This window comes from Salmo salar, chromosome ssa13 (assembly GCF_905237065.1).
Source record: "Salmo salar chromosome ssa13, Ssal_v3.1, whole genome shotgun sequence".
NCBI lineage: Eukaryota > Metazoa > Chordata > Actinopteri > Salmoniformes > Salmonidae > Salmo > Salmo salar.
The window spans coordinates 12,775,604-12,836,551 of NC_059454.1; the positions used below are offsets into that span (position 1 = coordinate 12,775,604).

Sequence of the window (60,948 nt, forward strand, 5' to 3'; positions counted from 1 at the left end):
AGCACTGTAATGCAACACCTACTGTACTCCACAGCACTGCAATACCACACACCTACTGTACTCCACAGCACTGTAATGCAACACCTACTGTACTCCACAGCACTGTAATGCCTCACACCTACTGTACTCCACAGCACTGCAATGCCACACACCTACTGTACTCCACAGCACTGTAATGCAACACCTACTGTACTCCACAGCACTGTAATGCCACACCTACTGTACTCCACAGCACTGTAATGCAACACCTACTGTACTCCACAGAACTGTAATGCAACACCTACTGTACTCCACAGCACTGTAATGCAACACCTACTGTACTCCACAGCACTGTAATGCCACACACCTACTGTACTCCACAGCACTGTAATGCCTCACACCTACTGTACTCCACAGCACTGTAATGCCACACCTACTGTACTCCACAGCACTGTAATGCCACACCTACTGTACTCCACAGCACTGTAATGCCACACACCTACTGTACTCCACAGCACTGTAATGCCTCACACCTACTGTACTCCACAGCACTGTAATGCAACACCTACTGTACTCCACAGCACTGTAATGCCACACACCTACTGTACTCCACAGCACTGTAATGCAACAGCTACTGTACTCCACAGCACTGTAATGCAACACCTACTGTACTCCACAGCACTGCAATGCCACACACCTACTGTACTCCACAGCACTGTAATGCAACACCTACTGTACTCCACAGCACTGTAATGCAACACCTACTGTACGCCACAGCACTGTAATGCAACACCTACTGTACTCCACAGCACTGTAATGCCTCACACCTACTCTACTCCACAGCACTGTAAAGCCTCACACCTACTGTACTCCACAGCACTGCAATGCCACACACCTACTGTACTCCACAGCACTGTAATGCAACACCTACTGCACTCCACAGCACTGTAATGCCTCACACCTACTGTACTCCACAGCACTGTAATGCAAACACCTACTGTACTCCACAGCACTGTAATGCAACACCTACTGTACTCCACAGCACTGCAATACCACACACCTACTGTACTCCACAGCACTGTAATGCAACACCTACTGTACTCCACAGCACTGTAATGCCTCACACCTACTGTACTCCACAGCACTGCAATGCCACACACCTACTGTACTCCACAGCACTGTAATGCAACACCTACTGTACTCCACAGCACTGTAATGCCACACCTACTGTACTCCACAGCACTGTAATGCAACACCTACTGTACTCCACAGAACTGTAATGCAACACCTACTGTACTCCACAGCACTGTAATGCAACACCTACTATACTCTACAGCACTGTAATGCCACATACCTACTGTACTCCACAGCACTGTAATGCCACATACCTACTGTACTCCACAGCACTGTAATGCCTCACACCTACTGTACTCCACAGCACTGTAATGAAACACCTACTGTACTCCACAGCACTGTAATGCAACACCTACTATACTCTACAGCACTGTAATGCCACATACCTACTGTACTCCACAGCACTGTAATGCCACACACCTACTGTACTCCACAGCACTGTAATGCCTCACACCTACTGTACTCCACAGCACTGCAATGCCACACACCTACTGTACTCCACAGCACTGTAATGCCTCACACCTACTGTACTCCACAGCACTGTAATGCAACACCTACTGTACTCCACAGCACTGTAATGCCACACACCTACTGTACTCCACAGCACTGTAATGCAACACCTACTGTACTCCACAGCACTGTAATGCAACACCTACTGTACTCCACAGCACTGCAATGCCACACACCTACTGTACTCCACAGCACTGTAATGCAACACCTACTGTACTCCACAGCACTGTAATGCAACACCTACTGTACTCCACAGCACTGTAATGCAACACCTACTGTACTCCACAGCACTGTAATGCCTCACACCTACTCTACTCCACAGCACTGTAAAGCCTCACACCTACTGTACTCCACAGCACTGCAATGCCACACACCTACTGTACTCCACAGCACTGTAATGCAACACCTACTGCACTCCACAGCACTGTAATGCCTCACACCTACTGTACTCCACAGCACTGTAATGAAACACCTACTGTACTCCACAGCACTGTAATGCAACACCTACTGTACTCCACAGCACTGCAATACCACACACCTACTGTACTCCACAGCACTGTAATGCAACACCTACTGTACTCCACAGCACTGTAATGCCTCACACCTACTGTACTCCACAGCACTGCAATGCCACACACCTACTGTACTCCACAGCACTGTAATGCAACACCTACTGTACTCCACAGCACTGTAATGCAACACCCACTGTACTCCACAGCACTGTAATGCCACACCTACTGTACTCCACAGCACTGTAATGCAACACCTACTGTACTCCACAGAACTGTAATGCAACACCTACTGTACTCCACAGCACTGTAATGCAACACCTACTATACTCTACAGCACTGTAATGCCACATACCTACTGTACTCCACAGCACTGTAATGCCACATACCTACTGTACTCCACAGCACTGTAATGCCTCACACCTACTGTACTCCACAGCACTGTAATGAAACACCTACTGTACTCCACAGCACTGTAATGCCACACACCTACTGTACTCCACAGCACTGTAATGCCTCACACCTACTGTACTCCACAGCACTGTAATGCCACACACCTACTGTACTCCACAGCACTGTAATGCAACACCTACTGTACTCCACAGCACTGTAATGCCACACCTACTGTACTCCACAGCACTGCAATGCCACACACCTACTGTACTCCACAGCACTGTAATGCAACACCTACTGTACTCCACAGCACTGTAATGCAACACCTACTGTACTCCACAGCACTGTAATGCAACACCTACTGTACTCCACAGCACTGTAATGCCTCACACCTACTCTACTCCACAGCACTGTAAAGCCTCACACCTACTGTACTCCACAGCACTGCAATGCCACACACCTACTGTACTCCACAGCACTGTAATGCAACACCTACTGCACTCCACAGCACTGTAATGCCTCACACCTACTGTACTCCACAGCACTGTAATGCAACACCTACTGTACTCCACAGCACTGTAATGGAACACCTACTGTACTCCACAGCACTGCAATACCACACACCTACTGTACTCCACAGCACTGTAATGCAACACCTACTGTACTCCACAGCATTGTAATGCCTCACACCTACTGTACTCCACAGCACTGCAATGCCACACACCTACTGTACTCCACAGCACTGTAATGCAACACCTACTGTACTCCACAGCACTGTAATGCCACACACCTACTGTACTCCACAGCACTGTAATGCAACACCTACTGTACTCCACATAACTGTAATGCAACACCTACTGTACTCCACAGCACTGTAATGCAACACCTACTATACTCTGCAGCACTGTAATGCCACATACCTACTGTACTCCACAGCACTGTAATGCCACATACCTACTGTACTCCACAGCACTGTAATGCCTCTCACCTACTGTACTCCACAGCACTGTAATGCAAACACCTACTGTACTCCACAGCACTGTAATGCCACACACCTACTGTACTCCACAGCACTGTAATGCCTCACACCTACTGTACTCCACATCACTGCAATGCCACACACCTACTGTACTCCACAGCACTGTAATGCAACACCTACTGTACTCCACAGCACTGTAATGCAACACCTACTGTACTCCACAGCACTGTAATGCCTCACACCTACTGTACTCCACAGCACTGTAATGCAACACCTACTGTACTCCACAGCACTGTAATGCAACACCTACTGCACTCTACAGCACTGTAATGCAACCCCTACTGTACTCCACAGCACTGTAATGCCTCACACCTACTGTACTCCACAGCACTGTAATGCAACACCTACTGTACTCCACAGCACTGTAATGCAACACCTACTGTACTCCACAGCACTGTAATGCCTCACACCTACTGTACTCCACAGCACTGCAATGCCACACACCTACTGTACTCCACAGCACTGTAATGCAACACCTACTGTACTCCACAGCACTGTAATGCCTCACACCTACTGTACTCCACAGCACTGCAATGCCACACACCTACTGTACTCCACAGCACTGTAATGCAACACCTACTGTACTCCACAGCACTGTAATGCCACACACCTACTGTACTCCACAGCACTGTAATGCCACACACCTACTGTACTCCACAGCACTGTAATGCCACACACCTACTGTACTCCACAGCACTGTAATGCAACACCTACTGCACTCTACAGCACTGTAATGCAACACCTACTGTACTCCACAGCACTGTAATGCCTCACACCTACTGTACTCCACAGCACTGTAATGCCACACACCTACTGTACTCCACAGCACTGTAATGCCACACACCTACTGTACTCCACAGCACTGTAATGCCACACACCTACTGTACTCGACAGCCACACACTACTGTACTCCACAGCACTGTAATGCAACACCTACTGTACTCCACAGCACTGTAATGCAACACCTACTGCACTCTACAGCACTGTAATGCCTCACACCTACTGTACTCCACAGCACTGTAATGCCTCACACCTACTGTACTCCACAGCACTGTAATGCCTCACACCTACTGTACTCCACAGCACTGTAATGCCACACACCTACTGTACTCCACAGCACTGTAATGCCACACACCTACTGTACTCCACAGCACTGTAATGCCACACACCTACTGTACTCCACAGCACTGTAATTCAACACACCTACTGTACTCCACAGCACTGTAATGCCTCACACCTACTTTACTCCACAGCACTGTAATGCCTCACACCTACTGTACTCCACAGCACTGTAATGCAACACCTACTGTACTCCACAGCACTGTAATGCAACACCTACTGTACTCCACAGCACTGTAATGCACACACCTACTGTACTCCACAGCACTGCAATGCAAAACACCTACTGTACTCCACAGCACTGCAATGCAACACCTTTCTGTACTCCACAGCACTGCAATGCAACTCACCTACTGTATTCCACAGCACTGTAATGCAACACCTACTGTACCCCACAGCACTGTAATTCCACATACCTACTGTGCCCCACAGCACTGTAATGCCACACACCTACTCCACAGCACTGTAATGCCACACACCTACTGTACTCCACAGCACTGTACTGCCTCACACCTACTGTACTCCACAGCACTGTAATGCACACACCTACTGTACTCCACAGCACTGTAATGCAAACACCTACTGTACTCCACAGCAAAGGAATGCCTCACACCTACTGTACTCCACAGCACTGTAATGCCTCACACCTACTGTACTCCACAGCACTGTAATGCAACACCTACTGTACTCCACAGCACTGTAATGCAACACCTACTGTACTCCACAGCACTGCAATGCCACATACCTACTGTACTCGACAGCACTGTAATGCAACACCTACTGTACTCCACAGCACTGTAATGCAACACCTACTGTACTCCACAGCACTGCAATGCCACACACCTACTGTACTCGACAGCACTGTAATGCAACACCTACTGTACTCCACAGCACTGTAATGCCTCACACCTACTGTACTCCACAGCACTGCAATGCCACACACCTACTGTACTCCACAGCACTGTAATGCAACACCTACTGTACTCCACAGCACTGTAATGCCACACACCTACTGTACTCCACAGCACTGTAATGCAACACCTACTGTACTCCACAGCACTGTAATGCAACACCTACTGTACTCCACAGCACTGTAATGCAACACCTACTATACTCTGCAGCACTGTAATGCCACATACCTACTGTACTCCACAGCACTGTAATGCCACACACCTACTGTACTCCACAGCACTGTAATGCCTCACACCTACTGTACTCCACAGCACTGTAATGCCACACACCTACTGTACTCCACAGCACTGTAATGCAACACCTACTGTACTCCACAGCACTGTAATGCAACACCTACTGTACTCCACAGCACTGCAATGCCACACACCTACTGTACTCCACAGCACTGTAATGCAACACCTACTGTACTCCACAGCACTGTAATGCAACACCTACTGTACTCCACAGCACTGTAATGCAACACCTACTGTACTCCACAGCACTGTAATGCCTCACACCTACTCTACTCCACAGCACTGTAAAGCCTCACACCTACTGTACTCCACAGCACTGCAATGCCACACACCTACTGTACTCCACAGCACTGTAATGCAACACCTACTGCACTCCACAGCACTGTAATGCCTCACACCTACTGTACTCCACAGCACTGTAATGAAACACCTACTGTACTCCACAGCACTGTAATGGAACACCTACTGTACTCCACAGCACTGCAATACCACACACCTACTGTACTCCACAGCACTGTAATGCAACACCTACTGTACTCCACAGCACTGTAATGCCTCACACCTACTGTACTCCACAGCACTGCAATGCCACACACCTACTGTACTCCACAGCACTGTAATGCAACACCTACTGTACTCCACAGCACTGTAATGCCACACACCTACTGTACTCCACAGCACTGTAATGCAACACCTACTGTACTCCACAGAACTGTAATGCAACACCTACTGTACTCCACAGCACTGTAATGCAACACCTACTATACTCTACAGCACTGTAATGCCACATACCTACTGTACTCCACAGCACTGTAATGCCACACACCTACTGTACTCCACAGCACTGTAATGCCTCACACCTACTGTACTCCACAGCACTGTAATGAAACACCTACTGTACTCCACAGCACTGTAATGCCACACACCTACTGTACTCCACAGCACTGTAATGCCTCACACCTACTGTACTCCACAGCACTGCAATGCCACACACCTACTGTACTCCACAGCACTGTAATGCAACACCTACTGTACTCCACAGCACTGTAATGCAACACCTACTGTACTCCACAGCACTGTAATGCCTCACACCTACTGTACTCCACAGCACTGTAATGCAACACCTACTATACTCCACAGCACTGTAATGCCACACCTACTGTACTCCACAGCACTGTAATGCCACACACCTACTGTACTCCACAGCACTGTAATGCCTCACACCTACTGTACTCCACAGCACTGTAATGCAACACCTACTGTACTCCACAGCACTGTAATGCAACACCTACTGTACTCCACAGCACTGTAATGCCTCACACCTACTGTACTCCACAGCACTGCAATGCCACACACCTACTGTACTCCACAGCACTGTAATGCAACACCTACTGTACTCCACAGCACTGTAATGCCTCACACCTACTGTACTCCACAGCACTGCAATGCCACACACCTACTGTACTCCACAGCACTGTAATGCAACACCTACTGTACTCCACAGCACTGTAATGCCACACACCTACTGTACTCCACAGCACTGTAATGCCACACACCTACTGTACTCCACAGCACTGTAATGCCACACACCTACTGTACTCCACAGCACTGTAATGCCAACACCTACTGCACTCTACAGCACTGTAATGCAACACCTACTGTACTCCACAGCACTGTAATGCCTCACACCTACTGTACTCCACAGCACTGTAATGCCACACACCTACTGTACTCCACAGCACTGTAATGCCACACACCTACTGTACTCCACAGCACTGTAATGCCACACACCTACTGTACTCGACAGCACTGTAATGCCACACAACTACTGTACTCCACAGCACTGTAATGCAACACCTACTGTACTCCACAGCACTGTAATGCAACACCTACTGCACTCTACAGCACTGTAATGCCTCACACCTACTGTACTCCACAGCACTGTAATGCCTCACACCTACTGTACTCCACAGCACTGTAATGCCTCACACCTACTGTACTCCACAGCACTGTAATGCCACACACCTACTGTACTCCACAGCACTGTAATGCCACACACCTACTGTACTCCACAGCACTGTAATGCCACACACCTACTGTACTCCACAGCACTGTAATGCAACACACCTACTGTACTCCACAGCACTGTAATGCCTCACACCTACTTTACTCCACAGCACTGTAATGCCTCACACCTACTGTACTCCACAGCACTGTAATGCAACACCTACTGTACTCCACAGCACTGTAATGCAACACCTACTGTACTCCACAGCACTGTAATGCAACACCTACTGTACTCCACAGCACTGCAATGCAAAACACCTACTGTACTCCACAGCACTGCAATGCAACACCTTTCTGTACTCCACAGCACTGCAATGCAACTCACCTACTGTATTCCACAGCACTGTAATGCAACACCTACTGTACCCCACAGCACTGTAATTCCACATACCTACTGTGCCCCACAGCACTGTAATGCCACACACCTACTCCACAGCACTGTAATGCCACACACCTACTGTACTCCACAGCACTGTACTGCCACACACCTACTGTACTCCACAGCACTGTAATGCCACACACCTACTGTACTCCACAGCACTGTAATGCAACACCTACTGTACTCCACAGCACTGCAATGCCACACACCTACTGTACTCCACAGCACTGTAATGCAACACCTACTGTACTCCACAGCACTGTAATGCATCACACCTACTGTACTCCACAGCACTGCAATGCCACACACCTACTGTACTCCACAGCACTGTAATGCCACACCTACTGTACTCCACAGCACTGTAATGCCACACACCTACTGTACTCCACAGCACTGTAATGCAACACCTACTGTACTCCACAGCACTGTAATGCCACACACCTACTGTACTCCACAGCACTGTAATGCAACACCTACTATACTCTACAGCACTGTAATGCCACATACCTACTGTACTCCACAGCACTGTAATGCCACATACCTACTGTACTCCACAGCACTGTAATGCCTCACACCTACTGTACTCCACAGCACTGTAATGAAACACCTACTGTACTCCACAGCACTGTAATGCCACACACCTACTGTACTCCACAGCACTGTAATGCCTCACACCTACTGTACTCCACAGCACTGCAATGCCACACACCTACTGTACTCCACAGCACTGTAATGCAACACCTACTGTACTCCACAGCACTGTAATGCAACACCTACTGTACTCCACAGCACTGTAATGCAACACCTACTGTACTCCACAGCACTGTAATGCCTCACACCTACTGTACTCCACAGCACTGTAATGCAACACCTACTGTACTCCACAGAACTGTAATGCCTCACACCTACTGTACTCCACAGCACTGCAATGCCACACACCTACTATACTCCACAGCACTGTAATGCAACACCTACTGTACTCCACAGCACTGTAATGCCTCACACCTACTGTACTCCACAGCACTGCAATGCCACACACCTACTGTACTCCACAGCACTGTAATGCAACACCTACTGTACTCCACAGCACTGTAATGCCACACACCTACTGTACTCGACAGCACTGTAATGCAACACACCTACTGTACTCCACAGCACTGTAATGCAACACCTACTGCACTCTACAGCACTGTAATGCAACACCTACTGTACTCCACAGCACTGTAATGCCTCACACCTACTGTACTCCACAGCACTGTAATGCCACACACCTACTGTACTCCACAGCACTGTAATGCCACACACCTACTGTACTCCACAGCACTGTAATGCCACACACCTACTGTACTCGACAGCTACTGTACTCCACAGCACTGTAATGCAACACCTACTGTACTCCACAGCACTGTAATGCAACACCTACTGCACTCTACAGCACTGTAATGCCTCACACCTACTGTACTCCACAGCACTGTAATGCCTCACACCTACTGTACTCCACAGCACTGTAATGCCTCACACCTACTGTACTCCACAGCACTGTAATGCCACACACCTACTGTACTCCACAGCACTGTAATGCCACACACCTACTGTACTCCACAGCACTGTAATGCCACACACCTACTGTACTCCACAGCACTGTAATGCAACACCTACTGTACTCCACAGAACTGTAATGCAACACCTACTGTACTCCACAGCACTGTAATGCAACACCTACTATACTCTGCAGCACTGTAATGCCACATACCTACTGTACTCCACAGCACTGTAATGCCACATACCTACTGTACTCCACAGCACTGTAATGCCTCACACCTACTGTACTCCACAGCACTGTAATGAAACACCTACTGTACTCCACAGCACTGTAATGCCACACACCTACTGTACTCCACAGCACTGTAATGCCTCACACCTACTGTACTCCACATCACTGCAATGCCACACACCTACTGTACTCCACAGCACTGTAATGCAACACCTACTGTACTCCACAGCACTGTAATGCAACACCTACTGTACTCCACAGCACTGTAATGCCTCACACCTACTGTACTCCACAGCACTGTAATGCAACACCTACTGTACTCCACAGCACTGTAATGCAACACCTACTGCACTCTACAGCACTGTAATGCAACCCCTACTGTACTCCACAGCACTGTAATGCCTCACACCTACTGTACTCCACAGCACTGTAATGCAACACCTACTGTACTCCACAGCACTGTAATGCAACACCTACTGTACTCCACAGCACTGTAATGCCTCACACCTACTGTACTCCACAGCACTGCAATGCCACACACCTACTGTACTCCACAGCACTGTAATGCACACACCTACTGTACTCCACAGCACTGTAATGCCTCACACCTACTGTACTCCACAGCACTGCAATCCCACACACCTACTGTACTCCACAGCACTGTAATGCAACACCTACTGTACTCCACAGCACTGTAATGCCACACACCTACTGTACTCCACAGCACTGTAATGCCACACACCTACTGTACTCCACAGCACTGTAATGCCACACACCTACTGTACTCCACAGCACTGTAATGCCACACCTACTGCACTCTACAGCACTGTAATGCAACACCTACTGTACTCCACAGCACTGTAATGCCTCACACCTACTGTACTCCACAGCACTGTAATGCCACACACCTACTGTACTCCACAGCACTGTAATGCCACACACCTACTGTACTCCACAGCACTGTAATGCCACACACCTACTGTACTCACACACTTATGCCACCAACTACTGTACTCCACAGCACTGTAATGCAACACCTACTGTACTCCACAGCACTGTAATGCAACACCTACTGCACTCTACAGCACTGTAATGCCACATACCTACTGTACTCCACAGCACTGTAATGCCTCACACCTACTGTACTCCACAGCACTGTAATGCCTCACACCTACTGTACTCCACAGCACTGTAATGCCACACACCTACTGTACTCCACAGCACTGTAATGCCACACACCTACTGTACTCCACAGCACTGTAATGCCACACACCTACTGTACTCCACAGCACTGTAATGCAACACACCTACTGTACTCCACAGCACTGTAATGCCTCACACCTACTGTACTCCACAGCACTGTAATGCCTCACACCTACTGTACTCCACAGCACTGTAATGCAACACCTACTGTACTCCACAGCACTGTAATGCAACACCTACTGTACTCCACAGCACTGTAATGCAACACCTACTGTACTCCACAGCACTGCAATGCAAAACACCTACTGTACTCCACAGCACTGCAATGCAACACCTTTCTGTACTCCACAGCACTGCAATGCAACTCACCTACTGTATTCCACAGCACTGTAATGCAACACCTACTGTACCCCACAGCACTGTAATGCCACACACCTACTGTGCCCCACAGCACTGTAATGCCACACACCTACTCCACAGCACTGTAATGCCACACACCTACTGTACTCCACAGCACTGTACTGCCTCACACCTACTGTACTCCACAGCACTGTAATGCAACACCCACTGTACTCCACAGCACTGTAATGCAACACCTACTGTACTCCACAGCACTGCAATGCCACACACCTACTGTACTCGACAGCACTGTAATGCAACACCTACTGTACTCCACAGCACTGTAATGCAACACCTACTGTACTCCACAGCACTGCAATGCCACACACCTACTGTACTCGACAGCACTGTAATGCAACACCTACTGTACTCCACAGCACTGTAATGCCTCACACCTACTGTACTCCACAGCACTGCAATGCCACACACCTACTGTACTCCACAGCACTGTAATGCAACACCTACTGTACTCCACAGCACTGTAATGCCACACACCTACTGTACTCCACAGCACTGTAATGCAACACCTACTGTACTCCACAGAACTGTAATGCAACACCTACTGTACTCCACAGCACTGTAATGCAACACCTACTATACTCTGCAGCACTGTAATGCCACATACCTACTGTACTCCACAGCACTGTAATGCCACACACCTACTGTACTCCACAGCACTGTAATGCCTCACACCTACTGTACTCCACAGCACTGTAATGCAACACCTACTGTACTCCACAGCACTGTAATGCCACACACCTACTGTACTCCACAGCACTGTAATGCCTCACACCTACTGTACTCCACAGCACTGCAATGCCACACACCTACTGTACTCCACAGCACTGTAATGCAACACCTACTGTACTCCACAGCACTGTAATGCAACACCTACTGTACTCCACAGCACTGTAATGCAACACCTACTGTACTCCACAGCACTGTAATGCCTCACACCTACTGTACTCCACAGCACTGTAATGCAACACCTACTGTACTCCACAGCACTGTAATGCCTCACACCTACTGTACTCCACAGCACTGCAATGCCACACACCTACTGTACTCCACAGCACTGTAATGCAACACCTACTGTACTCCACAGCACTGTAATGCCTCACACCTACTGTACTCCACAGCACTGCAATGCCACACACCTACTGTACTCCACAGCACTGTAATGCAACACCTACTGTACTCCACAGCACTGTAATGCCACACACCTACTGTACTCGACAGCACTGTAATGCCACACACCTACTGTACTCCACAGCACTGTAATGCAACACCTACTGCACTCTACAGCACTGTAATGCAACACCTACTGTACTCCACAGCACTGTAATGCCTCACACCTACTGTACTCCACAGCACTGTAATGCCACACACCTACTGTACTCCACAGCACTGTAATGCCACACACCTACTGTACTCCACAGCACTGTAATGCCACACACCTACTGTACTCGACAGCACTGTAATGCCACACAACTACTGTACTCCACAGCACTGTAATGCAACACCTACTGTACTCCACAGCACTGTAATGCAACACCTACTGCACTCTACAGCACTGTAATGCCTCACACCTACTGTACTCCACAGCACTGTAATGCCTCACACCTACTGTACTCCACAGCACTGTAATGCCTCACACCTACTGTACTCCACAGCACTGTAATGCCACACACCTACTGTACTCCACAGCACTGTAATGCCACACACCTACTGTACTCCACAGCACTGTAATGCCACACACCTACTGTACTCCACAGCACTGTAATTCAACACACCTACTGTACTCCACAGCACTGTAATGCCTCACACCTACTTTACTCCACAGCACTGTAATGCCTCACACCTACTTTACTCCACAGCACTGTAATGCCTCACACCTACTGTACTCCACAGCACTGTAATGCAACACCTACTGTACTCCACAGCACTGTAATGCAACACCTACTGTACTCCACAGCACTGCAATGCAAAACACCTACTGTACTCCACAGCACTGCAATGCAACACCTTTCTGTACTCCACAGCACTGCAATGCAACTCACCTACTGTATTCCACAGCACTGTAATGCAACACCTACTGTACCCCACAGCACTGTAATTCCACATACCTACTGTGCCCCACAGCACTGTAATGCCACACACCTACTCCACAGCACTGTAATGCCACACACCTACTGTACTCCACAGCACTGTAATGCCTCACACCTACTGTACTCCACAGCACTGTAATGCAACACCCACTGTACTCCACAGCACTGTAATGAAACACCTACTGTACTCCACAGCAAAGGAATGCCTCACACCTACTGTACTCCACAGCACTGTAATGCCTCACACCTACTGTACTCCACAGCACTGTAATGCCACACCTACTGTACTCCACAGCACTGTAATGCAACACCTACTGTACTCCACAGCACTGCAATGCCACATACCTACTGTACTCCACAGCACTGCAATGCCACATACCTACTGTACTCGACAGCACTGTAATGCAACACCTACTGTACTCCACAGCACTGCAATGCCACACACCTACTGTACTCGACAGCACTGTAATGCAACACCTACTGTACTCCACAGCACTGTAATGCCACATACCTACTGTACTCCACAGCACTGTAAGGCAACACCTACTGTACTCCACAGCACTGTAAGGCAACACCTACTGTACTCCACTGCACTGTAAAGCAACACCTACTGTACTCCACAGCACTGTAAAGCAACACCTTCTCCTGTAAGGACCAACACTGGAGTAGAGAAGCAGGTACGGGGAGTCAACATTTAATAAGGAACAGACATGGAACAAGACAGGAACAGCGTCAGCACACCGTTAACACAACAACTTACGACAATTAATCCTGAAGCAGGGAACAGAGTTTGGGAACAGACAGATATAGGGGAGGTAATGACACAGGTGATTGAGTCCAGGTGAGTCCAATTATTGCTGATGTGTGTGACGGGGGAAGGCAGGAGTGCGTAATGATGGTGGCAGGAGTGCGTAATACTGGGGAGCCTGGCAACAGGGTGGGGGAACGGGGGAGGGAGCGGGAGCAGGTGTAACAACTCCACAGCACTGTAATCCCATACAGGAGCATGCAGCTTCATCCCATAAGCTCTACAGAGAGGTTCAGGTCATTTTGACCCACAGCCATGAGGCTTTTAAATGAGTGTAAATGACTGATTTATGATGCCTTCATAATAGGAACGTTGTTGTTGATTGTTTCCCAGGGGTAGAGATGTCTTACCTATCTTAAACTGGGCCTGTATCCACAAAGCATCTCAGAGTCGTAAGTGCTGAGGAGACATTTGGCTCCGACTCTTATGGGTAAAAATAAAAGCTTTACGTGAAGCCTCTTTATAATGAGTCCCAGGTTGACAGATATTTAGGAGACCTCATGAGCTGTCCTAACCAGTTGAGTTACCAGCAGATGTCTCGATAGTAGAAAAAGGCAGTGAGTCAGTTGTTCCTGCGTCACATGCAATTGCTTTGGCGCTGTTAAAATAATGTTTTCATATTTTTACATGTTCAACCTAGATGTTCATGCAACAGTATCTCTTGCGCTTTTGACAATGATTTCACATGAGGCCTATTATACATGATATGCCTAAATACTATTAACCATAGGATAATAAATAAACATGTTTTTCTTTCGATCATCATGTTATCTGGAACGCAACATCACGTTGTTAAAAAATATGCCTAAATTTGGCATGCCCATAAATTGGGAAAATGAAGACACCTAGGGATTATGTTAACTTTGAGTGTGTTCGATGAAAATGATAGACTTTTCAATAGTTATGTGCAACGTTGTATGCAACATTTTCGGCAAGTGGGTTGATGCCTACTGTGCCAAAACGATTTAGAGTTGTTACACGGGAGTGATGAGTGTGTTTATACAACGGTAATATTGTCAAAATTCTGCATTTAACAACCATAAGAATTCATCTTAATTCACTATCTTTCCTTTGCGGTACTTCAAACTGTTGTGATTACCAGCTGAGATAAACTTTTATGAGTTGATTTTACTCCTGGCTCAGATTTTGTCTGGGCAGTGTCTTAACATCATTCTAAAAACTCTGAGCTTTGAGTAAAAAAATAGATAAAAAATGATTCCTACTAAGGCCTTTTCTGAGATGCTTTGTGGATATGGGCCCAAATCTCTATCTTTTATGGCTATTAAGTCTTATTGTGTGTTTTTATTATGTGTTTGTGTTCATACAGGTCTTTGTCATTTATTAATGATGCTGAGTGATAAAACAATTTCCCAATTTGGGATAAATAAATACTGCTCCACTCTACTCATCTCGCAATGTGATACAAAAAAAATGTAATTCTCTACTGTTCTATTGCTCGTGCAATGATGTCCAAGTGGAAAAAAATGTATTCTTTCTAATATCAAATCAAATCAAACTTTATTTGTCACATGCGCCAAATACAAGTGTAGACCTTACCGTGAAATTCTTACTTACAAGCCCTTAACCAACAGCGCAGTTCAAGAAGAGTTAAGAAAATATTTACCAAATAAACTAAAGTCCAAAATAAAAAATTATAAAAAGTAACACAATAACATAACAATAACGAGGCTATATACAGGGGGAAACCGGTATCGAGTCAGTGTGCGGGGGTACAGGTTAGTTGAGGTAATTTGTACACGTAGGTAGGGGTGAAGTGACTATGCATAGATAATAAACAGCGAGTATGTCACGTCCTGACCAGTAAAGGGGTCATTTGTCATTGTAGTATGGTCAGGGCGTGGCAGGGGGGTGTGTGTTTTGTGTGTTTTGGGGTTTTTTGGTTCTAGGGGATTTTGGTTCTAGTATTCTATTTCTATGTTTCTTTTTCTATGTGTGGCCAAGATGGCTTCCAATCAGAGGCAGGTGTCTTTCGTTGTCTCTGATTGGAAGCCATACTTATGCAGCTTGTTTTTCCTGTGTTTTTGTGGGTGGTTGCTTTCTGCATAGTCTGTGTACCTTGCAGAACTGTTTTTGTGGGTGGTTGCTTTCTGCATAGTCTGTGTACCTTGCAGAACTGTTTTTGTGGGTGGTTGCTTTCTGCATAGTCTGTGTACCTTGCAGAACTGTTTGTGTGGGTGGTTGCTTTCTGCATAGTCTGTGTACCTTGCAGAACTGTTTTTGTGGGTGGTTGCTTTCTGCATAGTCTGTGTACCTTGCAGAACTGTTTTTGTGGGTGGTTGCTTTCTGCATAGTCTGTGTACCTTGCAGAACTGTTTTTGTGGGTGGTTGCTTTCTGCATAGTCTGTGTACCTTGCAGAACTGTTTTTGTGGGTGGTTGCTTTCTGCATAGTCTGTGTACCTTGCAGAACTGTTTTTGTGGGTGGTTGCTTTCTGCATAGTCTGTGTACCTTGCAGAACTGTTTTTGTGGGTGGTTGCTTTCTGCATAGTCTGTGTACCTTGCAGAACTGTTGTTTGTCGGTTTATTGTTTTCGTTTAAGTGTTCACTTTATTAAGCAATAAAAGAAGATGAGCACTATACCCGCTGCGCCTTGGTCACCGTTCACCGACGCCTGTGACAGAGTAGCAGCAGTGAACAAAACAAATGGAGGGGGGGGGGTCAATTAATAGTCTGGTGGCCATTTGATTAATTGTTCAGCAGTCTTATGGCTTGGGGATAGAACAGACGTGGAAGTTTCACCGCTATGGATTCCAGCTTTAAAAAAGCAATATAAAGTATAAATCCAGAGACAGAAAGAAAAAGTCCATCAGTTCTGGGTACCGAATGGGAAGCCCGGCCCACCTCCCCCTCGACTAAATCTAATTTCCCTATGAACGTTGTGGAGGGCTGAGTGTCTAAATGCTCCTCCAGAAATAGCCTCACAGAGAAGAGGTGAATTAATATTTCAGTTGTGCTGCTGACTCCAAGCCAGCCCAGACTGTGCTAGATGTGTTTAGTTTTTTCTCTTTTCTCCCCAGTTATAAACATTTTGTTAACATGGCTTAGCATGTTCTCCCCAGCCTTTTGTTAACATGTTCTCCCCTTTGTTAACATGTCTTAGCATGTTCTCGCCAGGTGTAAACCTTTCGTTAACATGTCTTAGCATGTTCTCGCCAGGTGTAAACCTTTCGTTAACATGTCTTAGCATGTTCTCCCCAGGTGTAAACCTTTTGTTAACATGTCTTAGCATGTTCTCGCCAGGTGTAAACCTTTTGTTAACATGTCTTAGCATGTTCTCCCCAGCCACTATACCATCCCATTCCCATCCATACTCTCTTCCTGCTCAGTTTTTTCCCCATCCTTTGTGGTCAAAGGTCAAACACGTATTCCCAGTCCAGACAACGGTGTAGAACATGGAAATGTTGAGACACAACAAGTAGAAGAAACAATATTTATTATACTCTATAGACAGACATTTACAGAAATATTCAATATTGACAGTAGTTATGCTCCTTTAGGTTTACAAATCACATTCATGTAGAGGACATGCCTTGCTTTAAGAAAATGTATTGCTGTTACATTTGTAACAGGTCGTAACTGTTATTATACAACTGTTATAATACATTGTTAACTATTGTATGTTGTGTGCTTATTGCTATTGCTAAGAAGGCATATGTCAAACTAGCAACAATAATTACTAGCGAGCAAATAATAACAAAATAACCATCAACAAATCCCTCTGCTATAGACATGGCTATAGCACAATGTAATTCAACTTCCAGCAATGTCCAGTTCAGTTCCAGATAGTGTGTGTGTATGTGTGTCATGCCTTACTCTCATACCTTCCCTCACAATCCTAGTGAGAGTAAAGCCAATAGGCTGGTAACAAGAAGTAGGGGGGTAGTGATCCTTCCTGCATTGGCTGGAGGTTGGTTCCTAGTCCTCTCCTTCTCCCTCTCCGCTGCTCTCTCCTCCCCCTCCCACTCCTCCTTTTCCTCCTCATCCCCAGCCTCCGTGCCTGTCTCCTCCTCTTCCTCCTCGTCCCCAGGCTCCGTGCCTGTCTCATCCCCCTCCTCCTCATACCCAGGCTCTGTGGCGGTGCCTGTGTGTGGGGTAGAGCTCTCTGTTGTATCCTTCTCAACATCAGGCTCCTCTGAAGGATCGGGGGCATCATGCTCCTCAACATCAGGCTCCTCTGAAGGCTCGGGGGCATCAGGCACTGGGGGAAACAGTGATGAAAATTCAAAAGGCACTCGCACATCTGAGCAATCTTTTTGCAGGTGCATGGTAACAGTTGAACAAGATGAAGGAAAAAGGAAACCGCACACTGCTCTTGATAGTATCATTGGTATTTAATAAGCTTTGATGAGAAAACAGTGATGAGAAATCTAAAGCTACGTCTTAGAAACTGATTACAGGGTCACTAGTCCAGAGCAGTCAATCTATCTCCACAAAGAGGGGATATCATGGTAGTGCTGTGAATTAAATGGAGGGGGGGGAAAGTAGTGTGATTGATAGGTGCTGAATTCTTACCACAGAGGTTCTGATCACATCGTGGCACATTGTCTGGGCACTTGGAGCACCATTCACCTTCCTCATAGGGTTTCCCATCCTTAAACTTACCTCTGAAATGTAAATGAAACACAAGTCAATGGTCACTCAATCAGGGCTGTAAATCAGGGACCAAACCTAACGCGAACCCTAACACTAACCCTAACCACAACACCTAACTCTAACCCTAACGCAATCAGTGAAATGCAATGTAAGGATTCATTATATTAATTAATTGATGTATTCTTAGACATCGTCTAAGTGTGGAAATAGGATATAAGTGTGTAAAGTTGTAAATATTCTTTGGTACCATACTTACTTTGGGTAATAATTGCAGACCAGGAAGGTAACTTTCTCGAAGGACAGCCCCTCTATGGTGTCACAGCGATGAGCAGCACAGCCCACAGAGTGAGAGTCCGCCCACACCATCTGAAACACCCCCATCAGTCTGATCAATTTACAATGTCTTCATCATCACCATCATCATCATCATCCCCCACCATCACAGAGGTTGTACACACAGGAGTAAACGCACCAAGGAACATTCAACCCGTTACAGTTATAGTACTGTCTCAGGTTATCAGAAGTCTAATTCTACCAATTCAGTGACATTGTCTAGCATCTCTCTTTCTGGGTCTCTCACCTGAGTGTAGTGTCCACACATCCTGTCATCCTGGCAGCTGTTGTTGTTGTAGTCGTAGTCTAGGTGCTCCAAGAACCAATTCTCCATGGTCATGTTGAGGTCCAAGGGCTCATTTGACACAAACAGGTTCTCTCCCGTGTTCAGCAACTCTAGATCCGGGTTCTGTTCCAACACACACTTCACAGCGTAGCCCTCAGCTAGGATCTTCAGCTTCTCATCCCATTTCTGCAGGGATAAAGAGACAAACTGTCACGTTCTGACCAGTATGAGGGTGATTTTGTTAGTGTAGGCTGGTCAGGACGTGGCAGAGGGTATTTGGTTTATGTGGTTCGGGGTGTGTGTATTATGTAGAGGGTAGTGGATTTATGTATTCCGGGGTTTTTGGTCACTGCTCTGTTAGTCTATGTTCTTTCTAGTTAGTCTGTTTTCTATGTTTAGTTAATTGGGGTGTGGACTCTCAATTGAAGGCAGGTGTTGTCTAGTTGCCTTTGATTGAGAGTCCTATATATTAGGGTGTGTTTGTGTTTGTAATTGGTGGGAGGTTGTCACTTGAATTGCTGTTGTTTGCCTTCAAGTCTGTATTCGTCGTCCATCGTTTTGTTTTGTTTGTATAAGTGTTTTCATTAAAAAGTTAATTATGAGCACTCAACCCGCTGCGCCTTGGTCCATTCCGCACCAGGCTTCCAGTGCGTCAGCCCAGTCCAGTACGTCCTGTTCCCGCTCCACGCACTAGCCCTAAGGTGTGTGTTTCCAGGCTGGCATATCCAGTACCAGCACCAGGCTTCCAGTGCGTCAGCCCAGTCCAGTACGTCCTGTTCCCGCTTCACGCACTAGCCCTAAGGTGTGTGTTTCCAGGCTGGCATATCCAGTACCAGCACCACGCACCAGGCTTCCAGTGCGTCAGCCCAGTCCCGTACGTCCTGTTCCCACTCCACGCACTAGCTCTAAGGTGTGTGTTTCCAGTATGGTACCTCCATTACCAGCACCACGCACCAGGCTTCAGTGCGTCAGCCCAGTCCAGCACATCCTGTCCATGTTCCTCGTACTAGCCATGTGGTGCGTGTCCTTAGTCTTGCACGTCCTAAGCCAGCCCCACACACCAGGCCTTCCGGCAACAGTGCCTCGTCCAGAGCTTCCGGTGACAGTGTCCCGGAGAGAGACGGCCCACTGTTCGGAACCAGGTGAGATGGCCCACTGTTCGGAACCAGGTGAGACGGCCCACTGTTCAGAGCCGAGTGAGTCTGGCTACAGTCCAGAACTTCCGGCAACAGTGCCTCGTCCAGAACTTCCGGCAACGGTGCCTCGTCCAGAGCTTCCGGCGACAGTGCCCCGGAGAGAGACGGCCCACTGTTCGGAACCAGGTGAGACGGCCCACTGTTCGGAACCAGGTGAGACGGCCCACTGTTCAGAGCCGAGTGAGTCTGGTTACAGTCCAGAACCAAGTGAGTCTGTCTACAGTCCAGAGCACCTAGAGTCTTCCTACAGTCCAGAGCTCCTAGAGTCTTCCTACAGTCCAGAGCTCCTAGAGTCTTCCTACAGTCCAGAGCTCCTAGGGTCTTCCTACAGTCCAGAGCTCCTAGAGTCTTCCTACAGTCCAGAGCTCCTAGAGTCTTCCTACAGTCCAGAGCTCCTAGAGTCTTCCTACAGTCCAGAGCTCCTAGAGTCACCCTACAGTCCAGAGCTCCTAGAGTCACCCTACAGTCCAGAGCTCCTAGAGTCTTCCTACAGTCCAGAGCTCCTAGAGTCTTCCTACAGTCCAGAGCTCCTAGAGTCTTCCTACAGTCCAGAGCTCCTAGAGTCTTCCTACAGTCCAGAGCTCCTAGAGTCACCCTACAGTCCAGAGCTCCTAGAGTCACCCTACAGTCCAGAGCTCCTAGAGTCACCCTACAGTCCGGGGTCGACAGAGAGGGACATCACTGTAGAGACAGTTTATGAGGGGAGTGAGCCAGGGGTGGAGTGGGGTCTGCGTCCGGCTCCTGAGCCACCTCCTGAGGGGGGAGTATTGGGGTTAGGGGGGGGGGGGTGTTGCAGGAACACTGTCGGTGACGGTGGCCACCCTCCCTTCCCTCCCATGTACTGTTGGGGATTTATTAGTGTTTTGGGGGTTATTTGTTGTTGTTGTTTTTTGTGTGTGGGGGGGGGGTAATGTCACATTCTGACCAGTATGAGGGTGATTTTGTTAGTGTAGGCTGGTCAGGACGTGGCAGAGGGTATTTGGTTTATGTGGTTCGGGGTGTGTGTATTATGTAGAGGGTAGTGGATTTATGTATTCCGGGGGTTTTGGTCACTGCTCTGTTAGTCTATGTTCTTTCTAGTTAGTCTGTTTTCTATGTTTAGTTAATTGGGGTGTGGACTCTCAATTGAAGGCAGGTGTTGTCTAGTTGCCTTTGATTGAGAGTCCTATATATTAGGGTGTGTTTGTGTTTGTAATTGGTGGGAGGTTGTCACTTGAATTGCTGTTGTTTGCCTTCAAGTCTGTATTCGTCGTCCATCGTTTTGTTTTGTTTGTATAAGTGTTTTCATTAAAAAGTTAATTATGAGCACTCAACCCGCTGCGCCTTGGTCCATTCCTGACGACCGGCGTTACACAAACTGTCATATTACCATCAGCGGTCCTCAGTAGCTTAGTTGGTATGGCAGGATGGTGGGTTTGATTCCCGGGCCCACACGTTGTTAAAATGTATGCACGAATCACTGTAAATCACTCATTTAGCATTCGCTAAATGCCATATTATTGTATTAGACTACAAGTAATCTGCCTGATTGCCTCTAACCTGTATACTGTAGATGTAGTGCTGCAGAATAAGAGACAGGGGGAGACATTAACCAACGTTGAGGACCATAACAGAACTCTTTGCACGTAGCACACTGGACAACTCTCTTATATTAGTGTTTCAGTGCTATACTGTATTAATATTAATCATACTATTTACCATATCTACCACATTGCAAGTAAGTTTGATTCCTAAACTCACATCCTATTGTCCTATTTCCTGATTCTAAAGAGGATAGTGAACAGTATGTGTATTCTAACAGCATGAACTATGATCTGTGCTCCTCCCCAGTCTAAATACCAGTAGTTCAGGTTTGATATAGATAGCACAGCACTAGCAGATTGTATTACAAGAGGTATACTTCTGATAATATCTGTAGATACAGACACTGTATTGCTGATGGTTTTGAATGGAGCTATTTATTTATGTATTCTGCCACACTAACCTTATTGTAGTTATTCCTGACCTGGAGCAAGAGGAATTTCCTTATCCACTATGGAAACGGTAATATTGTAAACCAATAAGGGACGGTTATACTAAGATTGGCCAGAGTCCTGAAGACAAACAATGATTATCTATGTAGCAAATGATCTTTATCGCCTTGAAACTATACTGTACATTAGATTACATTACACTATACTGTATATTAGATTACATTACACTGTACTGTACATTAGATTACATTACACTGTACTGTACATTAGATAACATTACAATATACTATACATTAGATTGCATTACACTATACTGTACATTAGATTACATTGAACTATAATGTACATTAGATTACATTACACTTTACTGTACATTAGATTACATTACACTATACTGTACATTAGATTACATTACACTATACTGTACATTAGATTACATTACACTATACTGTACATTAGATTACATTAAACTATACTGTACATTAGATTACATTAAACTATACTGTACATTAGATTGCATTGAACTATACTGTACATTAGATTACATTACACTTTACTGTACATTAGATTACATTACACTATACTGTACATTAGATTACATTAATCTATACTGTACATTAGATTGCATTGAACTATACTGTACATTAGATTACATTACACTTTACTGTACATTAGATTACATTACACTATACTGTACATTAGATTACATTACACTATAGCGTACATTAGATTACATTACACTATACTGTACATTAGATTACGTTAAACTATACTGTACATTAGATTGCATTGAACTATACTGTACATTAGATTATATTACACTATACATTAGATTACATTACACTTTACTGTACATTAGATTACATTACACTATACTGTACATTAGATTACATAACACTATACCGTACATTAGATTACATTACACCATACTGTACATTAGATTACATTACACTATACTGTACATTAAATTATATTACACTATACATTAGATTACATTACACTTTACTGTACATTAGATTACATTACACTTTACTGTACATTAGATTACATTACACTATACCGTACATTAGATTACATTACACTATACCGTACATTAGATTACATTACACTATACTGTACATTAGATTACATTAAACTATACTGTACATTAGATTACGTTAAACTATACTGTACATTAGATTATATTACACTATACATTAGATTACATTAAACTATACTGTACATTAGATTACATTACACTGTACTGTATATTAGATTATATTACACTATACATTAGATTACATTACACTATACTGTACAGTAGATTATATTACACTATACATTAGATTACATTACACTATACTGTACATTAGATTACGTTAAACTATACTGTACATTATATTAGTCACACCAACATTCCCATGTAAACTATTATCCTTCCTTATTAAACCAAACCTCTACTAAGGAACCTATGAGGAACCTTGCGGTAATATGTGTATCAGTGGTTGAGGAATGTCATCTGATCATTTCAGTCCAACTCTTCTTCAAGTATTGGAATGACAGAACAAGAGGACGTGATCACACTCGGCAGATAAGGCCTGATCTTGACTGAGATTGCTAATTGTTATGGTGATAATATGTTTCAAAGAAATGCAGAGATGCAATATCGTACGAATGCATATTGTTTTTGTATTGTGAACTGTCCAGACAGAGAGATCCAGTGTGGAGTCATGTGAAGTTCAGTTTATTTGTCCAGTCACAAACAAACACTTGTATTGGAGGATGCTAGTTGAAATACCACAACATCTTGCGTCCTAGCCTCAGGACATCAGATCTCCTCCTCTCTGTGCTTTAACAAACAGAGCTGTACTCTATATCATTGCTGTGCTTCAGCCTGAGATAACAGAGGCGTCACCCAGACCATCTGGTCAGTGTTACAGATGGGGGATCTTAATTTAAGACAGTTTGCTACAGCAATAAAATAATCCTGCGTCAATAGGAAATACGAATTATTATGTGGATTATAATTCATGAACATTTCTTGTAGGGGCTGATCAATTTTTCATTAGGGCAAATCAAGTCTGACACAGTCAATGAATCACCAAGTAGTGACATAGAAACACATAGTAGCCAATTACATACAATATGGTTATGTTTTGAAACCTCCATTAAAATTCGATTTAATAAAAATAAAGAAATAAAATGTATTTGTCAGATACATATTCAGAATACTGTGGATTTGTTGGTCATGACACATGATTCCAGTCAAATTAGTTCTATAAAGTTCTGAGTGAATGTTATGAACCCATTTACTCTGCATTCTCAGTCCTGTTTACTGAAACAGGCATGAACATAAAATGTGAAAATGGCCCCAGTGGAGTGTCCATCAAAACACAGAGACAGGCAAAGACATCCCTGGAATCAGTCAATGGCAGATAGCAACTTGCGCAAGCACATTACACAATATACACACACACACACACACACACACACACACACACACACACACACACACACACACACACACACACACACATTCCCATGCATTGCACAACACTGGACTCAACTCTGAACACCCACTCGCACTGAGGCACAGACAGGCTCTATCAACAAAGTAATTCCCGTAACTCTGGAGGTCAGCAAAGTGTGTCTTGGGATTACTTCTATAATTAATATTCAGATTTAAACGAAGAAGCCCTGTTTTTTGTCAACTTCCTGGTGTGGTTAGATTTATTAGGGATAATGCATCTTCTGCAGCACTGTGATTTAGTGACTAAAACAAGAGTGATTATTTATGTACTAAATGTTCTGTACTACAACCAACTTTTGATCAGCAAAACAATGATATTCTAGATGGTTATGACACTGTAGACGGTTATGATACTGTAGACGGTTATGATAATGATACTGTAGACGGTTATGATACTGTAGACGGTTATGATAATGATACTGTAGACGGTTATGATACTGTAGACGGTTATGATACTGTAGACGGTTATGATAATGATACTGTAGACGGTTATGATACTGTCGACGGTTATGATAATGATACTGTAGACAGTTATGATACTGTAGACGGTTATGATACTGTAGACGGTTATGATAATGATACTGTAGACGGTTATGATACTGTAGACGGTTATGATAATGCTACTGTAGACGGTTATGATACTGTAGACGGTTATGATAATGATACTGTAGGCAGTTATGATACTGTAGACGGTTATGATAGTGTAGACGGTTATGATACTGTAGACGGTTATGATAATGATACTGTAGATGGTTATGATACTGTAGACGGTTATGATACTGTAGACGGTTATGATACTGTAGACGGTTATGATAATGATACTGTAGACGGTTATGATACTGTAGACGGTTATGATAATGATACTGTAGATGGTTATGATACTGTAGACGGTTATGATAATGATACTGTAGACGGTTATGATACTGTAGACGGTTATGATAATGATACTGTAGACGGTTATGATACTGTAGACGGTTATGATAATGATACTGTAGACGGTTATGATACCTGTAGACGGTTATGATAATGATACTGTAGACGGTTATGATAGTGTAGACGGTTATGATACTGTAGACGGTTATGATAATGATACTGTAGACGGTTATGATACTGTAGACGGTTATGATAATGATACTGTAGACGGTTATGATAATGATACTGTAGACGGTTATGATAATGATACTGTAGACGGTTATGATACTGTAGACGGTTATGATAATGATACTGTAGACGGTTATGATACTGTAGACGGTTATGATAATGTGTAGACGGTTATGATACTGTAGACGGTTATGATAATGATACTGTAGACGGTTATGATACTGTAGACGGTTATGATAATGATACTGTAGACGGTTATGATACTGTAGACGGTTATGATAATGATACTGTAGACGGTTATGATACTGTAGACGGTTCTGATAATGATACTGTAGACGGTTATGATACTGTAGACGGTTATGATAATGATACTGTAGATGGTTATGATACTGTAGACGGTTATGATAATGTAGACGGTTATGATACTGTAGACGGTTATGATAATGATACTGTAGACGGTTATGATACCTGTAGACGGTTATGATAATGATACTGTAGACGGTTATGATAGTGTAGACGGTTATGATACTGTAGACGGTTATGATAATGATACTGTAGACGGTTATGATACTGTAGACGGTTATGATAATGATACTGTAGACGGTTATGATAATGATACTGTAGACGGTTATGATAATGATACTGTAGACGGTTATGATACTGTAGACGGTTATGATAATGATACTGTAGACGGTTATGATACTGTAGACGGTTATGATACTGTAGACGGTTATGATACTGTAGACGGTTATGATAATGATACTGTAGACGGTTATGATACTGTAGACGGTTATGATAATGATACTGTAGATGGTTATGATACTGTAGACGGTTATGATACTGTAGACGGTTATGATACTGTAGACGCAGCCAGAGTTTAGTTTTTGATACGAGACAGTTTTAAAGCTGAATACCAAACAGATCATTTAATAATGAACAGCTATCAGTATGACACCAAAATAAATCTCAATCAACAATTCCCTCTCCAGAAGAAGGCTATGTATCTACCTCTACCTGCAACCAACTCAAGATCAATTATACTACAGATTAGCCCCATGAGAGGAAATAGGGCTGCTAACCATACCAGCAGACAGCGGGCTGAACTCCATCAATCCCTGCAGCCATACAGTAGGAAATCTCAGGATCAAACAAGCTCATCACCACAAAGGGTTCAAACACATCATTTCCACACCTGCTAATGCAGAAGTGCCCTGACTGAACATCTCCCATCCTGCAGGAGACAGCAGATGCAGCTAGAGATAACTGCCCATCCATCCTCCCCAGTCACGCAGCCCTTACCACTTTACGCATGTAGGTGGCACTGGGTACCACCTGGCCCCGATAGCTGTTGTGCAGCTCCATGAGGGTCTCCGCGTCCTCCTGGCTCAGCTGGCAGGCGGCTGGACACTGGGTGACGATGACATACAGTCCCATCAGGCCAGCCCAGAGAGCTGTCCCCCTCAGCATGTCTGTCTGGGAAGTGAAGTCCTCTCTCCCTCTCTCTCTCTCAAGAACTTCAGATATCTGCCGGTGTCAGCCTTGCTGTTTGTCTGTTTCTGTATGTGAGTGTGTGTTTACAGTGTGTACGTGTGTGTTTTGTGAGTGTGTGTAGTGTGTAGTGTGTGTGTGTACTCCAGCTGCTCTGCTTCTTCTCTTAGATGTAAAGCTCAGCCTCCTTAGCCTGGGTATATTAAGAGGGAGTGGATCCACCCCGTTCTCCACAGGAGAACCACAATATTGACTCCCCTCCTCACCCTCACTAGGTCACATTACACGCTGCTCTGACTGGTACGCACCGACACCGCACCACCCGAAAACAATCACCCTATTCTTATGAATCTGGTGTGATTTCAGGCAGGACACAGACACAGATTGAGCTATGTAGAGATACAGATACATGTCTCTGACTCACACGCAGTTGGCCTTCACTATGTGCTCATTTGCTCTAAACACTGAGTCAGGACACAGATTTCCCCGTAGTGCACCAAATAGGAAATATCTTAAAACCAAGCATGATGAGTGAGCGGCATTAGGCAGTTGATCTATGTTGTGTATCTCACCCCGGTGTCATGTTGACTTTCGTTCTCCTTCCATTACAGCCCTTCATAGAGGAGACATTTCCACAGCTGATAATGTGATACTATGCTTTGGGTTGGGTGGGACGCACAGGAGGCTGCTAATGGGAGAACGGCTCATAATTATGTCCAGAACGAAGCAAATGGAATGGCATCAAACACCTGGAAACCATGTGTTTGATGTATTTGATACCATTCCACTGATTCTGCTCCACTCATTACCACGAGCCCCGTCCTCCCCAGTTAAGGTGCCTGTGGTTGGACGTGATACACTTGGCACATATACATGCTCTGTATCTTCCACATTCTGGTAGCTGACAGACGTCTTTCTCCTGGGTGCATACCAGTTCCTTTTCGTTACATTTCCAGGAATTTCCAAGAATATTTCCAAGGGACACATTCCTAAACCCATGAATTGGAATTGTATTATTTCATTATGACAAACGTAGCAAATAAAGCCGTTTTCCCAGGTCATAATTCATACAATCCTGATGGTACCGGTGGGAATGTACCGTTGCTCACACCAGGGCCTGAATAAGGTTCACATCCAGCACATAGAGACCATACATACATCATCTCCATGCTCGTTCATGTAATAATAATCCCCTTATGACTGTATGGGAGGCCAGCCATAGGTTTGCACTGCAGAACATCTGCAGAGCTGATTATGTGACGTTTGCTGTCATTCATTCTAGAGGCGGATGTTCCATTATTAATGAATTACATATGCAGTACCGATCATATTGAAGTGTTCACAGTAAAGTGGTTTATTTCACTTCTGCTTCACTTGACTCATAGAGGGTGACGATCTTTCAGATCCTCAAAACTTCATTAGTCCAGAGGCGTGGGGCCGTCCCTCACAGTAACCAAACACTCCAGCTGTCGATGGCCAGTAGCTCAACATGTCTGCAGAATGAAGTGAAACCTGAGACCTGATCAGCTGAACCTGGACCCTCCCCAAAAGCCTTTCTCCTGCACATTCTCCGTGACGGTAATGCCACAGGGAGAACAAGTATTAGAGTCGTTCTGAGAAACCTTGCCTGAGAGTAAAGCTTTCAAAACCTCTACGACTTACTTACAGGAAATGTACAGTATTACTACCAGCTGAGGAGAGGATTGCATTATTTTATTACTTCAACAACCACAGAAATGATATCTCTGTAATGTGCTGTACCTCAAATCCATCCCCTGGTGTCCTACCAGTGGTGGCTGGTGCCGATTAAGATTAGGGAGGACGATTTTTTTTCTCCGTATTTATATTACAACATATTGGATGACTGTTATTGATACTCTATTCACCCAGCTCAATGTAACATCAATAGGTTTAGACTACAACATGATACTCTAATTCTCCCTATCATGAGGTTGCTCCAACCAGAACTACAAATTAAAGTTTACAATGTAGGTGCACAGGTCGAGAGAAAAAAAATTGTAATCCCTGTGACAGACAGTGACACATTCAATACCGCCTTGCACACTCTTGCCTGCATCTACAGTAGCTGATCTGGGGTGTAATCATTAGTCCAAACAGTTGCAAATGAGAGTTTCTATTGGACAAATTCAGGTATGTTTATCCCCATTGCATTCCGTTTGCTTCCATTTAAGAAACACTTTTGAATGAATATACCCCTTGATCACCCGCAAACACAGTTTACTTTCATAGCAGCCACATACAAACAGCATGATCACTTTGCTCGTTGTATAATTCCTTCTCACATCTATGTACTCTCCTCCTCTCACCTTTTCCCTTTGCTTGTGGACGTCAGTGCAGAACACAACAGCTGTCTGTGACCATGCGAAAAAACCTTTCCAAGCCAAACCTTCATAGCATAACCGCTACAGACAGCCTAGGTCGTTGTCACCATATTAGCTAACGTCATAGTCAACATAGCTACTAGAACTAACGCGTTGGTAAACCCACTACAATCATGCAGTACAGTGTACAGTTTAGCAGTTTAGCAGTTACACTGGCAGGCCCCAGGTGGCAATAAATTAATACAACCAAAAGCTTACCTTGACTTGGAAGAGTTCCAGTGTTGGTTAGCCATAGCAGGCTAGCTAACATAGCATCCCTCTCTGTTTGAGATGGGTGTTTGACTATGCTAAACTAGCTAGCTACATTCGCTAGCGAAAGTGAAAGTGAAAAAAATACAATGAAATACAGCTAGCTCTCTCTCTCCTGCTTCTCCTTAATTTTTGAAGAAATTCATTTGTTCAAACTGTTCAACTATTGTATTTCTCTTTGAGTCATCTACTCACCGCATTTTATGTTCTGCAGTGCTAGTTAGCTGTAGCGTATGCTTTCAGTACTAGATTCATTGTCTGATCCTTTGATTGGGTGGACAACATGTCAGTTCATGCTACAAGATATCTAATAGGTTGGAGGAAATGCTCAAGAAGTTGTCATAATTACTGGGGACGTCTATGGAAGGGGGTGAGAACCATGAGCCTCTTATGTTTTGTATGGAAGTCAATGTACACAAAGGAGGATGGAAACCTGTAGACCTTCAAATCAAATCAAATCAAATGTTATTGGTCACATACACGTGATTAGCAGATGTTATTGCGGGTGTTGCAAAATGCTTGTGCTTCTAGCTTCGACAGTGCAGTAATATCTAACAAATTACACAACATATACCCAATATACACAAATTTAATTAGGAATAAATTAAGACTATATACATATGGACGAGCGATGTCAGAGCGGAACGGACTAAGATACAGTAGAATAGTATTGAAAAAACAGTATATACATATGAGATAAGTAATGCTACATATCTAGCATTACTTAAGTGAATGAGATACCGTAGAATAGTATAGCAAACAGTATATACATATGAGATGAGTAATGCAAGATATGTAAACATTATTAAAGTGACTAGTGTTCCATTCCTTAAAGTGGTCAGTGATTCCTAGTCTATGCCTATAGGCAGCAGCCTCTAATGTGATAGTGATGGCTGTTTAACAGTCTGATGGCCTTGAGATAGAAGCTGTTTTTCAGTCTCTCGGTCCCAGCTTTGATGCACCTGTTCTGACCTCGCCTTCTGGGTGATAACGGGATGAACAGGCAGTGGCTCGGGTGGTTGTTGTCCTTGATGATCTTTTTGGCCTTCCTGTGACATCGGGTGCTGTATGTGTCCTGGAGGGCCGGTAGTTTGCCCCCGGTGATGCGTTGTGCAGACCGCACCACCCTCTGGAGAGCCTTGCTTTTGCGGCCGGTGCAGTTGCCGTACCAGGCGGTGATACAGCCTGACAGGATGCTTTCAATTGTGCACCTGTAGAAGTTTGTGAGGGTTTTAGGTGACAAGCCAAATGTCTTCAGCCTCCTGAGGTTGAAGAGGCTCTGTTTTGCCTTCTTCACCACACTGTCTGTGTGGCTGGACTATTTCAGTTTCCCAGTGATGTGTACGCCAAGGAACTTGAAGCTTTCCACCTTCTCCTCTGCGGTCCTGTCAATGTAGATAGGGGGGTGCACCCTCTGCTGTTTCCTGAAGTCCACGATCATCTCCTTTGTTTTGTTGACATTGAGTGAGAGGTTGTTTTCCAGGCATCACACCAGAGCCCTCACCTCCTCCCTATAGGCTGTCTCATCATCGTTGGTAATCAAGCCTACTGCTGTTGTGTCGTCTGCAAACTTGATGATTGAGTTGGAGGCGTGCTTGGCCACACAGTCATGGGTGAACAGGGAGTATAGGAGGGGGCTGAGCACGCACCCTTGTGGGGTCCCAGTGCTGAGGATCAGTGGAGTGGAGATGTTGTTTCCTACCTTCACCACCTGGGGGGCGGCCCATCAGGAAGTCCAGGACCCAGTTGCAAAGGGCGGGGTTCAGACCCAGGGCCTCGACCTTAATGATGAGCTTGGAGGGTACTATGGTGTTGAATGCTGAGCTATAGTCAATAAACAGCATTCTTACATAGGTATTTCCCTTGTCCAGATGGGATAGGGCAGTGTGCAGAGAGATGGCAGTTGCATCGTCTGTGGATCTATTGGGGTGGTAATAAAATTGAAGTGGGTGGCAGGTAAGGTAGAGGTGATATGATCCTTGACTAGTCTCTCAAAGCACTTCATGATGACAGAGGTGAGTGCTACGGGGCGAGTTTGTTTTAATAACCGTTTTGGTGACGTGAATATATTTAGTATAGTTTTATCTAAAAAGGAGAACTTTTTTAATGTTTCACTACTTTTCACTGTGTCCTACCCTCTCTATACAATGTTTATTCAATAAAGACAAGTTATTTTAGTTTATTTTAACCTACTATCCAGAGGTCTTAGTAAAGTGATGAATGGGCAACACAACAACGTAAAGGCATTATGTCACGATCGCTGTCTTCAAACTCCCTATCGTAAATAAGCCAAGGCGCAGCGTGCATGGAATTCCACATCCTTTAATGAAGTGAAACCAAAAAATAATACAGAAGGAAACAAAACGTGACGTTCTGGGCTGCTCACCGGCAGCTACACAAAAACAAGATCCCACAATCACAGGTGAGAAAAGGGCTGCCTAAGTATGATCCCCAATCAGAGACAACGATAGACAGCTGCCTCTGATTGGGGACCATACCCGGCCAAACAAAGAAATAAGAAAACTAGATTGCCCACCCAAATCACACCCTGACCTGACCAAATAGAGAAATAGAAAGGCTATCTATGGTCAGGGCATGATACATTAAGCAGTCCCTCAACCTGTCCTGGGGTGTTTCAGATGTTCCCCCCTAGATGTATCCCTAGTCCTCCAGTACCACACTGCCCTGATCTTGACTGGATTCACCAGGCCTATGATTGGCTCCAGATGACCAGAGGAGAGCTCTGGAGATCCAGGCTTCCAATGATCTAGAGCCCAGTGCTGAAGTCATGGTGAGCCATGGTTACGGCGCCCCACCATTCCCCAGGTCAACCTGTATCCATGTCTTCTGACCCAAGCCATGGTTGAGTAAGAAGATTCAATCCAATCTTAGGGGCAAATTTGATTGGCACTTGGGTTTATTGTGAGTACCTGTAAACATTCTGATAGACAGTGTTTACATGGGTGGAGACTATGATGGTTTTATGGTCCATTACCAAAACAAAAAAATTATACAACCATTAACTTTGGCATGGTAACAAATGAAGAGCAGACACACTCTCTTTGGAAGTGTTCCATCCTGCTTATCATATCATTACCTCAGAGAGCCATGACTTATTATGCTTTTAGACAGTACGAGATTTAGTAAACCCTTCATACTGAGTTATATTACAGTAGGTATTAAGTAATAGGCCATTAGAGTCTCACATGCATGTGTTAGCCCGGGGAACTATATGGAGATGCCTGTGTGTGACAACATGGAGCTCCTGGGTGGCTGTCTCTGTCTTGTCCTTGACTCTGTTGCCTCTCTGCTGCGTCCTCTCCGTGCTCTGCCCTGGCTATTGCTTTGGCCACCACGGTGGAAGAGTACAGGACGGTTTTAGGATGGGGTGTCTGTCTTCTACAGCTGAGTATGACTTCTGCTCCAGGCACTGATTCATTGTGTTCGAGCCCTGGGGACTCCCCGCAAAACTCCCACCCATCTGGAACATATTACATCACAGGCCCTCAGTGCAGAGCAGCTCTCTCTTTCTCTCTCTCTCTCAGGGTGCTGTGGGGAAGCAGGGTACTGGGGAGTGGCGCTCGCTGTTCGATTTGATGAATACTTTAAAGTGCTCCAGGACAGGTTAAATGAACATGTTATGCCTTGTGCTCTGCTTTGACGACAGAGACATATAAATTGTGTTTCGGTAACTTGTTTTGATACTCAGGTCTTGACTTCTGATGTTGGCAACAATCATCACACATTAGTTATACAGAAGTGATTGCAAATACGGATGTGTAATCAAATCCAATCAATGCAATGCTATAAACTTTTTCCAGAGCTAGAATTTGAGTATGACTTATCCTCTGGACCATCACAGGGACATTTATCCTCGGGTATATTACAGGGACTTTTATCCTCTGGATATTACAGGGACCTTTATAGCTGGGGATATTACAGGGATTTTTATCCTCAGGGATATTACAGAGATTTTTATCCTTGGGGATATTACAGGGACCTTTATCCTCAGGGATGTTACAGGGACATTTATCCTCTGGGATATTACAGGGACCTTTATAGCTGGGGATATTACAGGGACCTTTATCCTCAGGGATATTACAGGGACTTTTATCCTCGGGATATTACAGGGACTTTTATCCTCAGGGATATTACAGGGACTTTTATCCTCTGGATATTACAGGGACTTTTATCCTTTGATATTACAGGGACTTTTATCCTCAGGGATATTACAGGGACTTTTATCCTGTGGGATATCCGCTGGACCATCACAGGGACTTTTATCATCTGGATATTACAGGGACTTTTATCCTGTGGACCATCACAGGGACTTTAATCCTCTGGATATTACAGGGACTTTTATCCTCAGGGATGTTTCAGGGACTTTTATCCTTAGGGATATTACAGGGACTTTTATCCTCTGGGATATCACAGGGACTTTTATCCTCTGGGATATCACAGGGACTTTTATCCTTAGGGATATTACAGGGACTTTTATCCTCTGGGATATCACAGGGACTTTTATCCTTACGGATATTACACAATTTGTTGTCTGATGGAAGTTCTGGAACCCCTTTATGATGCTCAGAAATTCTGATCAGGAAATGACTTGTCAAAGAGACATAGGCTTCTTTTTTTTTCAATACTTACAGTACGTGGAGTGAAGAACACTTCAGAACCCCTAGAAGCATCAGAACACTTCAGAATCCCTAGAAGCAACAGAACACTTCAGAACCCCTAGAAGCAACAGAACACTTCAGAACTCCTAAAAAAATCAGAACACTTCAGGACCCCTAGAAGCATCAGAACACTTCAGAACCCCTAGAAGAATCAGAACACTTCAGAACCCCTAGAAGCAACAGAACACTTCAGAACCCCTAGAATAATCAGAACACTTCAGAACCCCTAGAAGAATCAGAACACTTCAGGACCCCTAGAAGCATCAGAACACTTCAGAACCCCTAGAAGCAACAGAACACTTCAGAACCCCTAGAAGAATCAGAACACTTCAGAACCCCTAGAAGCAACAGAACACTTCAGAACCCCTAGAATAATCAGAACACTTCATAACCCCTAGAAGAATCAGAACACTTCAGAACCCCTAGAAGCAACAGAACACTTCAGAACCCCTAGAAGCAACAGAACACTTCAGAACCCCTAGAAGCAACAGAACACTTCTCTCTGACTGGAGACATGCACTATGATACACAACAATCTGTATTTCAACAGAAAATCGAAATATAGCATTACCAAATCAAAAGCATTAGTCATTTTCCAGGCAAGACGAATGCAACATAAAATCACTCAACTGACATCTGCTGAAAAACAAAAATTAGACCCTCTCTGAACATCCCAAATGAAATACTCTCTGAAGAGCAACTGACATTCTACTGGCAAAACCATTTGAATAATGTTTACATAACCTCGCTTTTTATTAGATTTGTCCTAGTGTGCAATAGTTCATGAATACAGCATTGTGAAAACCAATCAGAAAACGATAAGACTAAAACATGCAGTGCCCCCTGCTGTTGATGATTTATATGTCACTACGTACAAGGATTGTATTGATAGTAATTAAACCGTGTGGGGTACAATATTACTGTTATGTAACATACGTTGCATCTAATTCAATCAAAATATATTACTGTTTCTAACACATTCTTGTTGTACTATTTGCAGAGTGGTGTGTCTGAAAGTTTCAAAGGCAAGAACAGTCCCACTGGTCACACACCGGTTGAATCAATGTTGCAACAACGTCATTTCAATGAAATGACGTTGAACAGATGTTGAATTGACGTCTGTGCCCAGTGGGATGTGTGTGTGTGACATATTCATCAGTAGGAAATAAAAAGACAAGAAAAACATCCGCATCACATTTAGAGTTTCACTGCCTGGCCTGCGTGGGTGGAGACGTGAAATTGCACCTATCATCATCACAGCTGGTCATGCAATGGCCAATATGGACCTCCATTCAACTGCACAGAGCACTATTAAAGAGTATAGGTTGAACAATACCTTTGCTTCAGCTCACATTTTCACATCATGTAAATTATTGATTACTAATGTACTGTATGCCTCACAGTATCTTTCATTAGGGCTAAGTTGATTTATTGAATCCATCCAGGCAAAAGCTATGAGATGTATTCCTCAATAAAGGAACTGACTCATAAATCTACAGTCTCACACTCTGGCGCTGTATTTACATTCATGTTTATCATGTGGCTGACTAACACTGTATGGTTTAGCAACTAAAGCAGTCCAATGAATGTCTGTTAACAAGAGGAAGTGTTGTATTGGCATGACAGGAAGTGGCTTGCACAAACTCTTGTTACCAGATTCAGGCCGGTTGACCTCCCACGTAGCAACCACCACAAGCCTGATTAATCTGTGATAGCTATACGGTAATGCATAGTAGATCTTACGTTAGAATTAAGCATAATCACAGCAAGCACATTCACCCAAACCAAGTTTTATGTGCTGCACTGGCCACCTATATGGATCAACTTGTAGGACTACCTCCAATGTGAATACCTCCCACGTGTTACTATGAGCTTAATATACAATAAAATGTTTTGTGCCAAAGTTCCACTTCCACAAACTTACTGTAATATTCACCTTTCTCTTTTGTCTTAGCATTGATGACCAGGTTGTTACTTGAAATACCCACATTGCACTGTGGTAAATCAACATTAACCTCACACAATAGGAAACTATTCAGCGTTTCTACAGGACTGCAGTACACATGCTTGTTTTACATGCTACATGCTACTTTTACATGATTGTTGTTCTGTCAACATTATTGATCTCTTTCAGGTTGTTATTGTAAAAGATCGTGTGGTATCAATAACTTACCTGGTTAAATAAAGGCAAAATAAATGAATGAATAAAATAACCCTGTTATTCACTTTGTCACCCAGCTGTTTCCATCACAGCAATGCTTATTTTCACTACAATTTCGCCCACAACGACTGTTATTCACTTTTGCACTGTGGAGACACTGTGATGAAATGAGAAAATACTTGCAATAGGGCCCTTACATTTGACATAATATATTATTCACTCAATGGTTTTATTGTTGTAATTGTGGACATTGGTCCCTTGTTGCTGTAGAGAAAATAATAGCCAACTTAAAATTCACATTTGAGGTTAGTGTGCTCTCCTTGGAGGTTACACAAAGCCAGTGGCACTGAGTCTGCAGGGGTGAGGCAGCCTTGAATGTTGTGTGTGTTCGTGTACGTGTGCGTGTGCGTGTGTGGAAATGAGGGTATGAGAATATGAGTGGGTGGGTGGGTGGGTAGAGAGGAAGCAGTGGAGAGGTAGAAAAAAGGAAGAAAAAAATGATTGTCTCATAAGCTTCCCTAAAGCCAAGCAGTAAAGAGTCAAACCTGCCTGCGTCTGTGCTGCTGGCTCATCTGGACTGAGACCTTGGCCCAACACACATCCACACAGTACACAGGAACACAAGGAGAGAGGCGATAACTGAGGGCCAACTTGGATTGCAGTCCCCTTGCGCTGGTGAGTTACCTGCTGGGCCTATCTCATTGACAGTGTGATAGTGACAACCAAGACGCATATGCATACTGTTCTGTATGCCTGCAGATAAACTACAGATTGTCTTCAGCTTGTTAGAATATTTACCCCGTCATCATATCACTTGGAATTAACGTCACTTTTTCGCCAAGAACATGGAAGACTCGCTAGTCAGTCTGAGGCAGCGTTTCAGCACAGCTGATGCATTATTTCAGCTCAGGCTTCCGTCATCACAGTACGGCGTACGGTTATGTTCTGTGCTTCCTTACCATATTTTGTTGTTGTGCTATATGTAATAATTAGAAACTGGGTGGCTCGAGCCCTGAATGCTGATTGGCCTGCAGCCGTGGTATATCAGACCGCATATCACAGGTATGACAAAACATGAATTCGTACTGCTCTAATTATGTTGAAAACCAGTTTATAATATAAATAAGTCACCTGGGGGGGTTTGTGGTATGTCAAATCAAATCAAATCAAATGTTATTGGTCACATACACGTGACTACCAGATGTTCTTGTGAGTGTAGCGAAATGCTTGTACTTCTAGCTCTGACAGTGCAGTAATATCTAACAAGTGATATCTAACAATTACACAACATATACCCAATACACACAAATCTAAGTAAAGGAATGGAATTAAGAATATGTCAATATATGGACAAGCAATGTCAGAGCGGCATAGACTAAGATACAGTAGAATAGTATAGGATACAGTATATACAGTGAGGGAAAAAAGTATTTGATCCCCTGCTGATTTTGTACGTTTGCCCACTGACAAAGAAATGATCTGTCTATAATTTTAATGGTAGGTTTATTTGAACAGTGAGAGATAGAATAAGAGCAAAGAAATACCAAGTACTAAGTCATGTTTTGCAGAGGGGTCAAATACTTATTTCCCTCATTAAAATGCAAATCAATTTATAACATTTTTGACATGCGTTTTTATGGATTTTTTTGTTGTTATTCTGTCTCTCACTGTTCAAATAAACCTACCATTAAAATTATAGACTGATCATTTCTTTGTCAGTGGGCAAACGTACAAAATCAGCAGGGGATCAAATACTTTTTTCCCTCACTGTACATATGAGATGAGTAATGCCAGATATGTAGACATTATTAAAGTGACTAGTGTTCCATTTATTAAAGTGGCCAGTGATTTCAAGCCTATGTATATAGGTCAGCAGCCACTATGTGCTATTGATGGATATTTAACAGTCTGATGGCCTTGAGATAGAAGCTGCTTTTCAGTCTCTCGATGCCAGCTTTGATGCACCTGTACTGACCTCGCCTTTTGGATGATAACGGGGTGAGCATATGGTCAATATACCACGGCTAAGAGCTGTATCCAGGCACTCCGCGTTGCATCGTGATTAAGAACAGCCATTAGCCGTTGTATATTAGCCATATACCACAGCCCCTCAGGCCTTATTGCTTAACTATAAATAAACACATCACCTCTTCCTCATTAAATATTCTAATACTCACTGAAGTCTTTATTTATATTTTAAATGTTTATTTCTATTTTCTTTGAAAATGCTTTTGAGCTCATATCAAACTTGAAAGCTATTTACAGTGCCTTCAGAAAGTATTATCCTTTTGTTGTGTTACAGCCTGAATTCAAAATGGATTACGTTGATGTTTTTTTCTCACCCATCTACTCACAATACCCCATAATGACAATGTGAAAACATGTTTTTAGAAATGTTGGCAAATTTAGAAAGAGTCAATACATTGTAGAAGCACCTTTGGCAGTGATTACAGCTGTGAGTCTTTCTGGATAAGTCTCTAAGAGCTTTTCACACCTGGATTGTGCAACATTTGTCCATTATTCTTTTCAAAATTCTTAAACCTCTGTCAAATTCGTTGATGATCTTTGTATTTTCAGGTCTTGCAATAGATTTTCAAGTAGATTTACCTGTACGTCAAAACTGTAACTCAGCCACTCAGGAACGTTCACTGTTTTCTTGGTAAGCAACTCCAGTGCAGATTTGGCCTTGTGTTTTAGGTTATTGTCCTGCTGAAAGGTGACTTCATCTCCCAGTCTTTTCCTCTTGAATTTTGCCTGTGCTTAGCTCCATTCTATTTCTTTTTTATTCTTGACAAACTCCCCAGTCCTTAATTAACGATGACAAACATACCCATAACATGATGCAGCCACCACTATGCTTGAGAATATGTAGAGTGGTACTCAGTAATGTGTTGTATTGGATTTGGCCCAAACATAACACTTTCTATTCAGGACAAAAAGTTAGTAGCTTTGCCACATTTTTTGCAGTTTTACTTTAGTGCCTTGTTGCAAACAGGATGCATGTTGTTTTGGAATATGTTTAAATATGTACAGGCTCTCTTCTTTTCACTCTGTCAATTAGGTTAGTATTGTGGAGTAACTACAATGTTGTTGATCCATCCTCAGTTTTCTCCTATCACAGCCATTAAACTCTGTGACTGTTTTAAAGTCACCTTTGGCTCATAGCAACTGAGTCAGGAAGGACGGCTGTATCTTTGTAGTGACTGGGTGTATTGATACACCATCCAAAGTGTAATGTATAACTTCACTTCAAAAGGAATATTCAATGTCTGCTTTTTTTTTTACTCATCTACCAATAGATGACCTTCTTTGTGAGGCATTGGAAAACCTCCCTGCTCTTTGTGGTTGAATCTGTGTTTGAAATTCACTGCTCGACTGAGGGACCTTACAGATAATTGTACGTGTGGGGTACAGAGATGAGGAAGTCATTCAACAATCATGTTAAACACTAGTATTGCAGTGAGTCCATGTCATTTATTATGTGACTTGTTAAAGCAAATTTGACTCCTGAACGTATTAAGGCGTTGCCATAACAACGGAGTTGAATACTTATTGACTCAAGACATTTCATTTTTTCATTTTTCATTCATTTGTAAAAAAAAAATAATAATAATAATAATAATGAAAAACACTATTCCACTTTGACATTATGGGCTGTTGTGTAAATTCAGGCTGTAACAACAACAACATTTGGAAAAAGTCAAGGGGTGTGAATACTTTCTTAAGGCACTGTACTTATCTGAGAATATTTCTATTTCGTTTTTTGGTACATTATTTATTTCTGTCATACAATCTCGCTTCAAGGACTTCATCAGCAAATATACTATATGCAAACGTTTATGTTAGTATGATGAATAAATCATTGCATATTTTCAGCTGCCTTGAGCCTGGAGTCACTGAGGAAGGACTCTACTGATTCACCTATTGGCAAAAAAAAAACAGCTTTACAACACCAGCTTTACAACATCCGCTTTACAACACCAGCTTTTACAACACCAGCTTTACAACATCCGCTTTACAATACCAGCTTTACAATATTCTCCCCCTTCTTTTCCCTCCAGGAACTTCTCAGTGATTGATCCACTCTCACGTTTAGACATGTGTACCTGAAGCCAAAGAAGAGGCTAGCTACTAACATACTGAGTCACTGTGTCAAAAAGACTGCATGTCTGTGCCTGTTCACTCTCTACTTCCCACTGTGTTACTCTCTCTCTCCCTCTCCCTCTCTCTCTTTCTGTTTCTCACTGTGGTTGGTTCATGTCAATGGCAGACATTTCATTTGGCTTAGGATTACTCTGACATATTGACAGACCAGGATTCAGGTATGGATAGATCCTAGTTTAGCGACAATCAGGCAACAAAGGAGAGAAACTATGTCTGATGATCTGAAAAAAAATGTTTAGTCAATGGTGTTTCTCTACTGCGTGTCATGTGTTGTGAATGTCAGTTTCAGGGGATGTGAGATCTTTCATTAACTGCTGTTCTTTTGACAAGAAGAGTTGACAAGTAGGGTGAAATATTTTAAATTCCATCTGAATTTAATTACTGTTGTGGTGTGTTCACTGTGTAGGCATAGTAAGGAAATAATGTGATCTCTCTCCCTCTTTCCTTCTCTCCCACTCTCTTGCTTTATTTTTCTCCATCTCTCCCTCCCTCCCCCTCTCTCTCCCTCCACCATCTCCCCCTCTTTCTCTCTCTCCCCCTCCCCCCCTCTCTCTCTCTGTCTCTCTCTCTGTCTCTCTCTCTGTCTCTCTCTCTGTCTCTCTCTCTGTCTCTCTCTCTCCCTCTCTTTCTGTCTCTCTCTCCTCCCTCTCTGTCTCTCTCTCTCTCCCTGTCTCTCTCTCTGTCTCTCTCTCTTTCTCTCTCTCTCCTCCCTCTCTGTCTCTCTCTCTCTCTCCTCCCTCTCTGTCTCTCTCTCCCTCTCCTCCCTCTCTGTCTCTCTCTCTTTCTCTCGGGATTGTTTTCACTCAATTCAACCAGTAATTCAACACAGCACCATGAGTGAGTTAGTAGAATCCACATCGTCATCATCATCATCATCATCATCACACCCTGTGGACAAAGACCAGTCAGGCTCCTGCCCTGCTGCCACAGCCCCTCGCAGAACAGTCCGGCTCCAGGAGAGGTACACACATCCATGATATTCAACTCACAGTACTGTCATCATGGCCATGATAAACTACAGTACTAGTCAAAAGTTTGGACACACCTACTCATTCAAGGGTTTTTCTTTATTTTTACATTGTAGAATAATAGTGAAGAAATCAAAACTATGAAATAACACGTATGGAATCATGCAGTAACCAAAAAAGTGTTAAACAAATCAAAAAATATTTTATGATAAACTATAAGTGATACATTACGTAAATGCAAATAGAGTCCCTGATCGTTTTGTCCTCTCTGTGGTTCCAATCATCCTCAGACGGGGATCCAATGTGTCCCTGGTACTGGGCGTGAGCAGTCTCAGTCTGGAAGCAGTGGAGACCCTATGCTCCATCTCCACTCCCAGAGAGACCATCCTCCACCTGCTGAGGACCTCAACACGCCCTCTGACCCCCTCTCAGCTGCAGGAGGCATCTGAAGAGACCAGCAGGCTGAACTCAGAGTACCAGGTCGGTATCTACTGTAACTGTTACTATGTGCAGACATTTGACTGCATGCAGGATCAAGTTGAATCTGGACCATAAGCCTGTCCGTTCTTTCCAACAGAAAATTCCTACAAACTTTGTGAACCCTTCAGAGCTGGATATTCCAGGACGGGCTTTAAAAGACAGATACAAGACCATACTGCCAAGTGAGTGACTAGGTAAAATTGATAAGCATAAGTTGATAAATGCTGAAACACACTGGCACCCAGACAATATAATAACCAATGTATAAACTATAATCATGTTTAACCAGATCCTGAGACCCGTGTGTGTCTGAGGAACCCCGCAGCAGAGGAGGCGGGTGAGACTGAGAGATACATCAACGCAAACTACATAAAGGTTAGAACCGCCTGTAATTAAGAAGGTCATTGGTTTTTATTTGTATTTACATTATGCAGACTTAGTCATTCTAGACCTTAGTGGGAATGAAGAAGTGTAAGTAGGTGAACATGAAGTCATACAAAAACGTCATAGAAATGTATATAAAAGGTTGTGTGAAAGTATAACATACGCATTGCACAGAGGATGTTAAGGATGTGGAGAGTGATACAGTTGGTTTACGTGGGTGTATCGTGATGTCAACCAAGGAAACCCACAGGAAGTCAAAGTGGAAATGACACAGCCCTATATCTTGCTGTCGCCCACGCAGGGTTACAACGGTGCACCTAGCACCTACATCGCTACCCAGGGCCCCATGCTCAACACCGTGCATGACTTCTGGGAAATGGTGTGGCAGGAGAGATCCACCACCATTGTCATGATCACCAAGCTGAAGGAGAAGAAGGAGGTGAAATCCCATCCTGCTTCCATTTCTCTCCTAACCTCTAAAAGTCTAAGCCGTTGTGGGGGGGGGGGGGGTCTACTAAGCTAACATGTGGAATTGTTTTAAGGTTGGTAAAAAAAATTCCATATTTTAGCTTAGTAGAACACCCCCCCACCCTTTAGCTATTTCATTTAGTTCATGTAGCTAATTGATTTAAAATTTTAGGACCCCTTTATGTAAAACAATAAATAAATAAATATATACAGTTGGTTTACGTATATATATACAGTTGAAGTCGGAAGTTTACATACACCTTAGCCAAATACATTTAAAGTCAGTTTTTCACAATTCCTGATATTTAATCCGAGTAAAAATTACCTGTCTTTTAAAGCCCGTCCTGGAATATCCAGCTCTGAAGGGTTCACAAAGTTTGTAGGAATTTTCTGTTGGAAAGAAAGGACAGGCTTATGGTCCAGATTCAACTTGATCCTGCATGCAGTCAGTTAGGATCACCACTTTATTTTAAGAATGTGAAATGTCAGAATAATAGTAGAGAGAATTATTTATTTCATTACTTTCATCACATTCCCAGTGGGTCAGAAGTTTACATACAGTCAATTAGTATTTGGTAGCATTGCCTTTAAATTGTTTAACTTGGGTCAAACGTTTCGGGTAGCCTTCCATAAGCTTCCCACAATAAGTTGGGTGAATTTTGTCCCATTCCTCCTGACAGAGCTCAGGTTTATAGGCCTCCTTGCTCACACACGCTTTTTCAGTTCTGCCCACAAATTTTCAATGGGATTGAGGTCAGGGCTTTGTGATGGCCACTCCAATACCTTGACTTTGTTGTCCTTAAGCCATTTTGCCACAACTTTGGAAGTATGCTTGGGGTAAATTGTCCATTTGGAAGACCAATTTGCGACCAAGCTTTAACTTCCTGACGGATGTCTTGAGATGTTGCTTCAATATATCCACCTAATTTCCCTGTTTCCTCCAGCAAAGGTCCTTTGCTGTTGTTCTGGGATTGATTTGCACTTTTTGCACCAAAGTACGTTCATCTCTAGGAGACAGAACGCGTCTCCTTCCTGAGCGGTATGACAGCTGTGTGGTCCCATGGTGTTTATACTTGTGTACTATTGTTTGTGCAGATGAACGTGGTACCTTCAGGCATTTGGAAATTGCTCCCAAGGATGATCCAGACTTGTGGAGGTCAACAATTTCATTTCTGAGATCTTGGCTGATTTCTTTTGATTTTCCCGTGATGTCAAGCAAGGAGGCACTGAGTTTGAAGGTAGTCCTTGAAATACATCCACAGGTACACCTCCAATTGACTCAAATTATGTCAATTAGCCTATCAGAAGCTTCTAAAGCCATGACATAATTTTCTGGAATTTTCCAAGCTGTTTAAAGGCACAGTCAACTTAGTGTATGTAAACTTCTGACCCACTGGAATTGTGATACAGTGAATTATAAGTGAAATAATCTGTCTGTAAATAATTGTTTGAAAAATTACTTGTGTCATGCACAAAGTATATGTCCTAACCGACTTGCCAAATCTATAGTTTGTTAACAGAAAATGTGTGGAGTAGTTGAAAAATGAGTTTTAATGACTCCAACCTAAGTGTATAATCTCCGACTTCAACTGTATATATATATACATTTTTGGGGGGATAAAATATTGAATTTGGCCTCTCCTACTAAAGCCCATAGAAACACATTGAATAACACATCAATAAATGGCAACAAAGACAGTCAAAAAATGTATCATAAGGATGTAACGCTTGTCGTCTGTAGAAGAAGGGGACCAAAGCGCAGCGTGGTGAGTGTTCATATTAATGATTTAATAATAAGAAACACTTCAAACAAACAAGAAAATGAACGACAGCCAACAGTTCTGGCCGGTCACAAAATGTACAAAACAGAAAATAACTACCCACAAACACCAAAGGAAAACAGGCTGCCTAAGTATGACTCCCAATCAGCGACAACAATGTACAGCTGTCCCTGATTGAGAGCCATACCAGGCCAAAACAAAGAAATACAAAGCATAGAAAAAAGGACATAGAATGCCCACCCAAATCCCACCCTGACCAAACCTAAATAGAGACATAAAAAAGGTTCTCTCAGGTCAGGGCGTGACAAAGGAATAAGGTTTGTGAGAGTCTTATCTTTCTGTAGAGTGGTCCTATTAATTTGCATGGACGTTTTTGCGAGAAGACCAATTTTCAGGATGTCTCATGGTCTGACAAACACGGCTGTAGCTCAACCACCTTCCAACGCAGATGTGGAAGGCCGACATAGGCGGATGCAGTGGATTGAGATGCACAGCCCATGTAAAAAGATATCTCTAGCTTAAACTGACAGATTTTGATGGGGATTTTTTTATTATGTTACTTAGATTGATGCACGGGTGAGTCAATAAACTCTAATCTCCTAAAGGGTTTCCTTTGACAGACCCATTGGTGGTAAAGCAGAGATGGTTTATAAAATCCTTGTAAGAGACTTTGGTTCATGTCTGAAGTCTACAGAAAGTGTGTTCTGTGTTTCAGAAGTGTGAGCTTTACTGGCCAGAGAAGGAGGGCAGCTATGGCAGATTTGAGCTCAGAGTGGCCATTGCGAAAGAATGTGATGGCTACACAATTCGAGACATAATTATTCAGGTGAGAAATTGGGTTATTGTTGTCTGAACATCTCATAATGCCAGTCAAAGCTCTGGGTTACACCAGTTTCAGAACTTCAACACTTCTGAATGAATGAAGGGATGGAAGAATTAATGAATGCGTGGATGGATTGATAAATTAATGAAGGGATGGATGGATGAATGGATAAATGAATGAATGAATGAATGAATGAATGAATGAATGAATGAATGAGATGGATGGATGAATGAATGAATGGATGGATGGATGAATGAATGAATGAATGAATGAATGAATGAATGAATGAATGAATGAATGGATGGATGGATGGATGGATGGATGGATGGATGGATGGATGGATGGATGGATGGAGGGATGGATGTAGGGATGGATGATGAATTAATGAAGGGATGGATGGATGAATGTAGGGATGGATGGAATAATTAATGAAGGGATGGATGGATGGATGGATGGATGGATGGATAGATGAAGGGACGGATGGATGGATGGATGTAGGGATGGATGATGAATTAATGAAGGGATGGAAGGATGAATGTAGGGATGGATGGAATAATTAATGAAGGGATGGATGGATGGATAGATGAAGGGACGGATGGATGGATGGATGGATGGATGGATGAATGAAGCAGTTAACTTACTAACAACAATGTGTCCTACAGGTGGGCTCAGAGAGCAGGCAGGTGAGGCACTACTGGTACTCTACATGGCCAGACCACCAGACTCCAGACTGCACTGGGCCTCTGCTCAGACTGGTGGCGGACGTGGAGGAACACAGGCAGTCCCACCCCAGCCTAGGAACCACCATCGTCCATTGCAGGTCCACACTAAAACAACCCTTAACACTGGCTCTCATTAACACAACCCTTAACACGAGCTGTCATTAACTTTCACTTTGATAAATGTGAGAGAACTAACATTGACCATGGTGCTTGCCTACGGAGCTGTGAGGGGAACGGCACCTCCGTACCTTCAGGCTCTGATCAGGCCCTACACCCAAACAAGGGCACTGCGTTCATCCACCTCTGGCCTGCTCGCCTCCCTACCTCTGAGGAAGCACAGTTCCCGCTCAGCCCAGTCAAAACTGTTCGCTGCTCTGGCACCCCAATGGTGGAACAAGCTCCCTCACGACGCCAGGACAGCGGAGTCAATCACCACCTTCCGGAGACACCTGAAACCCCACCTCTTTAAGGAATACCTAGGATAGGATAAAGTAATCCTTCTAACCCCCCCCTTAAAAGATTTAGATGCACTATTGTAAAGTGGTTGTTCCACTGGATATCATAAGGTGAATCCACCAATTTGTAAGTCGCTCTGGATAAGAGCGTCTGCTAAATGACTTAAATGTAAATGTAAATGTAATTGGCATATGTTATAGAATGTCCTTGATAAGAAAATAGTCCTAGGCTAATTGAACGGTTCTCGCTTCCAGTGTGTTTATACAGTATATATACAAAAGTATGTGGACACCCTTAGTGGATTCAGCTATTTCAGCCACACCCGTTGCTGACAGGTGTATAAAATCGAGCAAACAGCCTTGCAATCTCCATAGACAAACACTGGCACTAGAATGGCCTTACTGAAGAGCTCAATGACTTTCAATGTGGCATCGTCATAGGATGCTACCTTTCCAACAAATCAGTTCGTAAAATGTCTGACCTGCTAGAGCTGCCCTGGTCAACTGTAAGTGCTGTTATTGTGAAGTGGAAACATCTAGGAGCAACAACGGCTCTGTGCCGAAGTGGTAGGACACAAAGCTCACAGAATGGGAGTGCTGAATCACGTAGCACGTAAAAATCGTCTGTCCTCGGTTGCAACACTCACTACCGAGTTCCAAACTGCCTCTGGAAGCAGCGTCAGAACAAGAGCTGTTCGTTGGGAGCTTCATGAAGTGGGTGTCCATGGCCGAGCAGCCGCACACAAGCCTAAGATCACCATGTGCAATGCCAAACATCGTCTGGAGTGGTGTAAAACTTGCCACCATTGGACTCTGGAGCAGTGGAAACGCGTTCTCTGGAGTGATAAATCACGCTTCACCACCTGGCAGTCCGACGGACAAATCTGGGTTTAACGGATGCCAGGAGAATGCTACCTGCCCCAATGCATAGTGCCAACTGTAAAGTTTGGTGGAGGAGGAATAATGGTCTGGTGCTGTTTTTCATGGTTCGGGCTAGGCCCCTTAGTTCCAGTGAAGGGAAATATTAACTCTACAGCATACAATGACATTTAAGATTATTCTGTGCTTCCAACTTTGTGGCAACAGTTGGGGAAGGCCCTTCCCTGTTTCAACATAACAATACCCCCGTGTACAAAGCGAGGTCCATACAGAAATGGTTTGTTGAGATCAGTGTGGAAGAACTTCACTGGCCTGCACAGAGCCTTGTCCTCAACCCAATTGATCCCCTTTGGGATGAATTACAATGCCGATTGCGAGCCAGGCCTAATTTCCCAACATCAGAGCCCGACCTCACTAATGCACTTGTGCCTGAATGGAAGCAAGTCCCCACAGCAATGTTCCAACATCTGGTGGAAAGCCTTCCCAGAAGATTGGAGGCTGTTATATCAGCAAAGGGAGGAACAACTCCATATTAATGCCCATGATTTTGGAATAAGATGTTCGACGAGCACGTGTCCACATACTTTTGGTAAAGTAGTCTATGTTATGACACTTAAGGGAGGCTCCATTTCACATACCATGTCAGTCAGAATTAAATTCTTACAATAATGATTTACTGTGACTAGCTTGAGTTCACTTACTGACGACAAAGGTGAAAGCTATGGAATTAATTTAGTGTTGTGTTCAATACGTGTATGTACTGTATGTGGACTGTGTATTGCAGGCAAATACTGTAGCAGAGACTGGAGAATAGATACATGTCCTTTCCAACAAGTCAGTTCGTCAAATTTCTGCTCTGCTAATTTAGGAGGTTTTCTGGAGACTCTTTGGATTACTAATGTCTCCATCACGTGTTTCTCTGTCTGTGTGTTTATAACAAAGGCCCCTGTGTAGGCTGCCTTCACATTCCTTTCACATTTTAAAAAGGGCTGAATAGTAAAAAAAAGTTGCCAGGAGGTTAGAGTCAGACAGTGTTAGGGTCAGACAGTGCTTTTATGCTGTGACTCTATTTGACTTAATTTGTCATATGCTCTCCATCACAGTGCAGGGATTGGGAGAACAGGTTGTTTCATCGCCAGCAGCATTGGATGCCTGCAATTAAAACACACCAGTAAGGCTGACGTGCTTGGAATCGTCTGCAAGCTACGCCTCGACAGGTACTAAATATTACACACTGCCCTGCTGCTGCCCTGCTGCTGGTAGTGAAGTGCCAAGCACGTTTCAACCAAACTCTGTTTCTATCAAGTAAACTATCAAGTGAGCACCTTGCTTCAAACAATGCATTTGAAATTTGTCTTGAGTTGTTTAAAAGGTGCTGTAGTCATAGGGATCTTAGATGCGGAGCTTGGGGATGCTGCCCTGAAGGATGCTGCCCTGAAGGATGCTGCTCCTTCAGTCTCTGCCGCTCTGTGTTACTCTTTGGGGTTTTATGCTGGGTATCTGTAAAGCCCTTTGTGACAACTGCTGATGTAAAAAAGGCTTTATAAAATAAATGTGATTGAGTGATTGATTGATTGATTGATTGATTGATTGTGTTGTCAGGGGTGGTATGATACAGACCAGTGAGCAGTACCAGTTCCTGTACCTCACCCTGGCCCAGTACAGCCGACAGCTGGTGAACACAGACTGTGGCTCAGAGAGCCCTGTCCCTGTCCCTGTCCCTGTCCAGACCGGCAGTACTACAGGAGAAACGCGGTGACAGAGAAAGCCCAGCTGAAGCTTTGTCTTTCTGTATGGGAGAACAAGCTTCTGGAACTCTGTCTTTCTGCATGGGAGAACAAGATTCTGGAATTCTGTCTTTCTGTATGGGAGAACAAGATTCTGGAATTCTGTCTTTCTGTATGGGAGAACAAGATTCTGGAATTCTGTCTTTCTGTATGGGAGAACAAGATTCTGGAATTCTGTCTTTCTGTATGGGAGAACAAGATTCTGGAATTCCGTCTTTCTGTATGGGAGAACAAGATTCTGGAATTCCGTCTTTCTGTATGGGAGAACAAGATTCTGGAACTCTATTTTTCTGTATGGGAGAACAAGATTCTAGAATTCTATCTTTCTGCATGGGAGAACAAGCTTCTGGAACTCTGCTCATGTGCTGTCTGTGGCAATCTCATCCCCTTGACTGTGACAGTTATTGTGTCACGTCCTGACCATAGAAAGCTGTTATTTTCTATGGTAGAGTAGGTCAGGGCGTGACAGGGTTTTTTTTGTAGTTTAGTTTTTCTATGTTGTTATGTTCTAGTTTTGTATTTCTATGTTGGGTTTTTGTTTGGGATGATCTCCAATTAGAGGCAGTTGGTCATTGTTGTCTCTAATTGGAGATCATACTTAAGTGGGTGTTTTTCCCACCTGGGTTTGTGGGAGATGGTTTTTGAGTGAGTGTATGTTTCACCTCTGCGTCACGTTTTTTTTGTTCTTTGGTTTATGTGTATGTATTGCATAGTTTCACAGTGAAAATAAAATGTGGAACGACACACACTGCACTTTGGTCCGCTTCTCCTTACGACAACTGTGACAGTTATTGTAGCATTTTTATGCGCGCATTGGACTGGTTGGAGTTGTATTGAAATTCATGAATAATGATTTTGTCCATATTTGCTACCCTGATAATAAATATGTTATGCCCTTGGCTTTAATTAATTGCAGTCTACTTGACATTCTGTAGACAAAATACATACACCACCGTTCAAAAGTTTGGGGTCACTTAGAAATGTGCTTGTTTTTTAAAGAAAAGCACATCTTTTTTTGTCCATTAAATTAACATAACATTTATCAGAAATACAGTGTTGTTGATGTTGTAAATGACTATTGCAGCTGGAAACGGCAAATTTTTAATGGAAAACACCAGTCTCAATGTCAACAGTGAAGAGACGACTCCGGCATGCTGCCCTTCTAGGCAGAGTTCCTCTGTCCACTGTCTGTGCTCTTTTGCCCATCTTAAATCTATTTTTATTGGCCAGTCTGAGACATGGCTTTTTCTTTGCAACTCTGCCTAGAAGGCCAGCATCCCGGAGTCGCCTCTTCACTGTTGACGATGAGACTGGTGTTTTGCGGGTATTATTTAATGAAGCTGCCAGTTGAGGACTTGTGAGGCGTCTGTTTCTCAAACTAGACACTCTAATGTACTTGTCCTCTTACTCAGTTGTGCACCAGGGTCTCCCACTCCTCTTTCTATTCTGGTTAGAGCCAGTTTGTGATGTTCTGTGAAGGGAGTAGTACACAGTGTTGTACGAGATCTTCAGTTTCTTGGTATTTACTCGCATGGAATAGCCTTCATTTCTCAGAACAAGAATAGACTGACGAGTTTCAGAAGAAAGGTCTTTGTTTCTGGTGATTTTGAGCCTGTAATCGAACCCACAAATGCTGATGCTCCTGATACTTAACTAGCCTAAAGAAGGCCAGTTTTATTGCTTCTTTAATCAGAACAACAGTTTTCAGCTGTGCTAACATAATTGCAAAAGTGTTTTCTAATGATCAATTGGCTGTTTAAAATGATAAACTTAGATTAGCTAACATAACGTGCCATTGGAACACAGGAGTGATGGTTGCTGATAATGGGCCTCTGTACGCCTATGTAGATATTCTATTAAAAATCAGCCGTTTCCAGCTACAATAGTCATTTACAACATTAACAATGTCTACAGTGTATTTCTGATCAATTTTATGTTATTTTAATGGACAAAAAAAATTGCTTTTCTTTCAAAAACAAGTACATTTCTAAGTGCCCCCAAACTTTTGAACAGTAGTGTAGTAGGTTATAATTTCTTGTTTTTCTAGGTTCCAGGTTGATTTGCTAATTGATTAATAAATACATATTTATATGTAAAATAGAATTGATCAGTAAATGTTGATATGTAAAACAGAAAGTGAAATACAGAAGAGCTACGGTGACGATCCCCTTCTCTCCAGCAGAGGGCAAGTGTCGTGAATTGAGATCATAATTTTGCGGAGAGTCCCTCTTTATCGAGCGCCTCTCTCACTTGGTGTTTCTGATTAGCATCATGGCAGCAACATTAGAGTCCCGGCAGCAACATCGAGACTTCCGGTTTTCCGATTTTGTCTTCAAAATAAAAGTCTGCAGTAAATCAATAATTTGTGCAGCTTTGCAGAGCGCATTATGTTAAAATAGTGTTACAAAATTATAACTACATAAATCTAAACTAAAGATAATTGCTTCTTTATATGTGATAAATAATATTATACGATGGAACACATTGAGAAATGGCTGGATCTTAAGTAAATATATTGTACAGACCCTATTGATCTAGCACTAGAGTATATATACAGTATATGGTGTTATTTCTGACTGTGGTCTAAATACACAGCAGCCCTTTCTACACCACTCATTCCATTGCTCCCAATGCAATACACCGTTGGCCTATAAATTACATATTGCCTTATAGAGAAAAAACGATTCTATGTGCCGATGTAAAAGTGGGGTTGGGTGTACTAAGTAGGATCTGTAGAATGTGGTGTCGTTTCATGAAGCTCTGAATTATACAGAGTGTTGCTGTCCTAATAGTCTTTGCTCTATAAGCCAATATGTATTCTATAGACAGTGATTTGCATTGTGGCCAATGGAATGGAAGGAGTAAAAGGCCAGCAACACTACGTATTATTCAGAGCTCCATGAAAATGACATCATATATATACATTGTACAGACCCTACTGAGTATTCCCTACAATACTTTTACTGCCGCACCCAGAAACAATGTTGCTCCATCAACCAATATGTACTGCATGTACAGTGATTCACTTTATTTCACTTTGGAACATTTCATGCAAATTTCACTTAAATATGAACAAATGTGAATCATTGGTAATGTTTAGACAATTATTTGTCATATATCATGAATAAATACAGGGTAACAGTGGTAGACCTGATCACTGACAATGATGAGACAGCCTATAGCGAGGAGGTCAGAGACCTGGCAGTGTGGTGCCAGGACAACAACCTCTCTCTCAATGTGATCAAGACAAAGGATATGATTGTGGACTAAAGGAAAAGGAGGGCTGAGCACGCCCCCATTCTCAACAACGGGGCTGTAGTAGAGCAGGTTGAGAGCTTCAAGTTCCTTGGTGTCCACATCACCCACCAACTATTATGGTCCAAACACACCAAGACAGTCGTGAAGAGGGCACGACAAAGCCTATTCCCCCCCCCCCAGGATGATGAAAAGATTTAGCATGGGCCCTCAGATCCTCCAAAATGTATACAGCTGCACCATCGAGAGCATCCTGACTGGTTGCACCACCTCCTGGTGTGGCAACTGCTCGGCCTCTGACCGCAAGGCGCTACAGAGGGTAGTGCGTACGGCCCAGTACATCACTGGGGCCAAGCTTCCTGCCATCCAGGACCTCTATACTAGGCAGTGTCAGAGGAAGGCCCTAGAAATTGCCAAAGACTCCAGCCACCCTAGTCATAGACTGTTCTCTTTGCTACCACACGGCTTCGTAACAGCTTCTACCCCCAAGCCATAAGACTGCTGAACAGCTAATCAAATGGCTACCCAGGCTATTTGCATTAACTCCCCCTTTTTTACACTGCTGCTACTCTGTTTATTATCAATGCACAGTCACTTTACCCCTAACTACATGTACATATTACCTCAATTACCTCAACTAACCTGTACCCCCACACATTGACTCGCTACTGGTACCCCATATATATAGCCTCGTTATTGTTATTTTATTGTCACTGATTAATTTTTACTTCAGTTTATTTAGTAAATATTTTCTTAACTCTTATTTTTCTTAAAACTGCATTGTTGGTTAAGGGCTTGTAAGCATTTCACTGTAAGGTCTACCTACACCTGCTGTATTCAGCACATGTGACAAATAACATTTGATTTGATATTGCGACACGTGGGGAACTTTTGTTTTGAAAATAATCCGAAATCGCGTGACCAGAAGTACTTTTTTAGTGTTGCTGACGAGACACTGATGCAAATATTTGTTCGTGGCTGATGTGACTCTGAAACCCCACCCAATGAGGAAGAACAACCCTTAACAGGGTTTCCACTAGTTACCACAGCCACAAACTCCAAATTGTCTATATCGAAAAAAATAATGAAAACAAAAATGTGCTTTTTGGTCTTAATTTTAGATTAGGCGTACGGTTAGCATGTGGTTAATGTTATGGTTACGGTTAGGCTTAAAATCACATGTTAAGAACATAAATTGTATAAATGGGCAGGGTTTATGACTTTGTGGCTGTAGTAACCAGTGACGACCCTTGTCAGGCAGGAAAAGACAACCAGGGAGGAAGGAGGCGAAGTAAACAAGGCAGATTACTACAACTTACTTAAAATAATAGTGCCAATACTTGCGCACAAAACAGATTGTTTAGCGAATATTCGTGATAGACACGTTATTCGACCGTTAGTAATACGTCCTGTACCCTGTGTTGTCACTGCAAGCTAGATAGCTAGCTAGACAACTTGTAGCTAACGTTACAGCTAGCTAGCAGGCTAGCAAGCTCCAGTTCCACTAGTAGTGCAGTCACAACGCGCCCAGGATGATCGCATTGATAAACAAGCTCCTTGACTGGTTCAAAGCACTGTTTTGGAAGGAAGAGATGGAGTTAACATTGGTGGGACTCCAGTATTCGGGCAAGACAACCTTCGTTAACGTGATCGCGGTACGGTTAATCTCTAGTCATCTGACGTTGTCCATTGTTACTAAACAGGTCGAGATGTTTGCCAATGCCAGTTTTGTTAGCTAAGCAGCTAGTTAGCTTCTATCATAACCATGTTCTATGTTTCAATCGTGTTTCTGTAACCTGGTATTTTGTAACGATACTATAGCTAGCTAGTTTAGCGAGGTAGCTAGCTAGGTAGCTAGCTGGTAAACTAGCTGGCTCTGTGTGGTCCCAGACATGCTCGGGCGGTGATGACCCTAGCTAGTTTGGTTAGCTAACGACAACATGCACATGAGGCATGTAGCAGTATAACGTTAGTCCGTCATCACATCTGTCTAGTCAAGACAATCATTCATTCAGTTCACTTGATGTGCATTCAATCTTGTCTGTGTCTTCTCTCTTTCCTGAATTGACTAGCATAACTGTTTTATGAGCAACATTACCATATTTCAGTAATATTTTATTAACCATAGCTAGTTGCCAGGCCCCAGTTTTTAAGAAGTTATCTATCCGGATTTTGGCTATCGAATACTATTAAATTCATAGAAATGTAATTCATAGAACAGGAGTCCCCATTCAAGTCAATAAATCAACTGTTCTATTCTTTCTATGAATTAATCCTATCCGAGATAACTTTTGAAAAACTGGGCCCAGATGATTTGAACATAACTTAAAATGTAACCTTCCTTTATTCTTTCCCCTTGCTTGCAGTCGGGCCAGTTCAGCGAAGACATGATTCCCACGGTGGGCTTCAACATGAGGAAGATCACCAAGGGAAATGTCACCATCAAGGTCAGTATACTGCCAGGTTAGAGGTCAGGCCACTTCATGGTCATCTCTTGATTAATTTTTTGTTTGCTACAGAGGGAGTAGTATGAAGTGGAGGGGGTGATCTTGGATGGTCCCTGTGATTGACTGTGACCCACTTAAACTATTTTATTAATTGTGAAAGGTTGAAAACTGATTAGCTACGCAGTGTCAATGCTGTGTTGATGTTCTGATCTCATCCTCCTTAGCTGTGGGATATCGGCGGTCAGCCTCGATTCAGGAGCATGTGGGAGCGATACTGCAGAGGAGTCAGTGCCATTGTGTGAGTAACAGCACCCTCCTATCCCCTTGTGCAGGGTGTGGTCAGTTATATTGGTAGCTTATTTCAAATAAGGATATTTATTGTAACTTTTGAAACCGTATCATTTTTAAGGTACATGGTTGATGCAGCAGACCCAGAAAAGACAGAGGCGTCTAAGAATGAACTACACAACTTGTTGGACAAGCCCCAGCTCCAGGGTATTCCTGTGAGTATCCCCATACAGTGCTAGCTGATCCAGTAGCTACAGTAGGTCTACTACTGGACTTTGTCCAACGTTCCTGTGTTTTCTATGCTCCTGCTTGGTCTTGTCATTGCAGGGCTCCCTTGAAAAACACACTGTGGTGTCTAAAGAAAGATTCAATACTAATATTGTTTCCCCCTCACAGGTTCTTGTCTTGGGGAATAAGAGGGATCTTCCTGGGGCGCTTGATGAGAAGGAGCTGATTGAGAGAATGTAAGAATCAGCGTCTCTCTCTCTCTCTCTGTCTCTCTCTGTGTCTCTCTCTGTCTGTGATGCTCATGTCTTCTCTGTGGTCCACAGGAACCTCTCGGCCATCCAAGACAGAGAGATCTGCTGTTACTCCATCTCTTGCAAGGAGAAGGACAACATCGGTAAGCATCTGACGTCTTTGACTTGTTCTGGCTTATATCACAGAAAATGTTACCTTTTAGTTTTCCTGTGTATTTCATGACATTTAAACACCTGTTATTTCACCTCCAGATATCACACTACAGTGGCTAATCCAGCACTCCAGAACCAAGCGGAGCACTTCATGAGAACCTCATCTCAAGTCCTAGGCCTTCACCTGTACCAATTCCTCTGTCCTACCCAGCTTGTCCATACTCCCCTTTTCTTTGGATGGCCCTCTCTTGCCAAGTTCCCCCCCCCCCAAGCCTGATTCCACTCTCCTGAAGGGAGCCTGGAAACCTTTTTTATTTGCGGTGTTCATTTTCTTTTTGTAATATAACACTTCTTGTGACCTATGACCTCTGATGGATAAAGTGGTACTTAGCTGCCCTGATGTTCATATGTCATACTTCATCTCTGTTGAGGGTTATCGTCAACTGCTCCAGAGACGGGGCAGAGTACTGTACAGTACATAACCTTTGTTCGCAATAGGTAGAGAAGACTGGAGTCTGAACACTGCATCACTTAGCAGCTTCAAAGTTATCTTTACCACACTGATATCACATTTCAAACAGTATTTATGTCTTAGACCAGTGGTTCCCGACCTTTTTCGGTTACTGTACCATCAACTGAATTTTGCTCTGCCCAGAGTACCCCTGAAGTACCCCTTGTATCTTTTTCCAGAATGCCTATGGTCTCATGGATGTTCTCAAGTACCCCCTGTAGGTAGTATCCCTGGGTGGGAACCACTGTCTTTGACCATAGTCCTATTACTTCCCAACGACAGTGCCCAACTTCAGTGGTACTGTGTATAATGGTACTGTATGTACCTTTTTTGAAGGGGGAGTGTTAAAACATTTGATTGAAATACTTGGAGTTTGCACAAGTCTCTCCATTTCTCTTTTCTTTAAAGGCTAATGGGAGATGTTGTTAAAGATGGCCTTGATGTTCTCTATTGTGATTTTATATATACATTTGCATTATGTCATCTTCTCTGTTGCTTGTCCTGACGCACTTTTGGTAGTTTAGAAACAGGAAGATTTTCTTTAAACTAAGCAACATGGACAATTTGAATTTCCATTAGCCATGTCAATGGGCAAGCAATATCTGCAACACATGGTTTACAAACACAATATAAATGTTTAGATTTATGAATCTTCTTTTCCCATTTCCTGTCATTGATTTACATCATTATGCAATAGCGCCTTTCCACCCAGTAATGTAGAGATACTATTTGCCCATTTTTCATATCATTACATGATCATGAACAACCCATTAGAAATAGAAAATCTGTGATAAAGAAGTCCCCCAGATAAATTGAGATTATACAGGTGTCAGCCAATATAATCTAGGTGTTGGAAATGTCATATTAACTAACGATGAAGGCTTCTGTGTAATTTTGTATAAACTTCCATGTCTATGATATTATATTGCCTCCTACTTGGCGAACGTAATAATCATTGACAACCACGGCAACGTCTCTGCTTTTTGTTTGCATGCTGGGGCATAAGTATTTGTGGGACCTTTGAGAATTAACTATAAATTGTTATTTTTTTATGGCAAATATAGTATTTACTATATCTGTTTTAACCTGTTTTGTACATTATTGTTTCAATTAAGTCGACGATTGTGTTTTTAATAGGATATGCTTATGTATGATAACTAAAAACGTTGGTGAAAACCACTTTATACATGGTCTGCAGAATTCATATGATTGTTGCCACGCAGTAGTCACCGTGGCTTTGGGTTGTTGATGATGGTTGGTGCTTTTCATGTGGTGTCATGTGTATGTTTGTCTGGCTGTTTTCATGTAAATGAAAGAATCAATGTGGGAGAAAATGTAGTGTTTTTGTTGTCCTCTAATTAAAGGATCCATGCCACGGCACTCGGCACAACCTGAGGAAAAGTGCCTCTCGTTTCTAATCACGCCAGTCAATGTGGAAAATAGCTGTGGCTCCGACAACTGCTACCTCTGAGAATTGTACTTCCCATGACCAGTGTGGCTGAAGGTGCAATCTACAGCTGTTTTATCCACTTTTGGACTTGTAAATTAATTAAATAATACCCATTGTTTCTTGAAGAATATATCACAAATGCCTCATGAGCTTAGTTCAACCGTCGTACCCCATCAGAACCCAACATAGAAGCTTCTTTCACTCCATTCTTTGTCAACATTTAAAAAAATTATTATAAAAAAAAGTAAATCTCAAACACTATTATAGCCTTAAAACATGCTTAAAATTATCATTCTGATATATTTGCATCCATAGCTCTTTCTATGAAATTGAGAGTGGCTACATTTCTCCAGCTGCATCCTTCAGCATTTTATCAATTCATCAAATGTATTTTATAAAGCCCTTCTTTACATCAGCTGATGTCACAAAATGCTGTAGAGAAACCCAGCCTCAAACCCCAAACAGCAAGCAATGCAGGTGTAGAAGCACGGTGGCTAGGAAAAACTTCCTAGAAAGGTCAAAACCTAGGAAGAAACCTAGAGAGGAACCAGGCTATGAGGGGTGGCCAGTCCTCTTCTGGCTGTGCCGGGTGGAGATTATAACAGAACATGGCCAAGATGTTCAAATGTTCATAAATGACCAGCAGGGTCAGATAATAATAATCACAGTGGTTGTCGAGGGTGCAACAGGTCAGCACCTCAGGAGTAAATGTCATTTGGCTTTTCATAGTCGATCATTCAGAGTATCTCTATCGCTCCTGCTGTCTCTAGAGAGTTGAAAACAGCAGGTCTGGGACAGGTAGCACGTCCCGTAAACAGGTCAGGGTTCCATAACCGCAGGCAGAACAGTTGAAACTGGAGCAGCAGCACGGCCAGGTGGACTGGCAACCCAAGGAGTCATCAGGCCAGGTAGTCCTGAGGCATGGTCCTAGGGCTCAGGTCCTCCGAGAGAAAGAGAGAGAGAAAGGCTTTGTTATGTTTCAACTACGGATAGGCCCTTTAAAGAGTTTTTGCTCTCTGTCCTCAGTTAGGGCCTTTGCATAGTAAGATAGTGAAAGTCCTATAGGGACTGCATTAGGCACTTAAGTCAAAAATATATCTCATTTTTGGGCAAACCACAAAATATTATTTTCTGAAACTTTTTCTAAAGGATTTGCTTAATAAGGGAAGATCCAAGCCTACCAACAGAATATTATTGAAGCAGGAGTTGCATTGAGGTAACAGCAGGGGGCAGTAGGTTCCAGTCGCAGATCATTTCTGGGGGATTGAGAGTAGACTATAAGGCAGTCAATCCCTCTAAAAGTATTTTAAACACACACATGGTCTAAATGTGTGTGTATGTGTGGGGTCTATACTACTTCTGATCATAACGTTGTAGTGAGTATTCTGGGGGCAGTTTGTTAATGAAAGGAGGTTGTGCATTAGACTGAGGATGTTTAGCGGGATTGGTGGTTAATAACCTCAGGACTGTCACTTGGAGCTGATCTACTTCTGAGGTATAGCCTAGCAGTAGGCTGAGCAGTCTACTGGGTGGGATCATTATGTGTCTTCTGTCTGTTTCACACAATGCTGCCCTGTGACAAACTCATACCGCTGACTGGCACTTTCACACATTTTAGTTTCAAATCATAGATTTTAGTGATCTGTTGTGACTGTGTATTATTTCTCTGTATATTTCATTATATAACAATTACCATTTTAGATTTAGTCAAAGGCTGGTATGGAACAGGGATTTGTCAACCAACAACTCTACACCTAAACCAGTAGACGACAGAGACTGTACTTTCTCAAAAAGCTGGGATCTTTTATTAATGTTAATTGTACTTTACTGACTCTGTT

At 43.3% G+C, this 60,948-nt stretch overlaps 3 protein-coding genes across 7 annotated transcripts; 2 read left to right on the forward strand and 1 right to left on the reverse strand.

Moving 5' to 3' along the window:
- Positions 1-18,062: 18,062 nt before the first annotated feature.
- On the reverse strand, positions 18,063-28,383 carry LOC100380652 (peptidase inhibitor 16). The gene is made up of 5 exons (XM_014134527.2): positions 27,937-28,383; positions 19,820-20,044; positions 19,496-19,605; positions 19,159-19,250; positions 18,063-18,844 (listed from the first exon to the last, which is right to left on the reverse strand). Exons 1-5 carry the CDS (start codon positions 28,102-28,104, stop codon positions 18,474-18,476), a joined length of 966 nt encoding a protein of 321 aa, XP_013990002.2. The 5' UTR covers positions 28,105-28,383; the 3' UTR covers positions 18,063-18,473.
- Positions 28,384-38,113: 9,730 nt separating this feature from the next.
- ptn7 (Tyrosine-protein phosphatase non-receptor type 7) lies at positions 38,114-51,437 on the forward strand. Of its 5 annotated transcripts, none has more exons than XM_045692219.1 (11): positions 38,114-38,291; positions 38,610-38,678; positions 42,597-42,741; positions 43,039-43,228; positions 43,326-43,410; positions 43,518-43,603; positions 43,914-44,051; positions 46,577-46,687; positions 47,347-47,504; positions 49,844-49,957; positions 50,343-51,437. In XM_045692219.1, the coding sequence occupies exons 2-11, from the start codon at positions 38,633-38,635 to the stop codon at positions 50,497-50,499; spliced, it is 1,230 nt and encodes a 409-aa protein (XP_045548175.1). In that variant the 5' UTR covers positions 38,114-38,291; positions 38,610-38,632; the 3' UTR covers positions 50,500-51,437.
- Positions 51,438-55,010: 3,573 nt separating this feature from the next.
- Positions 55,011-59,055, forward strand: LOC106566464 (ADP-ribosylation factor-like protein 8A). The gene is made up of 7 exons (XM_014134529.2): positions 55,011-55,437; positions 56,149-56,229; positions 56,454-56,527; positions 56,639-56,732; positions 56,914-56,981; positions 57,069-57,139; positions 57,249-59,055. Exons 1-7 carry the CDS (start codon positions 55,315-55,317, stop codon positions 57,302-57,304), a joined length of 567 nt encoding a protein of 188 aa, XP_013990004.1. The 5' UTR covers positions 55,011-55,314; the 3' UTR covers positions 57,305-59,055.
- The last annotated feature ends 1,893 nt before the right edge of the window (positions 59,056-60,948 follow it).

What these genes read in the sequence shown, in the direction of transcription:
- LOC100380652 (XM_014134527.2), bottom strand. Translation starts at nt 28,104, where the DNA reads ATGCTGAGGGGGACAGCTCTCTGGGCTGGCCTGATGGGACTGTATGTC. An exon ending in CCACCTACATGCGTAAAGTG is followed by an intron (nt 20,045 to 27,936) that starts GTAAGGGCTGCG and finishes TTATCCCTGCAG; the next exon opens with AAATGGGATGAGAAGCTGAA. An exon ending in ATGTGATCAGAACCTCTGTG is followed by an intron (nt 18,845 to 19,158) that starts GTAAGAATTCAG and finishes TGTTTCCCCCAG; the next exon opens with TGCCTGATGCCCCCGAGCCT.
- LOC106566464 (XM_014134529.2), top strand. Translation starts at nt 55,315, where the DNA reads ATGATCGCATTGATAAACAAGCTCCTTGACTGGTTCAAAGCACTGTTT. An exon ending in AGGGAAATGTCACCATCAAG is followed by an intron (nt 56,230 to 56,453) that starts GTCAGTATACTG and finishes CATCCTCCTTAG; the next exon opens with CTGTGGGATATCGGCGGTCA. An exon ending in AAGGAGCTGATTGAGAGAAT is followed by an intron (nt 56,982 to 57,068) that starts GTAAGAATCAGC and finishes TGTGGTCCACAG; the next exon opens with GAACCTCTCGGCCATCCAAG.
- ptn7 (XM_045692219.1), top strand. Translation starts at nt 38,633, where the DNA reads ATGCTGATTGGCCTGCAGCCGTGGTATATCAGACCGCATATCACAG. An exon ending in GGCTGAACTCAGAGTACCAG is followed by an intron (nt 43,229 to 43,325) that starts GTCGGTATCTAC and finishes TCTTTCCAACAG; the next exon opens with AAAATTCCTACAAACTTTGT. An exon ending in ATACAAGACCATACTGCCAA is followed by an intron (nt 43,411 to 43,517) that starts GTGAGTGACTAG and finishes ATGTTTAACCAG; the next exon opens with ATCCTGAGACCCGTGTGTGT.